The sequence below is a fragment of the Macrotis lagotis genome, chromosome 1, assembly GCF_037893015.1.
Source record: "Macrotis lagotis isolate mMagLag1 chromosome 1, bilby.v1.9.chrom.fasta, whole genome shotgun sequence".
NCBI lineage: Eukaryota > Metazoa > Chordata > Mammalia > Peramelemorphia > Peramelidae > Macrotis > Macrotis lagotis.
The window spans coordinates 897692431-897763461 of NC_133658.1; the positions used below are offsets into that span (position 1 = coordinate 897692431).

Consider the following 71031-nt stretch of genomic DNA (forward strand, 5'->3'; position numbering starts at 1 on the left):
AGAACAAAACCCATTACAAACAGAAAAATCAATTCCCACATCATCCATGACCAAAAAGGAATACTGTCTCAATACACCTTCCAAATCCATCTCCTCTATTGAAGGTGGGTAATATGCCTCATGAGGAGTTCTTGTGACCAACCATTAGAGTTCCTATTACGGTATCAATTGTCCTCCTGGTTCTGCTCCCTTCACTTTACTTCAGTTCATCAAAGTCTTCCCCGGTTTCTCTGAAACATCCCCTTCACCACTTCTTACAGCATGATCAGACTCTATCACAATCATAAGATATAACTTCCTCAAGCCCTTCCCACTGCAGCCATGTTCTCAGTTTCCAAATTTCCAATTCTTTGCCACTACAAAAAAGAGCAGCTATAAATATTCTTGTGTATGAGCCTGTTTCCTCTGTCTTTGATCTTTTGAGGATAAAAAGCTAGTCATGGTATCACTGGGTCAAAGTATTGGCACAGTTTAATAACTTTTGGGGCATGGTTCCAAATTGCTTTCGAAAATGACCAGACCATGTGTTTTCTTTCACAACATGACTAATAAGGAAATATGTTTTGCATGACTACACAGTATAATCCATATCAAATTGCTTGTCTTTTCAAATTGGGGGAGAGGAGGGAAGGGAGAGTAGCTCAATTTTTTTAAAAACTAAGATTTCAGGGGTGGCTAGGTGGCACAGTGGATAGAGCACCAGCCCTGGAGTCAGGAGTACCTGGGTTCAAATCCAGCCTCTGACACTTAATAATGACCTAGCTGTGTGGCCTTGAGCAAGCCACTTAACCCCCTTTGCCTTGCAAAAAAAACCCTAAAAAAAACTCCCCAAGATTTCAAATTCTTTTAACAAATAATGGGGAAAAATGAAATATAAAAATTTGTACATTTCCCCTTTCCGCATTCTGGTTATAAATTTCGGGGGTGGGGGAGAAAAGAAAAAGAATAGCTGGACCAGTTGACAACTCCACCAAAATTGCAATAATGCACTTGCTTTCCCACATCCCCTCCAGTTTTATCATTTTACGTTTTGGTTTCATTTTACCAATCTAATGGGTGTGAGAAAGGAGGAACCTCAGAGTTGTTTTCATTTGCATTTCTCTATTCACTAGTGACTAAGAACATTTTTATATGGCTGTTGTTAACTTGGATGTCTACCTCTAAATGCCACCATAGTCTTTGACCATTTATTAATTGGGGAATGGCTTTTATTTGCATAAATTTGCATCAGTTCCTTCTATATCTTAGAAATAAGACGTTTATCAGAGAAAATCACTGCAAAGATTCCCCCCCTCCCCTTTATGTGATTCCTTCTCATTTAGCTGCTTTGGTTTGTTTGTCCAAAACCTTTTTGATTTTATGTACAATTTTTTACCTCTTGTGATGGTCTGTCTCTGCCTTGTTTGGTCATGAAGTCTTCCCACATCCATAGATCTGACAGGTGATTTCTTCCTTGTTCTTCTAGTTCCTTTATAGGTAAGACATTTGGATCTTAACTTCCTCATTTACAGAGGAAGAAGTGAAGGTCTAGTGAAGGACTCATCTAAGATCCCCTAGTGAATTAGTAATAGAGCTAAAATTCGAACCCAGGTCTTCATCTCCAACTGTTCCCATCCATATGGGTAGGCCTGGAGTCAAGATGTCTTGTGTTCAAATCCAGAATCAGATCCATACTAGCAGTGTGACCCTAATGGGCAAGTCATTTAACCTCCATTGCTTCACTTTACTTAACTGTAAAAATTAAATGTCCTCTTGATGGATGTGGCTCCTCTCGGCAGCTCAGAGAGCTGGGACAACCCTAGGAGACCAGGTATGGACAATGCTATCCCCATTCAGAGGAAGGAAAACAAAACAAAACAAATTGAAACAAAAAATTAAAATAAAAAACCTTTCAGAATCTGATGAACACTTTATAAGAATTCTCTGTTACGCAACTCTTTCCCTTAATCCTAATTCCTCATCCCCAAAATGACTATTCTGTAAACATGTTTATCACAAATATGTATGTTCAATGTTACCCTGACTGCCGCTGAGGGGAGGGGGGTGGGAAGGGAGGGTGGAAGGAAATTTTGTACCTTAAAAATAAGCATGTACCTATGGATGAATGGTGAAAAACTTTCATCACATGTATTTGGAAAAATAAAATACCAGTTAAAAAAAAGAAAGCAAAAATAAATAAATAAAGAAATAAATAAGTAAATAAATAAATAATAAACCTCTTCCTTGCAGAGCTATTGGGACAATCAGTGCCTTCCCGTCCTTTTCCTTTCCTCTGTTTATGTCACATCCCTCCCCCCACCCGATTCTAGGCTCTCCTCCACATGGGAATCCCTGGCTCAGAATCATAGCCTCCCCTAATCTGCCCCAGTACTGCTTCCTCCAGAAAGTCTCCCTGGATCTCTCCACCCCATACCACTCTCTCCTTTCCCTGAGCCCTTAATCCACTGTAAATTTGGTCATGGGGCTTGTCATGGAGATAATCCCTTTTGGGCATCTGGATAATGTTCTCTCAACTTGGGTTGGTTTTTGGGCCAAGGATGCACAATCCCAGAAACCACTCAGGAGGGAGAATATAATCTCCTTGTCTTCTCCCCTTAGTGCTTAGAACATAGTAGTTTAAGAACTGTGAACTTTCAATAAATGTTGGTAGCCTCTCAGCTATGTGTAAATGAGTGAATTTGAGACTGAATGATGGACGGACCAGGGAAAGGATAGATGTTTGCAATAAATGAGTGTAGGAGAAATGAATTAATTGGGAATAAGTGGCTACATGAGGGAAGGAATCAGTGTGAGTAAATTTGTGTGAGTTGTGAATGATGCACAATAAAATAATAAATAAAAGAACCTCAATGAGAAATCAGTGCTTACCCATTCTTGTTTCCCAAGAGACTAGGGCTTACTTGGAAGGACCTAATGTGACTTCCTTGGCTAAACTCTGCCCTCCCACCAAGAGGATGATTGGCATTGCAGTGAGGAGGGATGCTATGGAGGGGGGGGGTGTCCCCAAACTAACTTCTTAGGGTCTTCTGTTTGAGAAACCCAGTCAGACTTGGCCCTAAAGAAGCCCACCATGCCTCCCTTTCACTTGCCTATGTGCAAGCCAGGATGGGGCTGGGGAAGGTGGGGACCAGGGGAACAGTCTGGTTGGTCCATCCATCTGAAGCTAAAAAGACCAGCTAGAGATTCTTGGAAAGTGTGGTTCTTTCTCTGCCTCCAGCCGCCGCCCCGAACTCTTGGCTAGGTTGGATTCCCCTGGACCTGTTCTCTCCTTCCCTTTCCAAGACCAAATATTTGCTCAGGATGTGGCTTCCCTAGTCAGAGCAGGCTGTTACCAAGACACATGGCTCCCCCAGCCTTCCTCTGGAGTGGGAGGAGAGGATGGACCCCGGTTTGGAGAAAACCTGAAGACCCTTGAACCTCATTGTCCAAGGGAGAGTGGATTTAGGCCCTTCCTGGAGAGCTCCTTGGGGAGCTAAGGGTGGGGTGGGGGTCTTCTGGTCAGAGGATCTGGACTGGGGCAAAGACCTGGCTGAACTGAGGAGCCCCAAAACATAAGGATCCTGGGGAAGCTAGGAGAGGAGATAGGCAAGTGAGGGCAGAAAAATAAGAAGGGGCCCAGAAAAGGTATCTCCTGTGGGTTGGGAGTTTTCAAGTCTGTGAACGTTGAATGGTGGGGGAGCAAGGGGTGGGGATTGCATCTTTCACTAACTTCTAATGAAAATTAAGTATTTCAATTATTTTAAAGCATTGTTTGGGGGAGGGGCTCATCCATTGTCTTCCCTAGTCTGCCAGAGGGGTCCCGGCCCCTGGAAGATTACAAGCTGCTGTCTTAGCAGGAGACAGAAGGGGTGAGGTGAGGTTGAGAAGGGAGGGGTGACCAGAGGGAGAGGGAAAGAGCAGCAAGTCGGAGGAGGGTGGAAAGCCTTGGACTTTCATTCCCTCTTTCCTTTGCTCGGATTTTCCAGGGTCAGGGAAAAAAAGATGTGTGAGTATGGAGAGAAAAGGTCATAGTCTAAGTTTGGCCTAGGGGCCAGAGCCCTGGACTGAGTCAGGCCAAAGGACACTTACTAGCTGGGTGACCCTGGGCAAGTCATTTCTCTACAGCCCTCATCTGTAAAATGGGGCTATAGTAATAGTGGTTGACCACAAATGAGATGGCAGATAAACCCCAAGGGTTATTTGCTTTTCTGACTTCCTAGGGTGGTCAGGGAAAGCCTAAGCCTACAGAGGACAGGAGTTGGGCCAGCACTCAGACGCTTCTTCATCCATTCTCCCCTTCTCAGCCAGAAATCTGCAAGTTCTAGAAGGGCAGCTCAGCTTTGAGAACTATGGCCAGCCCTAAGCTTGGGGTACCTTTCCTCCAGGAATAAGAGGTTTTCGAGGCCTTGCTCTCCTCCCTCTCCCATCTTTGTAGATGCAGGTAGATCTTCCCTCCCTCTTTCCCAGATCTCCGTTTTCTCATCTGCATCTCCCCTTCATCCTTCCCTAGTGATGCTCTCTGGATTCTTGCCTCTACCAGCAAGGATCCAGCCGTGGCAGCTTGGGGAGGGGTCCTGAAGCGAAGTTGGCCCTCCTAGATACAGTGCTGTTCAGAAACAGATTGGGGGCAGCTAGGTGGTGCAGTGGATAGAGCACCAGCCCTGGAGTCAGGAGGACCTGAGTTCAAAGACACTTATTGCCTAGCTGTGTGACCTTGGGCAAGTCACTTAATCCCACTGCCTTAAATAAAAATTAAAAACATTTTCGGAAAGGGTTGTAAAAAGCCATCCGGAAAGTACAAGAGATCCAAGTTCCTTGGGCCCAAGATCTCAGACACGAGGCAAGCACCTTAACTGTTGCCTGCCTCAGTTTCCTCAACTGCCAAACAGGTGTAATAATAGTTGTAAATAAAAGGACAAGCCACTTTGTACAAGCCTGGCAAATAGGGGGCACCACGTAAATGATTCCTCTACCCTTCATCGTCTAGCCTTACTCTCCATGACTCCATTTGGGGTTTTCTTGGCGAAGATAACGGTTGCCATTTCCCCTTCCAGCACATTTTCAGAACAGATTAAGGGACTTGGCCAGGGTGACACAGCTAGTGTCTAAGGCAGACTTCAATCTCGGGGTTTCCTGCCTGCCAGCCTGGAGCTCCATCCACTGGACCACCCAGCTGCCCCACCCCTTAAATGACTGCCAAGGTCACCCAAGACTCCAGGGCCAGTGCCCTTTCCACTCCACAAGTTGTCTCTGGGACACCAACAGTGAGCAGGGAGTTGATGCTCTTCTCCCCATGGGGAAGGGTAGACCCCAGTCTGCCTGCCTCAAGGCTCCTACAGGAAGTCTTCCCCGATTTCACCTCTTTGCTCCAAATTACAAATATTCTTTCTCACATTTATTAGTGCGTTTTGAATGGTGTGACGTCTGTGACTTTTGAGTTTTGCCTCCCAAGTATCTTCCCCGGAATGGAAGGTCCTCGAGGGCAGGACTTCTGTCTGTGCACCCTGAGCTGTAGCAATTTAATCAAAGCCCATGTCACCCAGTCCTCCAGGGTGGCAAGAGTCAGATTTGGGGGAGGGATCAGAGTTGCTGCTGAGAGGCAGGCCTCCAAAACACCCCCAAAGGATGCAGCTGCCCACAGGGCCACCCCCTTGCCATGTGGCTCGGGAAGAGAAGGCTGTGTTTCCAAGACTCCAACCCTCTAAATGCAGTCGTTTCTCCTGTCACTTGCCTTCTGGGAATGGGACGAACATGGCCCTGAAGTCCAAGCCAGGAGGTGGAGGATCCTTCAGCTCAGAGGCAGACCTCTCTGGAGATGAGGTGGTAAAGGGGGGGGGGGGGTAAAAGTAGTTCAGGGAGAGGGGCTTGCCCTGGTGCTGGCGTCTGGCGGAAATGGCCAGAGGCAGACTACTGGGGTGGGGCCTTCCAGGGTGATCCTGGGATCGCTTCCTCTAGAGGCCAGATTCAGGAGGCCATCTCCAGACAAAGGGGCTGGGGAGAGGGCTGGGCAGGGGCCGAGTGCGGGAGTGGAAGGGGGCAGATGGGATCAAGTGCAGGATGGAAGAGCACACCGGCGGTCAGCACAAGAACTTTGTAAGAGGGAGATGGGTGGTGGGATTGGCAGGCAGGGAGCCTGCACATTTCCCATGGAGACCCAGGTCCTGAACGATGCCCACTTTGAGGACCATGGGAAGCCCAGTGGCCTCTTGAGAGAGAGGGAGCCAGGGCCTGGGAGCAGCTGGCTGATTCCAGCAGGGCCAAGTGAGGCCAGGGAACTGGAGGTGTTCCCAAGGAGGTTGGTGGCCAAGCCAAACATGGACCCTGGGGAAGCCAAGGCCCACAGGGTTCTGGTGGTTAAGGCAGAAGGTGGCGGGGGGTGGGGTGAAGGAAGGCTGCCATCACCAGGCAGGGGTCTGGGCCTCTAGCCTGATGGGGTGCAGAAACGGCCAAGAAAGTCTGCCGGACCATTGCCCCAACTGCCCCCCCCCCACAAGAAGAGGCAGACACCAGGAAGGACAAAATTCATTTTTCCTTTTATAAAATGCATGTGTGTGTGTGTGTGTGTGTGTGTGTGTGTGTGTGTGTTTTCAGGGGAGTTTTTGCAAAGGCAGATACTGGAAAAATGGCTCTTGTGTAACAGGACCCAGCTGGTGCCTGGGCTGCGGGAGGTCAGCCGGCCAACATGAGGATGCGGGAGCCACCACACGCACGCCACACACAGAGCTCACGGGGCAGAGGGGCAGAAGACAGGAAGCGGCGTGTCCCCTGGGCCTAGATGGCTGCTGGCCTTCTCCCTGAAGCCCCGTGTGGTGCGCTGGCCAGTAAGAGGGACCCTCCCCGGTCTCCCCACTTCCCCCAGGCCAGTTCCCGGTCTGCCCTAACCAAGAAGGAGGGGCGGCGTCTCCCTCAGCATGACCTGGCCCCAGAGCTGGGGAGGGGGCCGGAGGCAAGTGAGCCACCAGTGTCCAGCTTACTGAATTTCCACATGAGCCGAGTGCCCTCTTCAGTCTGCCCGCCATGCTGCGCCCTAGGCTTCTGTCCTGAGGAGGTGCCACCTGGAAAGCCTGGGCCCAGCCTGGCACCCCTCACCCCCTCCACATAAAGTGCAAAATCCCTGGACGCTGTCCAGTGGACCCCTTCCTGCCCATACCTTGGGCTCCCTGGGCAGTGAGAGAGGGCTCATGGTGACAGGCTGCCCACCTCAGGAAAGGGTACAGATGCCCCAGCCTTCCCACGCCCCCGCCAGGCTGGGCAGCCTCTGCCCGGGTCCTCAAGCAGCTATCAGACAAAGATCTGGATGCGGTCACGGATGGCCTGGCGACAGATGGGGCAGACGCTGAGGGCCGAGCTACACTCGAGGCAGGAGCCGTGGCCACACTGGAACACCAGGCGGATGTGACTGTCGATGCAGATGGGGCAGGTGATGCGTTCCTCCATCTGCCGGTAACGGCTCTGCAGCTCCTCCATCAGCTGCCGCTGGCCGGCGCACTCCAGCCCGGACAGGCTGCTCTCCACCTCAGTGCTATCTGAAGGGGGGGAGAGGCTCAGAGGAGCACTCCTGGCCCAGTCTCCCTCCACACGAGCACCCGGCCATGGGGACCCCCCCACTGCCCCCTGCCCACCTTGTCTGAGCTTCTTGGTGATTGTCACTTGACAGCGGATGCATTTCTTCATCCTCCGGGAACACTCTGAGGGCAGAGCAGAGGGGGGCGCTGGGTTCTTGTCCAGGGCAGAACCTCACCCCAATCTTCAGTCCCCCCACCAGGTGACTCACCTTCACAGACGATGCTGTGCTGGCAGGGCAGGAAGACCACCAGTAGGGCCAGCTCCGAACAGACAAGGCATTCTGAGGGCCCGGCCCCAGGCCCACAGGCACCCCCAACGCTCAGGTTGGTCATGGTGTTGGGCGTGCTGTGCATCCTCCGAAGCCCACCGCTCCTGCCTGGGTTGCTCAGAGAGCCCTGCTGCTCGCTGCCCATGGAGGAATGACAAGAAGGTAGAGAAGAGTCACTGGGCTGTGGGCAGTGAGGGCTCAGGCCCAGCCCTCAGTCCCCCCTGCCAAGCAGAGCAGTTCTCCTGGGGCCCATCCCCTCCTGACCCTCCAGTCCCACTCCCACCTGAACCTCTGGGCAAAGCTTCGAATAGCTTGGGCCACCCGTCCATCCATGACCATGTCCAGGGGGCACCTGCCCTGGTGGTTGGCATAATTCACATCAGCACCCTCCTGGGCCAGGAAGCAGGCGATGGCGATGCCCACAGTCAGCTCCGTGCTGCCCAGGAAGCTGGAGGCCTGGAGCTGGGGAAGGATGGGGGGGTAGCAGAAAGCACGAGGGGAGGGGGCACCCACTCTGGGCCTCCTGTTCATGGGGCCTCTGGTCTTGGTCTGCCTGCTGTCCAGAGCCCCTGTGGAAAGTGGCTCCCCAAGGACATGCTGGGAAGAGCAGTGGAGGAAGACAAGGAGATACAGCCCCAGGGCCAGGGGGGCCTGGTGACCAGAGCCAAGGGGGCCTGGTGCCCAGGGCCAAGGGGCATGAGGAAGTGATGAAGACTTGAGGACCAGAACAAGGCAGGGATCCACAGGAAGGAATTCCTGGGTCCTAACTCTGAGCTGGCCCATAGCCCAGCCTCCCCACATCTCCCTGCCCAGGGTGCCTGCTGTTCCCCCCAAAGGTGGCTGAGCTGGCAATGAGGGCCAGAAAGGGAGAGTGTAGAGGGGGCTGGCCCTCAGTTACCCAACCATCTGGAGGCTTCTTTCCTAAGCTAGGATTTTATGTTTTGGGGGGTGGGGTGAGGGAGGTAAAACAGCTGGCACAAGGAAAAAGGCTCCTTGTGTAGTCTAGGGTTGTGAGCCATGCCAGGGTGGGGATGATGGTGGCTGAAAAGACGGGCCATGAAGGAGGCCAGGGAAAGCAGGGCTGCCAGCAGCGTGGGGACCCTAGGCCTGGTCAGGAAGGTCCCAGGACCTCCTGATGGCAGAGGGGAGCCTGAGGTCAGAGAGAGGCAGTCATGTCTGGGGCTCCCTGCCCATGTCCTACCCTGGAGAAGAGCGAGGTCCCTTCCCCAGTCCCAGTGGCTTCAGCTGCAGGTGCCAGCAGCTGGTGTTTCTCCAGGGCGATGTGCATGGCAGTGTCCCCGGCCTCATCTTCGGCATTGAGGTCACTGCCGGCGCTCACCAGCAGAAGCAGCAGCGCCACGTGGGCCTGGGTCACAGCCAGGTGCAACGGCAGCTGGTGGCGGTTGTTGCGGAGGTTCACGTCACAGCGGCCCTGCGGGCAGAGGCGGCCCAGAGCATCAGGCTTCTGCCCCACACCTTGTCCATCCAGGAGCCCCCTCCTGGATCGGTCAGCTTGGCAGCCTCCCATGGGCTACCTTGGGAAGTCCTCCAGAGGCCACAGCAACCCCTAACCAATGCTGCGAGGAAGCTCTCCTGCACTTCCTGCCCCCCTCTCTGACTCCCGCCAGCCCCCACCTCTTTGATGAGGATCTCAGCCACCTCCCGGTGGTTATTGAGGGCAGCGAGATGGAGGGCCGTGAAGCCATCGTCCTTTTTGGTATCTGCTAGCTGCCGGGCCCGGGCCAGGATTCTCCTGACGGCTCTGCTGAGAGGAAAAGGGCTCGTGGGGACTGAGCACTGGGAGCTCAGGGACCAGCCAAAGGCCTCCCCAGGGAGGTTGGGTCACTTGCCCAAAGCCACAGAGCAGGCAGCATCAGAGATGGCAGCTGAGCCCAGTTCCTCCGACACCAGTACCCCTTCCAGGAGGGCAGAAGGATCTTGAACCCTTAGGGGGTCACCTGTAGGTGGGAGGGCTCAGAGCACTCAGGAAGAGAGGAGGCCCCAGGCCCCAGATCCTTCCTGGTTCCAGACCCTTCCCATCCCCAGTCTGCCCTCCATGGAGGCTGGCCCAGGTCCAGCCCCAGCCCCTTCCTGGCCTCACTCACAGTGTGTTGCCTTTGAGGGCCGCATGGTGGAGAAGATTAAAGCCTTGGCAATTGGAGGCGGTAAAGTCAATGGTGGGCACCTCAGTAAGGATCTCAATTATGCCCTTGGCGTCTGCTGAGATGGCACAGTGCAAGGGAGTATCTCCACATGTGTCCTGCAGGAGAGCCAAGGACTCAGTTCAGGTCCTGTGCCTGGCGACTGGAAACCCTCAAAAGCCAGAGGAGCTGCCCCTCCCTTCACCCCTGGACAGTCCCTTCCTGAAGCCCAACCCCCTGAGGGTCTGGAGGAGGGAATATGTTTCAGGCTGCAAGATCACGTGGGTGAACCCACTGGCCAACTCATAAACGCCACTTCAATGTGAGTGGATTCGGTGGCGAGGATCAGAGCAGGGTCACCAAGCACAGCTGAGGGGGGCATGGGCCAGGAGAGATGGGCAGAAGGGAACCCAACGTACAAGAATATTGACATCACAGCCTTGCTCACACAGGACCCGCACCACCTCTGCAAAGCCCTTGCGGACAGCCACGTGCAGGGCAGTACACTTGGCATTATTGATCAGGTTGGCGCTCGCCCCCCGGCTCAACAGCACTCGGGACACCTCGGCCTGGTTCCTGGACAAGAAGAGACCAGGGTGGGGGGAAGGTGGGGCTAAGGGGCTGTGCTTCCCAGGGGGCCTGCCCACATGACCACTGCCCTCCTGGTACCTTACCCAAAGGCTGCATAGTGCAGCGCGGTGTCTCCCTCATCATCCCGCACATCTGGGCCAGCGTGGGCCTGCAGCAGCAGCCGCACCAGCTCTACCTGGCCCAGATGGGAGGCCACCTGCAGGGCTGTTCGACCCTGATTTCTGATGTCTACCTGCAAGAGGGGGAGGAGTCAGCAGTGGACACCAGGGCCCAGGCCCAGAGCCATCCCTTGTAACCAATAATAAAACAGAAAGAGGGAAAACCTGCCCCCTGAGGGTCCTGAGGCAAAGGACTCAGAGAGAAAGCCAAGAGTTGGTCAAGAGGAGGGGACAGGTGATGGGGAGGGTTGGCCAAGACCTCATAGATTGGGCCTGAGGGCATTTCTTTGTTAGGTTAGGGGTGGGATGGGTGGAGGGGTCACTGAGCAGGGAGCAGCAGGGAGCAGCAATGAACAAAAACAAAGCCAACTGGGGAGGGTTCACCTGGGACCCTGACCAATCCCTTCCTCTCCAGAAGACTGTCACCCAAGGACAATCCTAGCCAGGAAGCCCTGAGTTCAAATCCAGTCTCAGACCCTGACTAACTCCATGATGACTGGGCAATCACTTCAACCTCCAGTTGCCTCAGCTTCCCTAAATGTAAAAGGGGAAGACAATCCCTCTCCCAGGACACTTGGGAGGACCCAGAGTGCTCATGAGCACTCATGCCATGGAGGTGAGCCACGGCCACCATCAGCATGATCACTCAGGATGCTGGATGCAGTGGGGTCGCCTGCGGCAGGAGGGACCTTCTTCCCCTGGACTCCCCACCTCCCCCAGGGCAGGGCAGAGTCTGCTCAGGAAAGGACAGGGAGGGAGAGGAGGTGCCCTCTTCCAGGCCCCAGGCCCCCAGGGCTCTTACCTTGTCGGGATGTCTCTTCACCAGCTCCAGCACCCTGGTGACATTGCCGTGAGCCACCTCGGTCACCAGCCGCCCCGGCTGTTCGGGGTCACTTTTCTGGGTGAGCAGCTTCTCTAGGACAGCACCCAGGGAGCCTGGCAGAGCCCAAAGCCTCAATGAGTTCAGGGGAACCCTCGGCCGACCCTGGCCGCCCGTGGGGCTAGGGACCTGGGGAAGCCCTCTGGCCTGGCCTGGAGCAGCCTCAGTCTCCGTGTTGGGGGGCCACAGAGGGAGGGCCTTGCCTGCAGGTGCCCACTGCTTCCTTACTCTTCGGCTCCTTGGTGCTCTCTGCGGCATTCAGGTTGGCGTTCGCCTCTGGGAGGTAGACCGTCAGGCAGGCAGGGTTGAAAGTCCAAGACTGACCGCCAACAGACACCCTCAAGTCTCCATCCCCAAAAACATTCATCACCTTCCCGATGTGTCCCAGAGCCTGGGAAAGGAAAGGAGAAACCAGCAGAATGACAGTTTTTGGGGACTAACTGGGGAGCACAAGGCCCCAGGGTCCTGGTTGGAGGGCAGGAGACTAGCACAGAGGAAGGCCCCAGAGGTGGCCTCACTGGCACACTGTGGGCAGGGATTGGGTTTGGCCATTCTTTGCATGTCCAGTACTCAGCCTGACTGGATGACCCTGCAAGGCCTTCCAGACATCAGAAATGTCACAACAGACTCTGAGCCCCAGAGGTGGTGAGGTGGGGGGGGGGGGGCTGGGGATCATAAACAAGATACCCTGCCCATGGTCTCTGTGTTGTTACTCTCAGCTCCCAGAGGCCATGAGGTCCTTGTATTGTCCAAGACTCTGCCCTTCCAAGGAAAAGACCTCTTGGACTCAGGTAGGGGTAGACTCACTAGGGCCATGTCATCTGTCCACTCCCCGTGGCCAGCCTGCAGTCGCTTCACTGTTTCCAGATCCTCAATGACTCGGACCATATCACCGACCCAAAATGTATTATGCTACAGGAAAAAAATGAGGGATTGAGTGGAAGCCACTGTCTGGCTGGGAGGACTTGGACCCTACCCCTAAATGTCAGCAGCCAGGGCAAGGGGAGAGGAAGAAGCGAGTGAGCAGTGGAGAAGTTCTGAGTCACTTTGGCCAATCCCTTCCCTCCCAGGGCTTCAGTTTCTTCATCTGTCAAATGAGAGAACTCTTCCCACTTGAGAGTTCTGGGCACCTGCCCTACCCAGAACTCACTTTGGTCAGGGCACCAGGATGGAAAGTCCAGCGGGCGTCACTATTGAACTGGACCCGTACGTCGCCACGGTCAGTGATGCGGTGGACTGTCCCTGTCTGACCAATGAACTGCACCCATGGAAGGAAGAGGAAGGGAAACAGAGGCAGAGAAATAACTTTCTCAGGGGCTCCCCCAGAGACAGGGGGTGCTGGTGGGGAGCAAACCTCTCCCCCCAACCCTGGGTTGGTTCCTGGTGGCTAGAGATTGGAGCTGAGCTGGCCATCACAAAATACCACGCTGAAGAGTGATCCAGCTGAGTTTCCTCTCCCGGAGGCCTGCGTGGATGGGGACATGGCCTCAGGGGCAGGGCTCAGACTCTCCTCACCTCAGCCATCTTGGGGTTCCAGCCTCCGTGGCCCTCCTGCATCTCACGGAGAATATCCATGGCCAACAGACACTTGACCTTGTCTCCATGCTGGAAAGGGGGGCTCTTGGCGCTGGCCTTCCGCTGCAGCTCGGCGGGCTTGCCTGTAGTGGGGGTGGGGGGCTGCTGGACAAACCACTGTGGCAGGCTGGTTGCTAGGCCTCCCCCTGCCCTGTCAGAGCTCCAGTGAAGGTGATCTCTTGGGTCACTCAGAGAGGAGAGTTGGGCCTTCCACACGGAGACTTTCTCCATCGGGATTTTGATATATAGAAAGTGAACGGGAATTTGGGGGCAATTTTTTGGAAGCCAGAGACAACTTGCCAAGGCCAGCAGATGACGCAGAAAATCATTTAACCCCGATTTTACAATAAGGTGCAGGCAAACCTCATAAAGAAAAATTTCAGACCTTCTCTGGCACTAAAGGATCCATTTTTGCATGGATTCTCCGGATTATGGGCTGCTGTGACCCCCAACACCCCCAAGGGTTCCCAGTCCGTACCTAGCCCTGGGAGGTGCTCCTTGTAATAGAAGCCTCCTGGTGCCTCCAGGACACACTTGAGGTCCACCTTGCCCTTGTGCCCCACACGATAGACATTGGTGGTACCGTCGGCCCAGGTCACACTCGCCACACTGCGGCCTGTCTCCATGTCCCATCCGCGGATGTCCATCACGCGGCCGGGCTTCCCCTCGCCTCCTAGGGAGATGGTGTCAGGTCTTCCTCCTTCCAGCACCAGCTGGCTCCCCAAGCCTCTCTCCCTCTCGGGTCCCCAGGGTTTAACTCTATCACTGGACACCTGCAATTCCTACCTTCTGCAGGAACAGATTTCAAGCTTCCCTGGTGCCAGACTCCATGTGGCTACTACAGGTGGGAAAGCAGAGGGCTCCAGGCCCACCCCACATTCCCCTCTTTCCACTCACCATCCTGATTGCCCCACTCCCAGTCTGGGCCCCGGAGGACCTTGGCGCCTTGGAAGATGCCCCTCAGGGTGATGCGAGGCAGGTTGTGGCGGGCACTCACTGTGACTCTGCAAGAGAGCATGGCGCTGAAGTCTGGGCTGGCCCAACATCTCCCCCCACCCAAAGCTAGGGGGCCCTGGAGCTGTCTGCTCTGTTCAGGCAAAGGCACAGGGGCTGGAGGTGGTAGGAACAAGTTCACCAGCTTGGCTAAGGTCAGTTCTGCATGGGTGGGCCAGCTTGGCTGCCCCCACAGACCCAAGCAGTGCAACAAAGGCCAGGTTCTCCTTCACATTCAGACTGACCCCAACCATAAGAACAATGTCTGGGAGACTCCACTCCCCAGTGGCATTGGCTGGGGGCGGAGGATTATTTGGACTAGACACTTTCTACAATATTTAGACATTTTTCCTGGACTTGAGTCTATTCTTCCACTGCCCCCAAGCCGCCTCAGTCCTGGGTCTGGCTCTGTCTGTCCTGCCTTTAAAAAAGGAGACAGGACTCAGTTCCTACCCAGTGATGGGGTCACAGACAAGTTTTCCCCCCTCTCTGGGACTCAGTTTCCTAGAGACTGGGCTAAGATTCTCTTTTTTGGGTCTAAGCTGGTATGTTGTGGGCAAGCTACTTGGGGCTACCACAATGGGCGAGTATCCAGAAGCATGCAGAAAGACCCCATGGTCTCTAAATAAGGACACCTGCCAGCCAGTCAAGGCCAGTGGACATGGAGAGACGCCAACCACAGGTCCAAGGGAGCAGTCTCCCCCTTCAGGTGTGCCTCAACAGAGCAGTGTGCCTCTGAGGCCTGAGTACGGGGGACCCCAAGCAAGCCAACCCAGTTTCCCTAAGCAGCCACAAATCTCTAATCTTGTCACCTTTAGGTTGCTCTAGAAATACCAGAATTTGGGGGGGGGCAGGGCTGTCTGTAGACCAGACTCTTGTCTGGCTTACCATCATTTATTCATTCATTCATTCGTGGTAATGGGGTGAAGTGACTTGTCCAAGGTCACACAGCTAGGTAATTGTCTGAGGCCACATTTGAACTCAGGTCCTCCTGACTCCAGGGCCGGTGCTCTAGCCACCTAACTGCCCCTGGTTTCACTATTGACTTGCATGGGACTCCCTCCTTGGTCTCTATTTCTGTGTATCCACAGTGGGGAGGGGGTTCCTTCTACTTCATACATTCTGGGTCTAGGAAGCTGGGTTGGTTTTATCACTGCTCCATCCTGGGGGCATGGGGCTTCTGGCTCGGGTGGGGGGCTTCCTACCAGTCAGAAGGGGTCTGGGATAGCTGCCTCAGCTGGCTTCTTCCCAAGGAAGGGTTTCTTCTATATAAAAGCAGGGGCCCCACCTTGGGATACCCCTACTAGTAATCCCATCAGAGCCTTGTCTGGATCTCATCCCTCACACTGGGCTCCACTAGAACATGGAGCAACCAGAAAGCAGGAAGCCGGGTGGATCTGGGAAAACTTGGACCCCAAGTGACCCAAGTCACTTAACCTCTGGGGCCTCAGTTTTCTCACTGGGGATACAACTTATTGCACTTAGTAAGGATCAAGAGAGATGATCCATGTAAATAGCCCTGTTATCACTGAAGATTTATGGAAGGGAAGGTCAGGGGTTTTGGATTCCAGGCCAATGGAAGGCCCTCACTGGACCCATCCTGGCTGGTCTGAGGCTTGGAGGGAGGGGGCCTTCCCCTTCCCAACTCCATCCTCTACCTTCCAGTTCCTAAGGAATCAGCGGGGGCTGGGTCTGATTCGATTGATTCCAACAGGGTGATTATTCACAAATCGGTTCAGGAGTCCAAAGCCTCTGGGCTGACACCCCAAGAAATAGCACCTCTCTCCCCCAAGTCTAATCCTGGTCCTCCTGCTCCCAAACAGACCTGGCTTTGAGCCCCAGGAAACAGGAAATGGAAGCAGCCCTCACTGGCAAGTTGCCCTGCAGCAGAGGGAAGCCTGGGCTGCCACTCACGTGAATGCTGGGGGCTGGAGGGTCTATGCTGGCATCTCCTATGAGCAGACAGGTTAGCCTGGCATCCCTCCTCTTCTTCCCCCTCCCCCCCAGTCCCAAGACAGCTGAAGCAGATCTGGCTTGAGTGACATGGGGGGGAGGGGAGCTGGAAGAATTCTGGAGAATGGTTAGGATGGGTCTGATCTGGGGAGAAGGGAATGCTCACACCCAAAGCAAAGTTAAAGGGCTGGGATGGGAGAAAGGGAGAGGGTCCTGAGCCTGGATTTTTCTTTCTGGGCTGGCTCTCTCCCCTGACCTGACCCTGCCAAACTGGTCTCTCTCCCTCTCCCTCTTTCCCACCTCCAGGTCTTTGCCCTGGCCATGCTCCATGCCTGGGATGCTCTCCACCTCACCTCCCTGATACAAAGGCCAACTGAGCCTGCAGGGCTTTGGACTGATTGACTTTACAGAGCTCACAAGGACTCGTCTCCCCCATTGGGATGTAAGGGTCATTCTGTGTTCTCCTATTCCCAGACTAGGACAATGCCTTGCTAGGCCACTAAGAGGCAGCACAGAGCTCTGGGCCTGGAGTCAGAAGATCTGAGTTCAAATTTGACCTTAGACCTTCATGAGCTGTGTGACCCTGGTCCAGTCATCTCACCTCATCTATAAGATGGGGATCAGGGTTGTTGTGAGGATCCAATGAGAACTGTGTGTGAAGCCCTCAGCCTTTCACACAGGTGGGGCTGTTTAAAAGTAACTTATGATCATTACTTTTCTTTCCTCTTTGGTGCCTGTCTCCCATGCCCAGACTCTGGGTGCTCACACTGCCCGGGACAATTTCTCTGTCCCATCACCGTGGGAGCTCAGGGCCCATCCAGATGCTGCTGATACCCCCTACCCACTTTCTGGTACAAAGGGCAGGTTGAAGGGCCAGGGAAGAGACCATTCTTCCCCATGGGGGCTGGTGAATGTGCAGGGGGACTCTGAGGCCCAGGGCCTGTGGTACTCACGGGCGTGAGTGTGCGGTCTCGTAGCGTTCGAAGGCATGGGAGAGATCATGCTTGTTGTTCATGTAGCACTGGGTGCAGAGGTCGTAGTCGAAGCAGATCTTACATTTCCAGCGCATGCCCCTCAGACCATGCTTCTTGCAGCAGTCGCAGATGATGTTAGGGTGGCGGACACCTGCAGGGGCAGCTTGGGCTCATCTACGGGCTCGGGCAGCCCCCACTCACTGGGTTTACCTGGCTCCTGGTAAAGGGGGGGGACTGCCACCCTGGCTGGTCCCAGAGGCCAGCCAGATCTGACTCTGGGGCACCAAAGGGGTTCTTGGCCCAATTCCCAACCCCAATGTCTTTGAGTGAACAGAGAGAGTCTGGACCTGTAGTCAGGAAGACCTGTATTCAAATCCAGCCTGACATCAATTTGCTATGTGAGTCACTTAATCTCTATAAAGTGAGGACAACAACAGCACCTACCTCCTGGAGTTGTTATGAAGACCGAATGAGATAACTGACACAAGGGCTTGGTAAGCCTTAACGAGCTTCTATATAAATAGGACTATTATTACTAATTCTCAGCATAGCCCGCTCTAGTTCCCTTCTCACGTTACCTATCTGGGCATTGTCGTAGAGGAGAAGGTCATAGGCACCCTGGAAGCCAGTCCGGTAATTGGTCCTGGTGCCCTGATCCCACTGGACCACCACCGTTCGATCGGGCGTTGTGGGGCTGCCCTGCCGACCGATCTCCACTACAGTCCCGACGTTCCCTTCGCCATTATCTTGGTTGCCCCATTTCCAGTCGACCCCTCGCACCACACGCATCCCCACTTGCATGCTGGCGTACCAATCCAGGTCCATGGCAGTCTGTAAAACTACTCACCAACCGTCCTGAGGGCAAAGAACACAGGAGGGAACAGTTAGAAGAGCCCACTCCCCGACCAGGTGAAAATCCACTGGGGGCATCCCCTTGGGGGGGGGCAGCAACCTCTACACCAAGAGGAAGCTCATAGCAAACCTTCCCTGAGGGAAAGCCAACCTCTGCATGCTCTGCCAGAGCTCCAGCATAGGCAGCCTATTGCTGTCATTTCCATACAGGCTCTGGATCACTGGCCTCTCAGGAAATTCCTGAGGCCACAATGCAGAAGCTAGGTGTGAAGAGAAAGCTCCAGTCCCGTCTCCAGTCCCGGCTTTCTCATCGAGAAAATGACAAGGGCCAACCTCAGAGGCCCTGCAAACCCTGACCTCGGGCACGTGACAGCAGCAACATTTGAGACTGACTGCTCTCTCCTGCTCCCCCAACACCCACCCCAGACACAGACACACACAGAGTCAAAGACAACACCCATACTCACTCACCCCTGTCCAAATTACTTGTTATTGTTACCTGGAGGAGACCAGAGACAGGGTTTGGCAGGAAAGCCATCTAAGTCAGCCACATGGCTGCCCCCCGCCCCGGGCAGACTGATTTCTGGCAGTGGGGGCGAGGCATGAAGCTATCACCAGGCCTTGCCTAGCTTCACCCAGTTTATGGTTAGAGCCCTACAAATAGAAGACCCGAATTCAAATCCCACTTCCTAGCTGTGTGAACCCAGTTAAGTCATTTCACCTGCCTGTTGTGGTTTCTTTAACTATTAAAGGAGATAACAACTTCTACCCTTGGGTGGTGGGCAGGCTCAGACAAGGTCCTGGTAAAGCATTCAGCCCAGACTCTTCTTCCTTTTCCACCACAACTTGCACCTTAAAAAAGTTTGAAGTCCAACCTAATTTCACAAAGTTGCCTCTGGGCCGCTTGAGCTGGCCTGCCAGGCGAGGCAGGCTGGGATTGAGCTCTGATGGCATCTCTAACGCAGCTTGAGGCTGGGGGCTTCCCACAGGCAAGACCCTCTAGAAGCAGCAACAGCAGTTCAGTGGAACTGCCTGTCAGTACTGGCAGGTGGCAGCAGCGAGCAGCAGCCGCCCAGGGAAGCCCCGGGCTCCCCTCACTTCTGGGGGTGTAGCTGCTACTGGTCCTAGGTGCTAGCATCTCCAATTGTGGAAGGGATCTCAGTCCCCTTTTTTGCTTTCTGATTTGATTACATGTCTTTACTTTGAACTAGTAAAAGAAAAAGAGTGGAAATGGAGTCAGGGCTTGTGAGCTGTGGTTCTGAACAGAAGCTGACCCATACATCATTTATAATTTAAAGTCGCTTTGGGGGTACATTTGGGAGGGACCCCTGTATTCTCATCTAAAAAATTATTCAAAACATAGGATTTGAGCTGTGAGGAATGTAGGGTGTTTGACCTCCACAGAATTTAAGGAGAGATTGTTAGTTAAAAATACATATGCATTATGAAGCCTGGGGTCTGTCTGTGGTTGTGCCTATGTGCAGGTATGTGAGTTTAGGATAAAAGAATTGACCCCAACCTGATCAGACCTGAGATTAGATCAGGCCTGCCCCATGTGGTTCCAAGTTGACCTAGGGTCCTTGTCCTTTACAGGTATGTCTGCTCAAGGAGGTTCATGCATATCACTGTTCACTCCCCTGTACTCATTAGTATAATTACCAGGGTGGCATCTAAGGTTAAATGTATCAATTACATTGTGACCCTGACCAATGATTGGTATAAAAGGGAGGAACAAGCCTTTCAAAAAGCATATAAGACTGGACATTGTCATAGTTTGGGGCCCTTCTCACTAGGAGAGATGGTCCTTCTTTGCAGAGAAGTTAATAAAAGCTATTTTAATCACTCTGGACATCTGAAAAATCATACAAACTTATTCAAAACATAGGATCTGAACCAAAATCTATGGTCTCCTGAAAAGCAAAAAGGAACAAAAGTCCCTCCACCCCAATTGAAGGGGTACCTGCCTTCCAGGGCCCATGGACAAGATATAGATGAGGAGGACAGGAAATGCCCCCATGGAGAGCTTGGCCTTTTTAAGCTAGGCTCTTTCATAGGTCCATTTGACTGAGGTAACATTTATAACATAAATGAGGTAACACCTACTTAGTGACTAAGTTTAGGTAAGAAATGAGGCAAAAAATGGACTCTTTTTACCTAGTTAAAAAAAAAAATCTATATCTGGAAGGGGAAGATTCAGGGTTGCTGACCAAAATAGAAACAATTAATATTTACATTAACTCAGAGTTAATCAGACCCAAACAATGACCACATGAGGCTTGGCCTGGGCCCTATTGTTTCATGTCCAGAATCCAGGCTAAATGTGGGGTGTGGTACTTTCCCATCTCAAGCTCCAAGAACTGTTCAAGGCTTTCCATTCTAGCACTGTCTACCTACTACCCTTATCTTCCCCCTGCCACATACTCCCTGGGCTGGGGGGGGGGGGCAGGCCATTTTAATGTACCACCTCTACACCTCTGCTCACATCTATCTCCCACCTTCTCCAAGAAGCCTGCCCTGTCTGCCTGCCCAGCTCAGTGTAATTTCTCTTCCCTCCCACTTCCTGCTGCCCACATTCTTCATGTATCAGGATCACCCCAGTATCACAGGACCTGCTAGCATCCTGTTTACAGAATGAAAGGGGAAGAGATATTACAAATTCCAAAACCAATTCTAGTTCCCCAGAGCTAAGGTTGCTTTTTGTTTAGGTCTAGTTGCACACATTCAGTGGGGTCCAAGTGGTGGTACCTTCTGAAGCTCCTGGATGGGAAGGGCTACAGAGCAGCAGTCCTGAGACTCAGCTGTGTCCTGAGCCCCAGGAAAGTCTGGGGAAGCTGAGGAACCCCTTCTCAGAGTTGTCTTTTTAAATGCATAAAATAAATCCATAGGATTTCAAAAGGAGAAATGCACTGTGCTAGGTCCCCTGAACCCCTCTGCAACCCTGGGAAGTAGGTGCTATTTTTAATCTTCATTTTAAAGTGGAACAAACTGAGGGTAGAAAGAGGTGAAGTGATATGATAAGAGTCACACAACTTGTCTGATTCTGAGGCCAAATTCACAATCTAATCTTCCTGATTCCAAGCTCAGCATCTATTGCACTGTGGTGCCTCTGGTCACCTCCAGTTATGATGAAAAATAGTTATCAAAGTTCATGGACTTCAGCTTCCTAGCATCTTCGGTCCTTCTCAGAATGCCCTCTGCCCTTTCTCCTGACCTAGAAGCACCACGCTCCAGGTTCCTCTCCTACATGATCCCAGAGAAAACATCGATCATTCTTAGCTGGTGTGCCCTCAAGCATGTGAGCATGAACACAGGCCTGTGGAGAGAAACCTCCTTCAATAAGATGGAGAGAACAGCCCTGAAGAGAGAAGGGTTGGTTTGTAGTGGTAAATGGAAATCAAGGGGATATCCATCACTTGGGGAATGGCTGAAATTGTGCTTTATGAATATGATGGAATTCTATTGTGCTGGAAGAAATGAGGGGGGAACTGGTCTCTGAAAAACCTTGAAGATTTGCATGAACTGATGCAGTCAGGTGAGCAGAAGAACACTGCACACAGAAACAGCACCACTGTACCATGGTCAATTGTGAGAGACCAATCTCAGCAATAGCGATTGAAGACAATTCAAAGGACTAATGATGAAAAATGCTCTACATCTTTAGAGAAAGGACTGATGGGAGTCTGAATGCAGATTGAAACAGTTTTTAAACTTTTTTCTTGCTTTTTACTGTGGTTTTTTTTTGCAACATGGCTAATATGGATATATGTTTTACATAACTGCACATATATAAAATCAATAATAAACTGCTTATCTTCTCAAGGAATGGGAAGGGGCAGGAGGGAAAGAGGAAATTTAAAGCTCTAAATTTTTTTAAATATTGTTAAAAATGTTTTATATGTTATTGTAAAATATTTTATGAAATAAATACAAATATATTTGTCTGGGTGCCTGGAGTCTTGGAAAATCCTTGGTAGCAGAACTACAGGTGAATCAGCCTAAGCAGCTGCTCCAGGGACCAGCCCTGCATAAAGAAGGCCCAGTCCTGTTGCCAGGTTAGGGTATGATAATGCTTAAACACAGAACTGGGCTTCCTTTGCCACTTCACTTGTGGATCCTTGCTGCTCACTCTTCTACTGCATGCATGAAGTATGGAGGCTCCTATGTGCTTCCCTCTGACTATGAGGAAAGGGGGCTGGTGGGTACAGGATCCCTCAGGAGCAGGACCCCCTGGCAAGAGGTCTGGGCAGGGATACGTTGGCATTGGGGGCTAACAAAGGCGGAAATTCTAATACACCAGGCAGATGTGGCACTGGGTGGGGGGGGAGGGACAAGAGTAATGGGCTCCTATCTAAGGGTATTTCTTGGCAGCCCCAGGGGAAGAGGGCCTCAGAAAACCACCCCCCCCATTCCCAGACCTCCTCTCCTTTGCTACCCGAGTGTGTAGAGGGGAGAGGGATCCTGCAAACCCTCTCATCCTTGTTTCCTCTAAGCTCTAGACAGTAAAACCATCATAGGTCCTACCACCAAGGCAGACAGTTGCTCCAATAGGGATCCTGCCTTCATTCCCACTTAGGTTTACATGTTTTTGGAGCTACAGGTCTCTTCGCATAAGGGTTGGAAAAGGGTCAGGGCCTTCTGGAGCAGCAGCCCCTCTGAGTAGCTACGCATGACTGGACCTGCATGCATGCATGGCATGCCTGGCCAGCCAACAGCTGACCCACTCCAAAATAGGACAATGACGCTGAAGGAATTTCCCCCTTTCTATTTTTGACCCACTATTACAAAAGACCTCAGATACTTGGAATGCATCCTTCTCTCAAACTTCCTATAACAAACATGTATTTCTGTACATCTATACACCATTCCACAGTGTCCACTGGCTCATGCTAGGGCTGTAGGTGGCCATAGAAGGATCATCAATTTAAAGCTTGCTCAGAGACATTTTATAGATGTAGAAATAGAGATGCCAGGGTACTTGCCCAGGTCACCAGCTAGACAATCCTGACTCCACTAGGGCACACTGCCTCTCTCATGGGATGCAGTCCCCATGCCAAGAGCCCAGTAGAGATAGGATGATGGGCTTGACAGTTGCTCTGAGGAGGAAGTGCCAGTAAGGTCCCATGGGAGATCACTTGTCATGTGGAGAAAGGGGGCTACTGGTCAAGCATTCATGGAGAAGGGCCTGATGAAGCTGGGCCCAGTCAGCACAATAGACTTGCCAGTGACTCTGCTCCCAGTCTGCACCCAACACCCTGCCCTGTTCAAACCATGCCAACCCTCTGGGATCACAGTCCATGAACACAATTATTTTCTAACACTCATCTGAAGATAACCTGAATGTGGGCATAATAAGATAGGAGAGGCCTCTTCCTGCATAAACATCCTGGAAAAAGAACTGGAAGAGAAATTATGAGGTGAGAAATGTTCACATCCAGTACCACTAATGAGGGTCTGATCTCCCACCCCTGGAGGAAACTGACCCAGATCTCTGGTACCAATGGCATTCCTTATCAGATAAGGGGTCAAAGCAGGCAAACTGATTTTTAAATCAGAACTGTAAACTCTAAACAGTCACATTTGAAATCCCTATTATTAGAGAAGCAACTCCAAGATCTTTCACTCCCAATAGCGGAAATTGATAGAGAGCACAAAGAAGGGTCAGCAAACAGTCTGTTGAACTATTAGAGGAAAAGGAATGAAGGAGAAAAGATAATGAAGCACAGCTCACACCTCGTAACAGAGAGGCAGTAGACTACCAGGAGAGAGTATAGCATATATGGCAGATAGTTCAATCCTGAATTGGACATTTCTTCTTCAGGGTTTCATCACAATCTGGGAGCAGGTGGAGGAGGAGGCAGTGTTGAGATGGTAGACTGAAGACACAAATTTAAGAAACAAGCTCCAAACTGTGACCAGTGACTATTTGGGCATTTTGGTTATGGGTCCTCAGAGGTGATCTGGCGTGCTAAGACTACTGTCCTGGGCCTTAGGCCAAGGGGGAAGTTTTCCCAAGTCTCTGTATGAGAGGAGGTGGTCAGACTCAAGCCCAGTTTGATCAGAGGTAGGGTGGGAGCTGGACAAAGGGTTCCTGGGTCTTTCCCAATCATCTCAGGAACTGCAATCCCACAGTCCTCTGTGGCACTGACTGTAATTGTGGTATGTGTACAAATTGTGGTATGTGAATGTGATGGACTATTATTGGTCTGTAAGAAATCAAGTGCAGGTGGGTTTCAGAAAAACCTGGAAAGACTGATAGTGAATGAAGTAAGCAGAAATAGGAGATCATTATACAGTGATCAACTATGATGGATTTAGCTCTTCTCAATACAATGATCAAAGACAGTTTCAAGACTTGTGTTGGAAAATGCTGTCCATATCCAGAGAAAGAACTATGGAGTCTGAATGCAGATCAAACCAAATGATTTGTACTTTTTTAAATTTGTTTTGTTTTTTCCTTTCTCATGATTTTCTCCCTTTTGTTCCGATTCTTTTTTTTTTTTAATGTTTTAGGTCACCAGCAAACATTAGCTTAATTAACTTTTTTTCTTTTTTTGCAAGGCAGTGTGGTTAAGTGACTTGCCTATGGTCATCATACAGTTAGGTAATTATTAAGTGTCTGAGGCCACATTTGAACTTAGGTCCTCCTGACTCCAGGGCCAGTATTCTATCCATTGCACCACATACTTGCCTCCAATTAACTTTTTTTAAAAAAATATTTTATATATTTGTTTTTCTAACCACATGCAATGGTAGTTTTTACCAATCTTTTTTTGCAAGCTTTTGTGTTTTTACATTTTTCGCCCTCCCTCCCTTCCCTCTCCCCATCCCTGACAGAACAATCTAACAGGCTCTATATAGAGCCAGGCTAATATAGATCTATATTGATCATGTTGTGAGAGAAGAATCAAATCCAAATAGAAGAAAGAAAACATTAGAGAGAAAAAAATGACATAATACATAAGACAACTTTTGAAAATTGAAGATAAGTTTTGTTCATTTAAACTCTACAGTTCCTTATCTAGATATGGATGATATTTTCTATCATAAGTCTTTTAAAACTGTCTTTGACACAAGTCCATCATGGTTTGTCATTACTCATGTTGATGTCACATTATGATGTTCTTCTGGTTCTGCTCATTTCACTCAGCATCAGTTTATGCAAGTCTTTCCAGGCTTTTCTGAAATCTTATCTCTCATGATTTCTTATAGAACAACTATTCATATACCACAATTTGTTCAGCCATTCCCCAATTGATGGACATCCCCTCAATTTCCAATTATTTTCCACTACAAAAAAGAGTTGTTATGAATATTTTTGTCCGTGGGGGACTTTTACTCTTTTTCATGATCTTTTCAGGATACAGTTATTCTGATTCTTCTTTCACAACTTGACTAATATGGAATTGTTTCACAACATTGTCCATATATAACCTACATCAGATAACTCACTGTCTTGGGGAGGGGATCAGAGGAGGGAGAAAAATGTGGAACTCAAAATCTACAGAAAATAAATGTTGAAAATTATCTTTACATATAGTTGGAAAAAATAAAATGCAAAAAATCCCCCACCAAAACATTTGTTAAATGGGGAAAAAAATCATTAGATCCATCTCTACAAGGAGATCATTCACAGGTGGCCACTCAGAGAGGTCATTAGGATAGCCCTTATTCACCCGGTTCTGATCCAATGTGGCCATCTGGTTCTGACTCCCCTAACCTTTTCTATGTGGGCAAGGCCACACCAAACATCTCTCAAATTCTCTCTGATGGCCCCTGCCCTGGGCCAGGTCTTCATCACTTCTAACATCGCAGACAGCCACCACTGGAGTTTCTACCTCCTAACCGTCTGGTACACATTCCATACTCCAATCAGCTGAAAGGCTCAACCCTCCACAGATGTGACAGAACATGGCAGCCATTCCTAAAGCCTAGTTGTGACTGAGAAATGCAACCCCCATGGTCAAGGTGGTCACCAGCCTCTGGCAATGTGATCAGGAACAAATCTTCCAAGCTGTAAGGACCATCATTTCCCAGTTGAAAGGGGCCTTCCCTCAAGTTACAACCCCCCCCTAATTTTACAGATTAAGAAACTGAGGCTTGGAAAAACCAAGTGGCTGGCCCAGGCCTTCTGCCCTACTAACCCAACCTTCAAGAACTCAGGTCACCATAATGCCAAGAGGAGGGACAAGAACATGAAAACCAACACTTGCATGAAGGATGGTCAAATGCTCATGTATAAAATTGCCTCTGAGTGACTTATGGAGACCTAAATGACCTGCCTGTGGCCTCTCATTCATCCATCCATCCATCCATTTTTTTATATCCTCAAACCCTCCTCAATGGCTCTGAGAGGCCCACCCCCTGGAACCACAGCCCTAGCAGGCTCCTTTCAAGAAATGGGTTTGGGAGGGGTTCTATCATTTCCTCCCATCTCTGACTGTCAGTTTAAAATTGAATTTAAATCTTGGTCCCTGAGATCATGTTGAGAACCAAGTCAAGAGAGATACTAGCTATCTCAGCCTTCAATTCTGCCTCAAAGGGCAAGATCAGCTGGAAAGTCAGCCCACAGAAGCAGCAAAGTCAGAGGCTCTCTCTCAGTCACATTTCTCAGCAAAAGGGCTCAGAGGGGACTTGTCCCCCAGAGCACGATTCCCAGAAGACTTCTGGTCAGCTGTTCTGAAGAGCACCCAGGTTTGACCCAGACTTCCCTGCAATCCCTGATGGATTCAATTCTCCTGCCTGCCTAAGACAGCCTGGTTCAGAGCTCCCTTCCAACTGGCTGTCCTGGGCGGGGGTTTTAGTCGACAGCACAACCATGGGAAAATGGGGCACACCCAATCCTCCCACAGGACAACAAAGTGGGCTACCACCCTTTACCCACCCCCCAGACAAAATCAGGGAACCTCCAGCATCACAAAGCTCCATGGGATCCACTTTCAGCCCAGGAAACAGCAGCCCTCCCCAACTGCTCTGGCCCTGAGATGTCGGCATTAAATCGGGGAGGCAGAGGAAATGGAGGCCACGGCCAAGATCAACGATCCCATGAATGACACACTGTCTCTCAAGCCTTCCTTAATCGAGACCTCAGTGGTGAAGAGGAAGATGGCAATTCTTCTCTGGCACATACTCAAGTTGCTTTATGAGAACCCCCCTCTACCCCACACCTATTACAGGACAATCCAGGTCACCAAATTCTGCCACAGGGCCACTGTTTTAAACCTCCACTAAATTCTTGGACTTCTTTGCAAAGAGCTCAGGTTAGCCCATGAACAGCTAGCTCAGAGGGGGCCAGGGGTAAGGAGGGACCCATGAGCTCAAGGTCTGCCTCACAAAAGTTCACAGGATGCAGATGTGCTGGGAATCCCTGGGGGTCACTCCCCCCAAAGGGCTGACATCAGAACAGGGCCTCAACAGCAGGCCTGGAGGTCCATTCTGTTGCCTCAGAAGCATAGTTCTTTTCCCCTACCCTCTCCCATCAGGTTTCCCCGCCTGGCCCTGGGCCAGCCCAGTTCCACTCCTGAGACTGACTGCTCTGGACTCTAGGACCTTGACCTCCACCCCCCCACCCCAAAAGAAAAAGTGGGCACCTGCTCTGTCCCAAGGCCATCACCTGGAGAACCACTCCCTCATGGGGCTGTTTTTTTTCCTGCTTTTCTAAAAAAAAAAAAGCCTCAAGGGCCCACACTCCCAGTAAGCTGTTTTGGGTGACAATGAGTGGGACTGTGAACTGGTACCTGGGGCCTGCTAGTTCCTGCTCAGTAAAAGGCCCTCCTACAACAGCCTCATCCAGCCAATAAGTGTTTGGGTAAGGGAACTGAATGGAATCCACCTGACCAATAGCTACCTGCAGGCTCTGTCTCCATGGAGATCCACAATATCTTCCCTTCATCTTTGCAGCCAATTGGTGGGCTGCTGGTTGGCTGCTCTACCCATCCGCAGGTGACCTTGTGTCTCCTTCTTGCTTCCCCAGGGGAAAAAAACGCCTGTACCTTCCTGGGGTCAGTGGATCCTGGTCCGGCCTGGTGGCCGCTGCCCCCTCCCAGCAGCCATCTGGCTGGCTCTGCGTGCAAGAATCCCCCAGAGGCAGCCAAGGTCTGCCTTACCAAGTCCCAGCTCACAGCTTCTTCCCTCTTTGGGGCAGTCCTGCAAGGCCACTTTGCAGAGAGAGGGCAAATTCAATTTAATTTAATTTAATAGATGATAATTAAGCATGACCTAGGAGTGAGATACCACCAAGGGAGGGGAGTCACTGGAATGCAGCCAGCCTAGCCCAGGCACCCAAGCCTGGCCCTGGCACTAGTTAGGCCTTAAGGTCATGAGGAGAAGAAAAAGGGTGAGAGGCTTCCTGGCACCAACCAGGCCAGCTGCATGTGGCAGTCCTCTGCAGAGTCCCCTTACCTGTCAGAAACCGAGCTGCATATTCCCGGAGGTCCTGGGCAGGCAGTGATTAGCTGGGGAGCACCCAAGGAAAGTCCTGGCCCACGGTCTCCGGGTGACAAATGGCCCCTTCTCTGGGAAACACTTGCTCCCTCTCCTTCAGAAGAGCAGACAAAGGACCAAGGAATCCGCTGGCTTTTCCCTAAGGAATTGCCACAGCCAAACCTGCCTGGATAGCACTCCAGCATCCCACATCTTGGGTCTTCCCAGGGAAGCTAGGAGAGGGCGAAGATTCAGTTCCCTGCTTACAGGGACAGTCCCCTGGAGGCCCTCGCCCCAGGGTCAGGGTCTACTACCACCAACCATGTCTGGGCAGATGCTGGAGGAGGGGAGGCTGGGGACAGGGAAGGGATTCAGCTCTGGAGCACAGGACAGGGGAAGCAGGTGGCTGCCCCCCCCCAGGTCAACCCAGGCTCCTGGGAGGCATGCCCTCCTCTGTGACAGGAAAGCACCCCCCCACACACTTCCTAGACAAGGGGGGCAGGGCAGCCGGCTCCCCTTCCAATGCCCATCAGTGCTCAGACCAAGTCCCATCTGCAGCCCGGCCCCCCCAGATGAGGTGCTGGCAGGACTGATGGGCCCCGCCAGATGCAGTCCTTGCAGGGCCAAGAATGAGCTGAGTGGTGCCCGCAGGCAGGCACACTTCCAGTGCTGCTCATGCCTCTCCTGTCTCTCTCCCCACCCTCTCCAGCTGTCACTTAGAACAGCCAGAGAGAACAGGCACTGGCATTTAAAGTGACAGGCATCCCAACAGGCTCTCCCTGGAGCCATTGGGACCAGGCATGACTGACGTAAAGTACCTGGGGAGAGATATCCAAGGGGCCAGGCAGGAGGTGGTAGAGCCTGCCTCTCAAATCTCCATTGGAACCTCAACTAAGAACACTCTTATCAAAGGGGCATCAAACATAGCCCTTTAAACTGGGCAAGTCAAACTCTTTTGGCCCTTAATTCCACTGAAAACAAAAGGATTTCCTATCATGTGAGGAAGCTACCTTCCTAAAGCCCTCCTGAAGTCAGGGGGCCCAAACTGTGCTCTACTCTGTTCCTTCCAGTTTCAGGGGACCACTCTGACCCTCAGCTCAGACATGGTCATCTGAAGTCCAGGATTCAATCAGGGTGAATCCTGGGACTTGCCTCCAAGGCAGAATCCAACAGGGTCAGACTGGCAGGATGCTGTCAATGGGGAGAGGCAGCTTGACCTAAACGAAAGGGCCAGATGGGGGCTTGAAACCACAGGCAGACCCTTGGCCAAGGGAGCTGATATCAATGCCAGGAATCCTAAGACCAGAAAGGAGAAGACAGGTGAGGGTTAGAGAGAGGCCGAGGGCACAGATACAAGACATCGGGCATGGTCATGTACCAGGTCAGAATTTAGGAAGCTGGGACGGTGGGGGGGGACAAAGGTGGGGTGAGGTGGAGAAATTTAGTTGGAAGGTCTCCCAAGCATGGCAATTCTGCTGGCAGGGCTTTCCCCAGTGAATTACCACCTTTTAGTGGGTGGCTTGGCACTACCCAGGCAGCCTGGCTTGGGGACAGGGTAGGATTGATGGAATGTGGCTACCTGAGAGGGGAGAGGGCTCAGCTGTGCAGGTAGAGCTGTGTGTGTCTTAGCAAGAAGCAATCTGATCTCCCTGGAGGAGTCTCAACAGTGTCCTTGCTGAAATGAAGCCAGGGTAGAAAGCTGGCCCCTCCAAAGGCAGGGTCTGGGCCAATGGTCATCCCTGGGGGCTAGCAAGTCAAGGTAGCCCCTGGAGGCCTAAGGCTGGTCCCAAGACCTACAAAACAGGGACATGAGCCCACCAATCACAAGCGCTTGGCTTCCAACAAGAGGAGATGGTTCCTCACTAGCCTGAGCTTTCTGGTGGAGAGGTCTCACCACGCGGCCAGCCCTTCTCCAAATGGCTGCTATCAGAATCAGTCAAGATACTGCTTGCTTTGCAGAGAGCTGGGAGGGAAGAGACATTGTCTTCTCTCTTTACAGCCGAGAAACCCACAAAGCAGGAGTGCCTCTCACGTTACACAGGCTTCAATGGCTCTGTCTGGTTTCAATACCCTTGGAGCTTGGCTTCAATGAAGAAAGTCATTAAATATTTAAAATGAAGAACCTTCTTGACCTGCTCCCTAATTAGGAGACTCCAAATTGGTCTGATTTTTGCATATATGGCAAAATAAATAAATAAAAAATGTCCAGTGTGCTTGGTAATTATCCCAATCTCACTTAGCTGCTCCTGCATTTCTTTGGGGTAATTGAGCTCTTAGAGATAACTCAGCTGATGAAGGCAACCAGGCCTGGGAAGCCCAGATTCCTCCCCATCTCCTTAGTCAGTACCAGCTCAGGCCCAAGAATCCTGCCACCTGGGTCTGGGGTGGGGCGGGGAGAGAAGTGAGGCATGGCCCAGTAATCCTCTGTCTTTCTAGTGTCCCCCCTTCTCCCTGACCAGTCACCTACTTCCACGTGGTAACCTGCCTGAAGCATCACACAGGAAATTGTTTTAGTCTCTGGTCCATCCAATTCTGATTTGGCCCAAGTCAGATTTTGTCCAACTTCTCTCCGGTCACAGCAATGTTATATTTGAATGAATAAAAGAAAAGGTATGTATCAAGTGTTTGGTTTAGCGTGTGCTAATAATATTACTGTGTTTATAAAAAAAACCCCACTTGCTCTGGGCTAAGAACCTTACAGCGATGATCTCATTTGAGCCTCACCCTGGGAGGGAGGTGCTCAATTTCCACTATTTTCCCCCAATTTACAATTGAAGAAACTGAGGCAGAGGTTAAATGACTTGCTAACAAATATCTAGTCCTGGTTTTGAATTCAAGTCTCCCAGACTGCAGGCCCATCACTCCATTCACCGCTCTGCCCAAATACCTATAAACATTAGATATTATTATTAATTATAACAAAGGATCCACCTATCCTCAAGTCCTGCCACTCCCTATCACTGCCCTCCTTGCCAGGCATGGTGTCTCAGGTTTTCCCTATGCTCACGATGGGGACTGAATGCTCAGCTCAGAACTCACCCAGATACCCCTGGTCTTTTCCCATACTACAATGACAGCTCTTCTCTGCCAGTGTATACCCCCGAGGGAGAAGGGGCAGTAGGGCCTTCATCTGTTGAGATGTCACAAAATTCACCCAAACTGAGTCAGGATGTGTCTCGGTGACCCAGCCGTGCTCCTCCCTGTCAGGCACCCCAGTCTGAGCGTGGGAGCCATTTCTGAAGTTCTCAGATGACTGGGCCAAGCTGAGGAGAGCTAGAACCCCTGGATTTGAGAGGTGGCAGGGCCTTTGGTCAGGGGCCACCCAGCCACATCCCATCTGAAAGAGTATCCTCCATTCACACACTGGATGAGTAGCTGACCAGTCTCTGCTGGAAGACCTCCAAGGTAGACTACTCCCACACTCTGGAACAGCTTCCACTTCATCACATCCAGCCTACTCCTACGTGCCGTCCCCCCCCTGCTCCTGGTTCTTCCCTCTGGGGCAAAGTCAGATGAAGCCAGGCCCTCCAGTCCCTCTTCAGCCTAAAGAAGCCCAGTTCCCTCTGCTGCTCTTTCAGTGAGTGACATAGATTCTCTTGTCCTGATTGGGGAGAGCTCACCCTTCTCTCCCTGGCCCAAGCTACCCAGCCTCGATTTTCCTGATAAACAATCGTGGGTAACCCTGCCCTCCTGTTGGCACTACCACTGTGTCAAGAAAAGGTAGCTCCCCTGAATGCCTTATGGCTCCAGCTGCCATCCCTGGAATCTCCTGGCTACCAATCCTGCCCCCGACTCTGAGGTGCCATCTTCCCCTATTAGAATGCAAGCTTCCAGAGACCAGGGACTTTCTTTACATTTGTGTCCCCAGCAAGAAGCCTTGTATCAGTCACAAGGGAAGCTTCAATTCTCTTGTGCTCATTTGTAGTCCTCTTTTGCTTTCTCTCAAGGTGGTCTTAGGTCAAGCCTCCCTGTTCCTGGAAACTATAACTCAATGGAGCCCAACTTTGGGCTACCAAGTCACATTGCTAATGTTTATGGAGTGTGCAGGCCACTAGTCCTAAATTGGCCTCTGAGTGGTTATGCACCACTGAGTTTCTCACCTCCTCTCCCTCTCATTTGTATGGGAGCCTCTTCTAGCCTCAATGTCCTATGATCCTGGACTGTTTGCAGGACACAAAGGGGAGGATATCTGAGAGAGTAATCTGAGAGAAGGGTGATCCCAGGTTGGCCACCCAGGAAAGACTGAATCTTTCCTGGCCCCTCCTTAGATAAGCCTAGTGGGCAAACTTCCCAAGGAAGAGGCTCAAAAATGACAGAAACTACAGAGCTGAACCACAACACACAGACATAGACAGTGGCAGAAAAGATCGTGGCTCATGGTGGGGGGGGGGGGGGAGAAGGCGGGTGAGGAACATGGCCTAGTCATGAGGGCAGAGGTAGAGGGTTGAGGGTCCTCAAAGGTGACTGCACCTGGGGCAGACATGGCCTGGCAATGATCCTCACACTGAGCTCCCAGACCCAGCGTGATCGGGAGAGGTCACCTGCTGCAGATGGAGCCTCTCTGAAAGTTGGGTGTGCACACCCACCAGTATTGGCCCAAAGCCTCGGCAGGGGCCATCTCCTCAGTGCCCATAAATCATTTTCTCTTGAAGGCCAAGATGGGAGTCTTGGCTTTGCCCTAGAATAACCTCAGTAGCCATTTGGTCCAACCCAAATGCCACAGGCAGTGTATCCACAATGACAGAGCCCAGGTAATCTGGCAGGATCAGCCCCTTTTCCACTCAAAGAGCTCAAACCCTTCACGCATGTTTCCTAATATTGAGCCTGCCTCTGCCTTCTAGGGTCAAGCAGGCCATGGCTCACACCTCTTCTACTACACAGCTCTTCAAACAGCCAAAGAAAACAATTATGTTACATCCTCCAAGTCTTCACTTTTCAAATTTGGAACCTCTGCCTTTCTTAATGTGGCCCAAGACGGCGATGGCTTTTTCTGGTGGCCCCATCACACTACTGACACGGTTAATCTGTGACCCATTAAAACCCCAAGATCTTCTTCAGACAAACTGCCAATTCTCCCTAATGTGAGGCTGATTTTTGTATCCAAGCATAAGACTGTTTGGGAATTGGGAATGAGTCTCTTTCTTCCCAGGGAATTCTCCCTAGGGAATGTCTTCTTTGATCTAGCCTAATGCTGAAGCCCAGGTCCTTTAATTAGCCCCCAGTTTTGTGTCATCTGCAAACCTGATGATCATATCCTCTTTGTAATAACTTCATTTTATAATATCTGATAATATTTGCAAAAGTCACTGAGACACAGATCCCTGTGGCCCTTTCCTGCCACATTCACCTTGATCCATTAACAACAAATGGTCATCCAACTAGTCCTGAATCTATCATCCACATCTCTCCACATCTGCTCCATAAGAGTGGTTTTAGGTGCTTCATGAAAGTCCTTTCAAAAAACCTAGGTCAATTGGATGTACAATATCCCCCCCCCCCATCTACTCGTTTAGAAACCCTGGGGTAATAAGAGTGTGATGCGCCCTTCATGAAGTCCTGCTCCTTTTGGTGATCACCTCTTCCATCTATCTCTCTTTACCAAACTGGTTCAGAATCTTCCCCCTTAACTCAATTCAAGCTTTACTGGACTCAAGTGGCAGCCTCTGTTTTCTCCCCTTTCTAAAGATCAGGACAACATGTATTGTTTTCCAGGCTCATGGTTCCTTTCCCACTTTTCCATGACCTTTCAAAGATCATTGCCAGTGGAACAATCATCCCATCTACCAGCTCTCATCTACTTGAGTCAAGTAACCAGCTTTGGTACTGTCCTCTTCAATGGAAAAGTCATTTTCTTTCTCAGAGAAAATAGGAACAAATTATAAATTAAGCCATTGATTCCTGCCTTGGTTATTAGCCATCATCATCCTTTCCACCTCAAGAAAAGGTCCCAGTCCTTCTCTGATGAACTTTCCCACAGGATCAATCCCCCCCCCCAATTGCTTGTTGTCCACCCCAACTCCATCTTTCTTTGAAATGATGCATTCCTGACCCTCTGTTTTCAAGGTTGGGCTGTCCTCAAATGCCTGCCATGGTTCCAATTTCTGGCCATTTTTTAAAATCTAAGTTGGTTGCTAAGTTTCCTCTATATCCACTTCAGTCTCATCACCTGCAATAATGTTTGTGAAAGACTTAACACACAGTCCATTATCTAAATGCTTCTCGCCTTCCTCTTCCTCTTCCTATCCTGTTCAAATAAAGCCTGTCGTTCCTCTCCTTAAGTGATTCCTCTTTGTCTTCAGAACTCCTTTCATGGGCACCTTCCAACAATTCTCCAATGGAATTTTAGTCCCTGAGATGGGACACTTTGGAATTTGTTCCCCAAAGCTGGATAAAAGACAAAGAAGAAAGTACAGTTGGAGGGGGAGTCAAATTTTCCTAACAGAGAAGAGTGCCTGGACCAAGGAATCCGCTGGCTTTTCCCTAAGGAATTGCCACAGCAAGCCCAGGCCTCTGCCTGGGCAACCCCATCCCACCCATGGACATGTGGTCTGGAAGAGGCTGACTGGACCAGCTTGGAAGGTTCTGCGAGTGATACAGGAGTTATACCATACAAAGGATGCCAGGCCTTTCCTAAAAGCCAAGGACACACTGATGGGTAAATTTGGAGCCTTGATGTGCCAGCATCCGGGTTCAACCCTTGGTGTGTGGTGGTCTGTGAGACCTTGGACAACATCAACCAAGCTGTGCCGGAACATGGTGATCAAAGTATTTAGTTCTAGAGTTCATTCTTAGTCATTTTTCTCATTTTAAATTTAAATTTTTTAATTTTAACTTTTTAGATTTAAACTAATTTTAAATTTAGTTTTTAAATTTTAAAACATCTGATTTTACAAAGGAGAAAAATGAAGACCAAAGACCATAGAATCAGATCTACAGCTGTAAGAAACGTCAGAGACCAACTACTCTTAACACCTTCATTTTATTTTGTTTGCTTCTTAGTTTTCTAAATTTGCCCTAGCAATTTTCATTTACAGAGTAGAACAGAAAAAAGAGGACTGCATAAGAAACTGCATATCTCAATTATATCTAGCTTGCTTTAAAAAAAAAGTACAGCATAAATTCAACATGTCACTTTCAAAGCTGTCCTGTTCATCTGTGTTCCCTTCTCTTTTCTGTGCATTTTCTTTTAAAAGCTTCTATGACTCACTTTCCTTTTCCCCCATCTCCACAACACCATGGCTGGTTCCCCCTTTCTTTCCAAACCTTATTACTAGTTTTGAATGAAAAAGAAAGAAAAATGAAAAACAAAATCCTTGTAACAAGATTAGTCAAACAAAACAATGCCACACCATCTGCCACTTCTATGTTTTCTTCTGCACCTCTGCCAGGGGTCAGTCCTCTGAAGATGTCTAAAGGGGGAAACTGAGGTTTGTGAAAGTTATGCAAGGTCATTCAGATGATGGATGTTGAGGTGGGATGAAGTCCAAAGCCCAAGAAAAACTGAGGCTTCAAGGTCCCATAGATAGTAGGTAGCAGATGCAGCATTGGACCCCTCTTCTGGGCCCTCTAGGCCCCACCCTCTTCCCACACACCTGGCATGCTGGCAAGCCCCTCCAAGCTCGTATCTCAAGATACAATCTTCCTCGTCTCCTCTTTCCTGCAGCCAGATACAATCAGAGCCTCTTGCCCAGCTTCAATCACATGACTTCCCTACCCCAAAAATGCTTTTATTGTGACGGCTGCTGCCTATGGCTTCCTTTGCTTGGCACTGAAGGGGACTCCAGCAGGGGCTGACTACTCTCTTCCACACCCATGCTCGTTCTGCTCCCTGGCCTTTGCCCATGGACTTGCCAGATCTTCCTCACCTTCCATGTGCTAGCTCAGGATCAGTTCCTCTCACCCACAATTCTCTGCTGCCCACCCATTCCAAGTTGTTCATCCTTTCCTTTGAGGGTCTATTGCATCACACGGTTTAGCAATCTGTTTTCCATGGTTGCTCCCTCCTTAGACACAGTAGGGCCACATCTCCCCACAGCACCTTGGCACAGGGCTAAACCCACAGGAAGTGATTGAGAAAGTCCTCACCAGCTGCTGTGCAAGATTGGCAGATGTACCAGAGATGATGTTCCTGAGGAGTCCTGGAGGGGAGGGGGTTGCTACCTCTAGTCTCTCCTGGGGGAGGGGGGGAGGGGGCAAGAAGGTCTAGGCTGCAGTAGTCACCACTTCCCTAAATGGCCTGGGAGCCAAATCGACAGGGCTGCATCAGTCCAGCAGGGGTGACAAAACAGCCTTTCCAGGTTTGTGATGAACCATTCTGTCTCCTCCATCTCTGGCTCCCTTCTTTCCCTGCCTGCCATCCCAGGTGGCCCAGCAGGTTGTGCGTCTGTCTCACATCATTCTCTGTTGGTCCTGTGCAGGCCCTGACAAATGGCATGCCATCCACTGGTTTGCCCCGGTTTGGCTTTCCCATCCATCCTCAGCAGTGCTGAGTGGCTCTGCAGGGCAGATGACCATAAGGCTTACCTAGGTCATCTCCTAGGGCCTGGGAGCCCAATTCAGCCTCTAAGGAAGGGGCAGGCCGACAGGGGAGCCTTTCCCCAGTCCTAAAAGGAGCAAGTTCCAGAGTTCCTACAAGCTGCAAAGATACCAAAGATCAGCCCCAGGCTGTCCATGCCATCTGGGGAAGCATAGGGGTCAAGGATTAGAAGCAGAACTTTATGGCAAGAGGTGAAATGTTAATGGGGAAGGGGAAGGGCTTGCTCTGGCCAGTAGGGTTGCCAGGAGTCCAGAAAGCAAGATTTCTGGCTCAGACCCCTGGACCTCAGTGGTAGGCTGTAGCAAGCAGAGAAAACGAACCCTAGCCAAAGACTGCCACCATTCAAGGCCTATCAGCCCCTGTCCTCCAGGCCAGGGTACCTGATTGTAGACAAACACCAAGTATTTTGATCAAGTCAGCCTTCCAAAAACAGACAAGAAGGCAACACTGGAAATTAGTTCATCTGAGGAAACCTTGCCTGGTGTCCCATCCCCTCACTCTGATATATCACATGGGAGGCAACTACAGCCAAGGGCCCCTTGCCCAACCAAAAATAAACAGCTCTGGTGTCCGTCTGCTAGACCCTTCTCCCATTTAGTACCAAATACAGTCCCAGGTAAAGCTGGTGAAATAGGGTCTATTTTTTTTGCAAGGCAATGGGGTTAAAGTGACTTGGCCAAGGTCACACAGCTAGGTAATTATTACGTATTTGAGGCCAGATTTGAACTCAGGTCCTCCTGACTCCAGGGCCATTGTTTTGTTTGACTAATCTCATTACAAGGATTTTGTTTTTCATTTTTCTTTCTTTTTCATTCAAAACTAGGAATAAAGTTTGGAGAGAAAGGGGGAACCAGCCATGGTGTTGTGGAGATAGGGGAAAGGAAAGTGAGTCATAGAATCTTTTAAAAGATTCTTTTAAAAGAAAATGTACAGAAAAGAGAAGGGAACACAAATGAACAGGACAGCTTTGAAAGTGACATGTTGAATTTATGCTGTACTTTTTTTTTAAAGCAAGCTAGATATAATTGAGATATGCCATTTCTTATATGGTCTTCTTTTTTCTGTTTCACTTTGTAAATGAAAATTGCTAGGACAAATTTAGAAAATTAAGAAGTAAACAAAATAAAATGAAGGTGTTAAGGTGCCACACCTAGCTGCCCTGAAATAGGGTCTTTTGGGCCAATATCCAGCTCAATCAGTCCTTCCCCACATGGTAAAGATAGGATCAAAGTTGCCTGGGCTCTGGCCCCCACATAAGATCAGGTATCCACAGACCTCAACCCAGCTGGGGCCCAAGGGCTGCCTTCCTCTTCTGCCCAGATAATTACACTTCTATTACAACAGGGCTGCTGGGCGCTCTCCCAATGCCCATTTAGATTGCTTGGTCGTTTTCATAGCACCAGATGGTAGCCAAGTCACAGCCCAGGCTGAAAAGAGAGTTTGGCAAGGAGGGCCAGAGAGAAGCCAGATCCTGCAGGCCTTGCTACTGGTGAGGGAGGCCTCCCTTTCCATGTAGAACACTGGCTTGCTTGCTTAGACTGATCACAATGTCTTAAATATCAGGTCTGAAAATAAAGGATTTGCCTTCTCCTTTACTTTCTTCCCCTCCCCTATCAAAACATGTTCTCAATTGCCAGCTGCTTTGTGGGGAGAGGGAGCCCTTATGCCATCCTATCTGTCCAGAACAAGCCAAGATAACGATTTGGCCAATTCATCGGAGGCAGACAGGTGGGTGGGAGGGTCAGCCACAGGTGACAGAGGACCAAAGCAGCTGGCACTTTGGAGACATAAGCAAGAGTCAAGTTGGGAGGACAGGGTTCTGAGAAGAAAGAAAAACAGAAGAACAAATGTGGGGTGGGCCAGGGCAGAGCAGCTGGGCCAAACTCACAAAAAGGGTGTGGCAAGGCAGACATCGAGCCCCAACAACAACTGGAAACTGCAAAAAGGCAGCAGGCTCTGGGCCAGAGGGATGGCCAAGGGCACCAGGAATCTAAGCAGGCACAGAGGCCCTGCTGCCAGACCAAGGGGGACCCTAAGGGGCTCTAGTTGGGGATGGGGGCTCTTCTCATGGCCTGGAGAGCTCCAGCTTAGGAGGTAGACCTCAAGGAAGAAAGAGCACCCTGCAACAATCAGATCTGGGGGGAAGATGTGTCTAAGCTTTCTGGGGGCAGGGCCGAGTCACTTTTGCCTTGGGAGTCCCAGTGCCCCACCATTATCCCCGGTATAACAAATGCTTAACAAATGTTTGCCCAGGGAAAGTTCGAAGTGGATGTGGAGGCAACCTCCCTGCTGGATCGAAGCAGGTAAACTCATTCACACTCCTTGGCTCTGGACAAGTGGCTGTTCCACAGCTTCGTGATCATAGCTAAAGAGCTTGAGGTTGAAATTTTGTGTGAGACACTTTCATTTAATTCTCACAACAACCTGGGAGGGAAGGGTTAATGTTATCCCCACTTTACAGATGAGGACACTGAGGCAAGCAGAGGCTAAATAAGTCTTGCCCAGAGTCCAAGTGTCCGAGACTGGTTTTGAATTTGGGTCTTCCAGTCTCTGGCCTGGCTTTCTTCTTCGCCACCTCAGAACAAACACTAGGCCACGTGGGAAGAGAGAATCAAATAAGCAACAGATAGGGACAGGCCTAGGCAGGCTGGGAGCCCTGGAGGTCCCTGGGTTCCAAGCACTGGCACAGCTTCCCCTTGCCCATACCTCCTACAAAGCTTAGTGGCACAGACTTAGAGGAGAAAAAGTACCTGACCCTCCTCATTTGGCCTACTGAAATTAGACACAATAGTTTTAACAGTTTGGCATGTCTGTATTGTCTCCTAAATTATCCAGCACCCTCTGTGTCTACGGCGAGCAAGGCAGCCCCAGGTGTTGGCCTTTCTGCACCTCCCATACTGTCTTTTACCTATTTATGGCCCCTGAACTGGGCAGGTCCCAGGGACAGCAACATTCTAACAGAGGCACGAGACTCAGCCCTAGAAGGGATCCCACAGCTCACCCAATCATTTGATTCCCTCATTTTATGATAAGAAAACTGAGGCCAAGAGACAGGAAATAGCTTGCTGGGGTTCCAGAAGTGATCGGTGTTTGAGATGATGCTGGCCCTCAGATCTCCTGGTTCCTGGCTTTAAGCCCCTTTCCTTCTACTATGCTGCCACAGAGGAGAGGAGAGGGGAGGAGAAGGTCCCCCAATCAACAAGCTACTAAGACTGAGGAGTAAAGAGTTGTCTCTAAGAGGAAAGAATGTCATATCCATGACTAATCCAAATCATAATCAAATCTGGAAGAACAGGACATGATATCCAGAAACCCAGTCCAAAGGCCAGAAGCCTGGCATATATCTGGAAAGGCCTCATGGAAAAGAGACTCAAGCCTAGGTCTGAAGGACATGTAAAAAGGAGATAAGCAGAGAAGAGGTGGAAGGGTGGGAGGGCATGCCAAGCACAAAGGAGAACATAAGTAAACATGCAGAAGGGGAAATCTCCAAGGGGTGGAGGTGGCAGGACAATGGGAAGGGCCTGACTGAACAGAGAGGTCAGACAGGGAGATAAGGATGGAGAGGTAAGCCAGGCAGCCTTGAATGACAAATCTGGATTTGATCTAAGAAAGAAGAGGAATTCATAAATCCTTTAGTAAGAAGGTGGCCTTTAGGGGGACTGATCTGGCAGATTGGGCAAAATACACTGGAAGGGAAGAGACAGGAGACAATGTGAGCAGGGAAGCGGCTGCTTCTGCTAACACAGGCACTGTGGGAATGAAGGCATGATGAAGGAAGAGTGGGCAGAATTTGGTGACTGATTGGCTAGAGGTGATAAAGACAGGCTGAATGGGTGGCGAGGACATGGAAATAGAAATGACCTAGATGTGGCTGGGAGGCAGTCAGAGATGGCGCTTTAGACTCCAAAGCTACCTTTAGAGAGGAGACAGTCGAAGCTCCCAAAGAGGACAAGGGCTGGGTCTGGAAGAAATTCATAGGTGGGGACTTGGGGAAAGGCCAGAAAACTATCCACAGTTGCAGCCAGATGATAGCAGAGGACTTCTCCCCTCCCCTCCTGGGCCTCCTCTTGGCCCAGGGTATGTCTGCTGGGGGCACAGCAGGCAGAGACTCAGGCACCAGGATAGGGGCAGGAATCCAAAAGCCAAAGAGTCTAAGGTTTGGGAGAACCAGGACAGGTGAGAACAAGTCAGTTCAGCTGGACAGACACCGCCGACAGGCAGTGGATCAGGACAGCACTGAAGGGCAAAACAGACAGGCTAGGTTGGGTGGGTAAGTCTAGCCTGACTTAGCCCAGGTTCTGGTACACAGCAGGTGTTTAATTAATGTTAATTGATTGAGTGACAGGCCATCAGGAGTCCAGAGTGAGAGAGAGTGAGAGAGAGTGAGAGAGAGAGAGAGAGAGAGAGAGAGAGAGAGAGAAAGCAGTGAGCTCAGGTGAATGTGAGCTCTAGTCAGGAGGACTCGAGTTCAGATCCAGTCTCAGACACAGACCAACTTTGCATCTTAGGACAAGTCATATCATCCTGATTATTTGCCCTCCTACCCACCCACCCCCAAATAATAATAACTACTTGATGCCCAACTAGCATCCTCTTATATATTTTATCCTAGAGAGGGAGACCAATTTTCATGCCTGGGCATTCTGAAGTTCAGAATGGAGAGCAAGGGGTGGCTGATGGGATGGATTTCAGCAACTCTGGGGAAGGAGAGAATTGACCCTCCAGGCTTTTCCTTGATGGCTAGCATTTCTAGTGGGCAACTTTTAAAGTTTAAGGACTCATCCTGTGGCTTTTCTGGGGTCCAAGTAGAGTCCAGAAGAGAAGTTAATCCCTTTCCACTAGGAAAGCCACTTCTTCCGACTCATAAATGAGGACCCTCATAAGGAAACCCAAGACTGTCTTTCTCCCCGAAGAAGTCTCTGCTCATTCTCCAGCTTGGTTTCAAACTGCAACATCATTGATCCATCTAGGATAAAGTCATCAGCTTTGGGAGCCAGGTCTTCTCCTTGCCTTGATCCCATTCACCTTGCTATCCTTCCTGTAAAACCCCAAGCTGCTCAAGGACAGGTGCCATGTTGTTTTTCACCTGTGGCTCCTCCCCAGGCTTCACCTAGTGAATGGCATGGAGCCCCTAGATTGGGGGGACAAGACTAGGGGCCTCCTCTTCTTCCAAGGGTCCCTGGCTTAGTTAGAAGACAAACTAACAAACAGGGAAGGGGAATGGGGAGGCTCGGGTCCTAGGGCAAATCTCCTAACTTTATAAAGGTCTTGATAGCTATAATGTGCTCAGCTCTGCAGAGACAATGCAGAAAAGCAGGAGATCAAGTCAAGGGGATTAAAATCCCACTGGAAAGCCAAGGCTATTATACATGAAATATGCTAAATAATAGATGACACTGATGTTGCCTAATTAAGTGCCAGGCTGTGTGGCACAGACAGTAACTACCAGCAAGGGTGTCAGAGGTCAAGATGACTTGTGTATGCTCTCACCAAGGCCAACCCTTTGATCTCATCCCTTTCCACCTCCTTCACTATCATTCCTTTCTCTAATCTTCAGTGTCTCCCATCTTTGCCTATTTTCCAGGATCCAGATTCCCTTCAACCATTAAAAAAAAAAGGCAGGGGGTGGCTAGGTGGCACAGTAAATAGAAATACAGCCCTGGAATACAGGAATACAGCCCTGGAGTCAGGAGTATCTGAGTGCAAATCCAGCCTCAGACACTTAATAATTACTTAGCTGTGTGGCCTTGGGCAAGCCACTTTAACCCCATTGCCTTGAAAAAAAAAATCTTAAAAAAAAAAAAGGCAAACAAACCCACTGACCCTACCATTTCTTCAGGATATCATCCAAAGTCTTTTCTTCCTTTCCTAGTCAAATTCAGAGCAAGCCCTGTAGACTCATGACCCTCCCCCACCTTCATGCAATCCAGCTTCCCACCCAGTCATTCAACTATAACTTATAACTTTGTTAAGTTCTGATACTCTTATTAGTTGCCCTCTCTATAGCACTAACACTGCTGGTGAGCTCTTGGTACTCTCACTTCTCTTCTCTGGGTTTTCTGGAATCATTGCCCACAGCCTTCGCGTGTGTGTGTGTGTGTGTGTGTGTGTGTGTGTGTGTGTGTGTACTCCAGAATTCTAACCTGGGTCCTCCTCTCTGTGGGCCCTTTCTCAATGATCTCAGTTTCCATGGGCTCAGTTACCTTCTCTCTGCAGAGGATGCCCATACCTACAGATCCAGACCTAGTCTCTGTCTCTGATATCCACTCCATGAATGGCCTGAGGGCACCTTAAATGAAATATGACCTAAACAGAATTTGTTATCTCTCTTTATTCCTCTTCCCAACTTTCCTCTTTCTGTTAGGGTACCCCCACCATCTTTCCTATCACCCAGATGTGAAACCTTGAATCTTTATTCTTCATTCCCTCTCACCCCTATCCCCAGGCCAAATTCTAGTTTTACCCCACATTCTTCTCCTTTAAGTAAACACTATGATTCAAGCCCTCATCCCTTCTCACCTAGATCAAACTACACTGTCCCCCAACTGGTCTCCCTGCCTCAAGTCTCTCCCCTTGTCAATCTACCCTCTACATACAACTAACTGCAAAGAGCATAGATGAGAGTACAATACTCTCTTATCCAAAGAGATCTAATAATTCTTAGAAACGCCTAAGTTTGGCATTTCAAGCTCCTCCCACTGCTTCACTTCACTCTCCTCCCCACCCCAATGTGGCTCTAGGCTTCCAGTCCAGACTCAGAATGAACGTAAAAAGCAATCGTTTCTTGTTTTGGGGGGTTTTTGGCCTGGGTAAAAGAAGCCATTCTTTGCCTTGTTTCTATTAACTCCTTTTTAATACATTATACTTCAACTCCCTCCTGGGTCTTGTCTATATATATATATATATATATATATATATATATTCCTTCTAACTGCCCTAACAAATGAGAAAGTTCACATCAGTTATCAGTATCCTTTGCCTCATTGCTAACCAGGCCTTAATCACAGAATGGGTGCTGCTTCAGACCAACTGAGACCTGGGAAAGATGCTAAAAGGCCTGTGTCCCTTGAATTCTCCGGAGTGGGGTATAGGAATTATAGAGAAATATGGGCTCCAGACCTTGCCTCCCAGGAGTTCCTAGTGGAGTTAGAGAAGCCAGTGCCAAAGACTTGGTCTTGAGAACAGTATAAAAGAAGGAAGGGGAATCTTTATTCCAAGGTCTCCCACTGCATTTGGGCCCATCTCCAGTCAGCCTGATTCCTATCTGGCCACTGGACCCAGATCGGCTCTGGAGGAGAAAGTGAAGCTGGTGACTTTGCACAGCCTTTCCTCACTTAAATCCAATTTACTTGCATATTATGGCATCACCTCTCTGATGTCATGGTCTTCTTCAAGTATGAAGGAAAAACAACACAAACACACTTCCTCTTCACACGCTCCATGTTCCAGTCAAATTGGTCGATCTGCTATCTTATTTTTTTAAACGTATCTTAAGCTTCTTTTCACTTCTTTATTTCTGGCTCAAGTTGTCTCCTATGCCCTCACTTCATGGCATTAGAATCCCCTAGAGACCTTCAAAGCTGAGTTCAAGGGCCTGATTCCACCTCTGCCACCCCGGCCACTAGCAGCATCCCACAAGAAAGTATCATTTACTTAGACCCCCCCCATGCCACCCCCTTCCCCAGTAGAATGGAAGAACCTCAAAGGAAGGACCCTTATATTTACAGTGCCTAACCCAGTTCCTAGAACATAATACAGCAAGTGCTTAATAAATGCTTACTGACTGATGAAGCATTTTAAGGCCCGCAAAGCCATTTTTTCACAATAATCCTGAGGGAGTGGATTTAAGTATCAGAATTCCTATTTTAACAAGGACAAATTGGGGCCTGGGCAATTCAAGTGACTTGGTTCCACAGCTGGAGTCTGAAATGGAATTCCAAACCAGACCTCTTCACTTCAACTCCAGAGCTCCGTCCACTTCTCCAAACACCCCCTCTCTTAGCCAAACCAGCTTCAGAACCACTTGGCAGATGTAAATATGCAAATAATTATGCCCATCCATTTAAAACCCCATTTTCAAAGCCACAAAGGAAAATAACTGCCAACATAGCACTTTCTAATTATCTTTCCTGTAAATAGAGGGACCGGCTTCTCAGATTGTGCAATACAGACTATTTCCACATGCGTGTCACTATTACAATCACCAAGTCAAATAAATTACTGATCTTTTTTTTAATCATCACAGATGCTTCAAGTTATCATCATGCCCAACAGCTAACAGTTCATAGAAACCACCAATAGCCATCTGAATAGCTCCACTTGTGGCCATTCTTGCCTCAAAGTCAGGACTTTCGGGGGTGGGGGAAAAAGGAACACAGGTAAATGGGACTTACCTTAACTCTAATTGCAAGTTCCCCTCTGGATTCTGTCCCTTCCTGGGTCACCAAGCAGGTCAACAAACAAACCTTCCTAGAAGGATCAGCAAGCAATGCAAAGAAAGAGAAGGAGGGATCAATTCAACAGAAGAGCTGAAAGCTGGGAGCTGAAGCATCAACCTAAAGCTCAGAAGACAGTAGCAATCACCTACTCTCCCCTTCCCTCTTTTATACTGCTCTCAAGACCAAGTCTTTGGCACTGGCTTCTCTAACTCTACTGGGAACTCCTGGGAGGCAAGGTCTGGGGCCTGTATTTCTCTATAATTCCTACACTCCACTCCCAGGAGAATTCAAGGGACACAGGTGTTTATAATAATGTTAGAATTGAACATGGGTATTTAAAACAAGGGACACTAGGTGGCACTACGATGCAGAGTGCCAGGCTTGGAGTCAGGAAGACTCATCTCCCCAAGTTCAAATCTGGCTTCAGACACTTCAGACATCATGTAACCTAGGCAAGTCATTTAACCCTGTTTGCCTCAGTTTCCTCATCTGCAAAATGAGCCAGAGAAGGAAATGGTTTTCTCTGTCAAGAAAACCCTAAATGGGATCACAAAGAGTTAGACAAAACTGAAATGATTTAACAACAGCAAAATTTAAAGTAAATTAAGTCAGGGCAATATCCCTCTTCTATGCTAAGACTGTCATCAGAGGCTGGATTCTGAACATGTACAAGGGAGCACAGAACACTCAGAAAATTGTCTCCCCCAAGGAGAAAACATATAGTAGGAGGAGGAGCTGTCGAGCTTGGCCTGGAAGAAAGGATCAGCTGATGTAATGACTAAAATTATTACCTTCCTAGGGAAGGTTTTCCAAGACAAAGTCATGATACAGGAAGCCTCGCCCTCCAGCTGTCGAGGGTAAGAACAATTCTCATGAGCCCTTATCAGCATGAGGTGGAAGGTCAAGAATGAACATGGAGGCAAGTTGCTCAATTCTGGCCAAGAAGACAAGTTTTCACAAGGGCTAAGGGGAGTTTTGTCATAACAGGGAGATCAGGAATGAGTGGAATGCCCTTCCTCCTCCTCTCACTGGGGAGAGAATCTGCTTAGGTCCTTCTAGGCTCAGGGCAGAGGCCTTGCCACCTCTCGTCCTCCTCCAAGAAGATTCTCCCTAGCTCTCTCCCTCTTCCAATGATTTTCTCTTGACTTCTCTGAAAAGAGCAGCAACTGGATAGAGAAGCCCTGCCTTCTCACCCATATTGGCTGTGAGATCTTAGACAAGTCTCTTTGAGACCCTGGTCTCTAGAAGATGCAGATAGTGTTAACCTGTTTGGGTAGAGGGGGCCTCCTCATTAGGAACTTAACTGTTCCAATGAAATGACAGCCCCAGGCCCTGTCTTCTCTCTTCCTCAACTATGTACAACAATTCTATCATTCCACCTAGCAGAATGAGGGCTACATGATGGAGAATCACTGGTGTTCTCCCCCATTCACTTCTAGGTCAATCCCTCTATCCCTTAGAATAGAAGGGGAAGAAGGTGGGCAGCAGACAGCTCCTTCCAGATCTCCATGGCAGGGCAGTCAACTCATCACTTCCTAGACTCCTTGGGATTTTTATCATTCCCCCCTTTCCCTGCTTGTTTTTTTAGGTTTTTGCAAGGCAAATGGGGTTAAGTGGCTTGCCCAAGGCCACACAGCTAGGTAATTATTAAGTGTCTGAAACCGGATTTGAACCCAGGTACTCCTGACTCCAGGGCCAGTGCTCTATCCATTGAGCCACCTAGCTGCCCCCTCCCTGCTTTATTTTTTAGGCATTCACTTTCTCCCATTAGACTGTAAGCTCCTGGAGAGCAGGGACGAACTTTTGCCTTTCTTTGTATCCCTAGCCCCCTCAAATCCAAATCACCTGCATGTTAAGGCATCACCCCCTGAAGAACAAACATCATCATCCCCAGCTAAGCACAAAGGCTTGTGCTTAGTAGGAGCTTAATCAATGTTTGGTGGGCTGAATAACTCAGATGTACTCATTTTTATGGAGTTTTTGTTTAACTAGTTTGGTAACAAAAAAGGGTTCAAATGGAAGGGTAAGAAACTATTTCCAGAAATGACTTCAATGTTAGAACAAAAGACATCAATAACACATATGAAATTGGGGGGGGCGGGATAAGTTTATCCAGGGGCGAACTGTTTCTCCTGTGTTTGTGTCTCCCAGTTGGTGCTGAATTGCCTGGAACACCAGGTCAGCCCAGGGGGAGTCCCACAGATACGATGGTCTTTTCACCATCCCTTTCTCTGCCAGTCCCTGGTCTCAGGCAGACTGTTCCACCTAGGACTGGGACAAAGATTCTAAAGTCTGCTAAGAACTGGAGGTGGGACCTTTCCTTTTACCCCTCCTTTTACCAGGAGTGCCCACAGATGAGCAGAGAGAGAGAGAGAGAGAGCACCCAAAAGCCCTGGCTCAGCTCCTGCCTCTTCCCACGTCCTGGGAGGGGACCATCTCTAGGCAGTCTCTCAGGGTGCTCCAGGCACTAGGAGGGGAAGCCAGCTGGCCTCAGAAGGTCCTTCCCTTCTGCTCTGGGGCACAGCCATTCTTGAGTCAAGCATTCTCCCCAAGCAATCAAGGCACACCAAGGAAAAGTTAGCTATGAAGACAAAGGAAGGCACCAGGAATTAGACTCACAGATCATCTAGAAGACTGGGTGACTGGGCAAGAGACAAAAGGGGCAGATATGGCTTCCCTAGTCAGGCAGCAAGCATTCATTAAGCATCTACTGTGTACCAGACTTGGGCTAAGAAGTTCTCTTTCTGCTCAGGGAGATGATGTGTCCATACAAAATGCAGACAAAGCAAAGGAAGGCAGCAACAGTGGCAGCTGGAGGGGCCAGGTGGAGGTGGAGGTGAAAGGCCTTCTGCAAAAGGGGGCACTGGATCGAGTCCTGGAGGAAGCCAGGGATGCTGTGAGATCGAGGTGAGGAAGGAGAGGAAACCAAAAAGGGGAAAGTTGAGAAGGGCTGAAAAGCCAAAGGGAGGATTTTTTTTTTAAAATATTTGATCCTGTAGGTAACAAGAAGCTATGGAAGTCCACCGAGGTCAGTCGGGATAAATGAAGCCGCGTACAGTGTGCCAGGCCACAGAATAGGCTAGGGAAACCAAGAAGGCTCCAAGGAGCTCACAGTCTAGTGGAGGAGGCAACACATCAACAGCTCGGCACAAGCAAGAGATAAAACGGGATTAACCGGAGACAGAGGGAGTGAAGGGAGGACTACAGAGCTTGGCAATGATTGGGCATAGGAGGTGAGAGTGAGACACTGAGAAGGAAAGCTAGGGCAGATCAGGAGCAACCAGAAAAGGGGCAGTGCCCTCAACAGTAACAGAAAAGTTAGGAAGACAGAAGGCTGAGGAGGAAAAAGAAAGACCTCTGGGTAGGTCAGGTTGAGTTGGAGATGCCTACAGAACATACATATGGGACAGATAGGTGGTGCCACCATAGTGCAGAAAATGCCAGGCCTAGAGTCAGGAAGGTTCATATTCCTGGGTTCAAATCCAGTCTCAGATGCTTACTAGCTATGTGATTCTGGGCAAGTCACTTAACACTGCCTTAGTTTCCTCAAATAAAATTTGACCTAGAGAAGGGAATGGCAAACTACTCCAGTATCTCTGCCAAGAAAATCCCCAAAAGGGCTCGCAAAGAATAGGACATGATTGAAAAATGACTGAATAACAACAAAAGAGACATTTGGTCCAGGATGTCCAAAAGACACTTGGGGATGAGGGACTGGAGTTCAAAAGGAGACTGAGGATGGCTGTGTGGATTGGGAACTATCTGCAGAGACTATAATTGAACCCCTGGGAGCTGATGAGATCACCTAGTGAATAGAGAGGAAGAAGAGAAGACCCAGGACAGAGATTAAGGGGACCCTAGACAGGGAAAGTATCTTATATGCAAGAGGAAATGATGAGTAGCATAAAATGATTAAGAGATAAAGATTAAAAGATTCACAGGAGACTAAGAATGAGGACAGAGAAAAGGCCAAGTGGCTTAGACTGACCCTCTACACACTTAGCCTGCTCCTGGCTACCTCTTCTCCAGTCCCTACATAGTTCAGTATTCCTTTAATTCAAATGGCCTTTTTTGTCTTCTCCAAATCCCTCTATGGCCTCCTCTTCTTCCTTCCCCCCATTCCTCTGGGGATCAGCGGGGATCAGGGAGGACATCCCTGAGAGAGCACCAACATGAAGACAAGTTTCCTGGATCTAATGACCATCTCTGACTCTAAATGTGTGACTCAAGGCAAGTCACTTCTCATTGGTAAAAGGGGGAAATAATGCTTTACAACCTACCTCCTAGAGACCATGAGGCAAGCATTTTGTAAAAACCTTGAAACTTGGTGCAAATGTAAACTATTATTCCCCCATTTCTGAGTACTTTTTCTCCTCCTCATCCTGGAACCTCCGAAGTCAGCTGGTATATTCTAAACCTGAACAAAAATCTAAAACATCCCAGATCTTGGGTCATCTTGCCCTTGCTGGAAGGAGCAATCCAAGATCACCAGGAGCAGGAAGCTCCCTACTCCGGGGCAGCCCTGTCCAATTCAGCACCACTGTAGGCCTCCCCGCCCGGCTCCTCAGCTCCATCCCCCAATGGTCCCCCCTTCTCTCATCCTTCCCCCACCTCTCAGGAATTCTCTTTTCTTCCACTACAGACTCAACCTTCTGTGGTCCCTCTTTTCAGCCTAGCCCATTTCTGTGACCCTCCCCCCCCATTTACTCCAATCCATCTCTGCGGTCCTCCTTTTCCCATTCCTCCCTTTTCTTTCCCCCCCACCATCCCTCTGGGGCCCCCCTTATCCTCCTTCCCTTTTCCTCTGTGGTTTCCCCCTTCTCCCCTTCCCCATTATCATTGGTCCCTCCCCATATCTCTCTGTACTCCCCTTATCTCCATTCCTCCTTTCCCTCCCCCCCGTGATGCTCCCCCCCTGCTCCCTGCTCCCCCTGCCCCCTGTGATGCTCCCGCTCCCCCTGCCCCTCGGGGATGCTCTTTTCTTCCCCTCCCCCTTTGGTCCCCTCCCCACATCCCTCTGTGCTCCCCTCATCCCCCCTGTGATGCTCCCGCTCCCCCTGCCCCTCGGGGATGCTCTTTTCTTCCCCTCCCCCTTTGGTCCCCTCCCCACATCCCTCTGTGCACCCTCATCTCTCCTGTGATGCTCCCGCTCCCCCTGCCCCTCGGGGATGCTCTTTTCTTCCCCTCCCCCTTTGGTCCCCTCCCCACATCCCTCTGTGCTCCCCTTATCTCTCCTGTGATGCTCCCGCTCCCCCTGCCCCTCGGGGATGCTCTTTTCTTCCCCTCCCCCTTTGGTCCCCTCCCCACATCCCTCTGTGCTCCCCTTATCTCTCCTGTGATGCTCCCGCTCCCCCTGCCCCTCGGGGATGCTCTTTTCTTCCCCTCCCCCTTTGGTCCCCTCCCCACATCCCTCTGTGCTCCCCTCATCCCCCCTGTGATGCTCCCGCTCCCCCTGCCCCTCGGGGATGCTCTTTTCTTCCCCTCCCCCTTTGGTCCCCTCCCCACATCCCTCTGTGCTCCCCTCATCTCTCCTGTGATGCTCCTGCTCCCCCTGCCCCCTGTGATGCTCCCGCTCCCCCTGCCCCTCGGGGATGCTCTTTTCTTCCCCTCCCCCTTTGGTCCCCTCCCCACATCCCTCTGTGCTCCCCTCATCTCTCCTCCTTCCCCCCCCCCGTGATGCTCCCGCTCCCCCTGCCCCTCGGGGATGCTCTTTTCTCCCCCTCCCCTCCCCCTCCCCACACCCCCCGGTTCCCCTCCCCCACCCTCGGACCCCCTCCCCCTCGGGCCCCGCCCCCTGGCGGCCCCGCCCCTGGCCCCAAAGTTTCGGGCCGGGGCGGCCCCGGCGGGCGGGCGGCCGGAGCGGCGGCTCTGACCTGCGCTGCGTCCCGGGCGGGGGCCTCCCCGGAGCCCGCTTCGGGCGGGGCGGTTGGCCGGCCCGCCCGCCGGGGCCGCTCCGAGGCTCCCTCGCCGAGCGGCTCCGCCGGTCCGTGTGTCCGTCCGTGCGTCGGGCTGTCAGGGCCAGCGGGGTCGCCGCCCGCCCGCCGCCGCCTGCCAGCGCCGCCCCGACGGGCAGCTTCGGGGTTCAGGAGCCGCCGCGGGGGCTGCCGGGAGTCGTAGTGCGCATTAGGCTGGCGCGCCACCCCGGGGGGGCGGAAGGCGGACCACAACTCCCAGGAGGCCCCGCGGGAGCCGGGAGCCGGGACCCCTCGGGCGCCGCCGCCTGAGAGGCTTGAGGCTGGGCAGAGACGCCGCGGGGGCGGGGCCGGGGCGGGGGCGGGGCTCGGGAGCGGCGGCGCGGCGCCCCCTGGCGGCGCCGAGAGGAAGGGCCGCAGTCGGGCGTCCGAGCCCCGGGGGAGCCCCCCCCAAGCTCTGGTCTTCCAGATCCGACCCCGGGCACGGAAAGAGCAGGTGTGGCCCTCTGCCAGCAGGAGCTTCCAGCGGCCGCTGTGCCCTGGGGCACCCGAGCCCCGGAGGAATGTCCCCAAGGCCGGTGCAGAACTGTCCCAGGCGCTCAACCATCCTCCTCCTCCTCCTCCTCCTCCTCATCATTATAAATAAGCCACGTTTCAAGGCTCTCTAGCTTCCTAAGGATGAAGCCTTGCACCTTCCTATATCTTCATATCACCAAGTGAACACCTGAAGGTACAAAAAGAAAGGCAAAAAGCCAAGCCCTGATCTCAAGGAGATCATCATCTCCATGCAAACATGTGGAAAGCTGATGTGGACAGGGTAGAGCACGCTCATCATCTACATGCAAACATGGAGAAACATGATGTGGACAGAATAAAGAAGGCTAATCTACATGCAAACAGATGTAGAAACCTGATGTGGACAGGGTAAAGCAGGATCATCATCTACATGCAAACGGATGTAGAAACCTGATATGGACAGGGTAAAACAGGATCATCATCTACATGCAAACAGAAACATGATGTGGACAGGGTAAGGGTAAAGCAAGATAATCTCTGAAGGGTTGCCCTGCCTAGCCTTAAGGGGGTTGGGAAAGATAGGTTTCCTTTAGGAGGTGACACTGGTTGAGACAGTGGAAGAGAGAATTTCAGACATCAGGGAAAATACACAGCCTGGGGAGATGAGTTTTGTGTTTTGCTGTGGAGGAATAGCAAGGAGACTCATTTCACAGGAGTCCAAGTGAATAAGGTGAAGCACCTGGAGTCAAATGACTTTTTTTTTAGTTTTTTTTTTTGCAGGGCAGTGGGGTTAAGTGACTTTCCCAAGGTCACACAGCTAGGTAATTATTAAGTGTCTGAGGCTGGATTTGAACTCAGGTCCTCCTGACTCCAGGGTCCATGCTCTATCCACTGTGCCACCTAGCTGCCCCCAAATGACTTTTAAATGGACTCTAACCCCCTTTCACTAGCTGTGTGACCCTGGGAAAATAACCTAGCATTTCTGGGCCTCAGTTTTCTCCTCTATAAAATGAAGGAGTTGGATTCATGAACTCTAGGACCCCTTCTAACTCTACATATATAATCCTAGCTGTATGCCCCTGGAAGTGATGATATTTGTCCCTCCTTCTTGAAGAAGAACATGACAGGAAGGTAATGCTATGGCAAATACATGAATGGATTTGTGCTAAGTCTCCTCCAGAGTCATCTGGGTCCAGTGGCCAGATATGAATCAAGATGACAGGAGATGGCCCTGGATGTGAGGCAATCAGGGTTAAGTGACTTGCCCAAAGTCATACATCTAGTAAGTGGTAAGTGTCTAAGACTGGATTTGAACTCCTGTCCTCCTGGCTCCAAGGCCAGCAGTGCTCTATCCACTGCACCACCTAGCTATTCCCTCAGTAAAATGGTGATCCTATATAGGACCTTCATTAGAGCATTATAAGAATCAATATTTGCAAAGCATATGGCAAACCTTAAAACATTGTTTATAAATTTGAGTTATTGTTGCTGTTGTGGCCAAAAAAATTAATCCTCCCTGTATCCAATATAGTACTATGTCTCTCTGAACTTAACTGTGTTGGTTTTGAATGGACTGGAAGAACAAACTGGAAAAAAGGAACAGATCTGTCAATATTTCTATAACAAGTTACTTCCCATTATGCTTCAGATTTTAAAGTCACTGTTTTTCACAGTGCTACATGAGCAAGTAGTTGCTCTTCAGTGATTTTCAGTCATAACCAACTCTTTGTGACTTCATTTAGGATTTTCTTACCAATGATAAGGGAGTGGTTTATCATTTTCTTCTCCAGCTCATTTTTACAGATGAAGAAACTTAGGCAAAAAGGATTAAATGACCTGCCCAAGGTCACACAGCTAATAAGTGTCTGAAGTTAGATTTGAATTCACAAAGAGGAGCTCTCCTGACTCCAGGCCCAGCTTTTTATCTGGTGTGCCATGATAGAAAGTACACTAAACCAAACAAGATGACTCTGCTCCTGTAAAGGTCAAGAACATCCAGGTCCAGGCTGGAAGCATCAGAATTTTAAGGGCATTGAAGGACCAGTTCTCAAGACACATGAAAGAAAGAAAACAAATGGTTAGGAAGTTACAAACCAGCTTACTTCCTCCCCCCAAACAATTATTGAGAAAACATTAATAAATTCTGACTCATGTGCCTACTTTCTCATCTCTAGAAAATTCTCATGATGAAAATATGTAGAGAAGAAAATGACATTCTAAAGTAGAAGGACAGCTAGGTGCTACAGTGGATGCAGCACTGGCCCAGGAGGATGGGAGTTCAAATCTAGTCTCACACACTTGACTCTTTCTAGCTGTGTGACTTTGGGCAAGTCACATAACCCTGACTGTCTCACAGCCAGGGCCATCTCCAGTCATCCTGATTCATATCTGATCACCACCCAGGTGACTCTAGAGGAGAAAGTGAGACCAGTGACTTAGCACAGCATTCCCTCACTCAAATCTAATTCATGCGCTTGTCATGGCATCACCACCCTGATGTCATGATCTTCTTTGAAAATGAAGGACAAATATTATTGTAATTTTAAAGTAGACAAAAAAGTAAAGAGAACAGATCAGGACCTACTGTTTTTGTTACTTTTTTTTTAAAGCATTTAATTTGGAAAAAGAAACCTGAAATTAGGTGAATTCTAAATTTAATTTTCGGTAATTTGGATCAATGGTCTGGCTTACTAGTATCCTCTTGAATGACATTGTCATATGACATGTTCATTCCACCTTCGTTATGTTCCTACAGCAAGTACAGATCCTTGTGACACTACTAGAGAAGGGGGTCCCCTTCCAACCTTATATAGTTCTATTAATGAGTACTCTTTACTGCTACTGCTGCTGCTGCTGTTCAATCATTTTTCAGTAATTTCTGACTCTCTGTGACTGCATTTGGAGTTTCCTTGCCAAAGATATTGCAGTGGTTTGCTATTGCTTCCTCCAGTTCATTTCTCCAGTGCTACATGAGGAAGTAGATGCTAATCGGTGATGATTTAGAGCAATTAAAATTTATTTTATTTATTTAAGACAATGGGGTTAAGTGACTTGCCCAAGGTCACACAGCTAGGTAATTATTAAGTGTCTGAGGCTGGATTTGAACTCAAGTCCTTCTGACTCCAGGACCAGTGCTCTCTATCCACTGTGCCACCTAGTTGCCCCTAGAGCAACTTTTCATATGACTATGGATCGCTTTGATTTCCTGATCTGTAAATTGCCTCTGCATATCCTTTGACCATTTGTCAATTGGGAAATGGCTTGGTTTTTTTTTCATAAATTTGACTCAGTTCTCCATATATTTCAGAAATGAGTCCTTTGTCCGAAAAACAAGGAAATAGATGCTGTCCAGTAATTTTCAGTCATAACCAACTCTTTGTGACACCATTTAGGATTTTCTTGGCAAATATACTGGAGTGGTTTGCCATTTTCTTCTTCAGTTCATTTTTACAGATGAGGAAACTGAGGCAAACTGCATAGGGTCACACTTAGTAAGTGCCTGAGGTTAAATTTGAACTCAGGAAGATGAATCTTTCTATCTCCAGGACTGGAACTCTAAGCTCTAGTGCCACCTAGCTGCTGCTGCTGCTGCTACTAGCTAATGTTTGTATATTGCCTACCAAGAAGTGAGCACTTAACGATCATTATTTCATTTGGCCCTCATAATAACCCAGGAAGGTAGGAGATTATTATTTTCATTTTACAGATAAGAAAATCAAAGGAAGAGTAGATGACTTGCCCAGGGTCCAACAGCTTAGTAGAACTAAGGTTTTCCTGACTCCAGGCTTAGTTTTCTATTCACTGTGCCACCAAGTTGCTTTCTGTCTCAGTTTCCCCAAGCATTCAAATGGGGATAATAATGGTATCTACCTTTCAGTCTTGTTTTGAGGATAAAATGAATTTTTTGTAAATCATTTTGCAAACATTAAAGTGATAGATAAAAGTCAATGATTGTGATTAAGAATAGCATGAGAAAAAAAAACCCTAAGAATAGCATGAGAGGGGCGGCTAGACGGCGCAGTGGATAGAGCACTGGCCCTGGAGTCAGGAGGACCTGAGTTCAAATCCGACCTCAGGCACTTAATAATTACCTAGCTGTATGGCCTTGGGCAAGCCACTTAACCCCATTGCCTTGCAAAAACCTAAAAAAAAATAACATAAGAAACTGTCAAGCTTTTTGCTAAATCCAGACAAAAGTATCTCCAGTATTTCTCCTGTCTAATAAAAGCTGTCAACAAAAGGAGGAAATGCTGCAATTCTCATTCTGTATGAAGTCATGATGGGTCTTTGGGATCTCTGATTCCTTTTCTAAGTGTTCCCGGCCAGGGATCAGGGTAAATCTTATTTACAAGATAAGCACCTACAAGGAGGCACTGAATTAATCACTTTACATTTATCTAATTTTATCCTCCCAACTTCTTAGGGAAGGTTATCATTATCCATCTTACAGTTGAGCAAACTGAGGCAGGCAGAAGTTGACTTTCTTAGAATCACATAATCAAAAAGTATCTGGGTAAGATTTGAAGTGGGGTCTTCCTGACTCCAACCCTAGCATTCTATCCTCCGTGTTGCCTCTGCAATCATACCTGTCAATTCTTTGAATTCATTGGGTAGTTAAACTCAACAAGGGTAGGTAGATGTTCTCTTATTATCTCCTTATCTTTATGGGGATAATTTAGGTAAATTTGAACTAGATTGTGCAGGAATAAGGAATTTGCCTTTTAGAAGTTTTTGAAACCACCCTTCCCTCTTTCAGAATATAGTCCTTTCATGGTCTCTGGGAGTGTTGTGCTCTTCAGCCCCTCCCTTTGATTCAGAGAATTTCCAGTTATTTAAAAACAGTGCTCATTTTCTCCTCTGCACAATCATTCCCCACTTGGGTCAATGGAAAAGTGAGTATTCAAGTGAGAACTCAAGTATTCTCCATTCTGTCAAAGATCACAGTTTCATTCAAACTAGAGCTGAGAGGGACCTTCCAGAACAAAGGTTCATAGATTTATAGACTGTAAAATTCTGGAGATTCTCAATGCAAATTTTTCATCTTATAGATGAAAATGTGGCCCAGAGAGTAAAGTGATTTCTTCATAGTTCACATTGATTCCAGCTATTCATCTGAATTAATTTCAGTCTAAGTATATAAGATTCATTTTTAGGCTAAATTACAAGTCCCCCCCCCCCCTTTTTTTAAAGGTTTTTGCAAGGCAATGGGGTTAAGTGACTTGCCCAAGGCCATACAGCTAGGTAATTATTAAGTGCCTGAGGTCACATTTGAACTCAGGTCCTCCTGACTCCAGGGCCAGTGCTCTAATCACTGCGCCAGCTCCCCTTCTTTTTTAAAGTAGATTGATACAATTTGTTTTTGACATAATAAGATACATTGTCTTGGAAAGAAATGCATCCTTTTACTTTTCAGTATGGTAGAACATCAACCATTGTAACTGATTTGGTTGCCACTCTATTTTTTCCCCTAGTTTACACTGTTGCTCTCTGGAGCTTGCTTTCCCCATCTTATCATTTCCTTCTAATCTTCTCATGTTTCTCTCTGAATCCTTATTTATCATTCCTTAGAGGGCAGTCATATTCTATTGCACTCATTTCTTGTTTTGGTCATGATTTGCTCAGCCCTTCGTTCCTCAGGAACACATTAACTTAGTTTCTAGACCTTTTGGTTGCCTCAAAATCATTTTGTTCTGAATATAGATGGATCTTTTGATGAATATAACCTACTCAGAGTATAAAATTAGTATGGAATTACTACTGAGTCAAAGAGTATAAACAATTTGGGGTTTGGATTTTTTCCCTTTCTTCTAGATCTAATTTTCTTCAATATTAGCTCAAGAACCAGTTCTCTGTGATTTTCTCCCTGGTCCTCTTTATGATATTGTGTTTATTTGTACATCCTTAGATGTGGTTGAGGCCATTTCACTTTTGTATTTGTAAGCCCCAAGACTAGCATTGTATCTAAGCGATTTCATTGGTATAGGGAGGTTCTTGTTTCAGAAACTCCTACCAATAAGCTAAATATATACTTCATCAGCTCTTTTGGAACTTACAGAAGAGTTTTCAGGGACACCAAGAAGTTAATTGCCCAAGGTGACACAGCCAGTATGTGTCAGAGACAATTATTTTTGTTTTTTGTTTTTTTAGGTTTTGCAAGGCAAATGGAGTTATTAAGTGTCTGAGGCTGGATTTGAACTCAGGTCCTCCTGACTCCAGGGCCGGTTGCTCTATCCACTGGGCCACCTAGCTGCCCTAGAGACAAGTTTTTTTTTTGGGGGGGGGTTGTTAAGTTTTTGCAAGGCAATGGGGTTAAGTGGCTTGCCCAATGCCACACAGCTAGGTAATTATTAAGTGTCTGAGGCTGGTTCTGAATTCAGGTACTTCTGACTCCAGGGCCAGTGCTCTATCCACTGCACCACTTAGGCGCCCGAGACAAGATTTTTAACCCCTGACTTCAGAATTCTCCAAGGCCCTTTGTGAGAAGATTGGACTTCCTTTTCCTATACTCTTTGGTCCTCTGATTTTCCACACTAGAAGAGGAGAGGGAATGATTTATAGTTTAGATTATGACTTGAGGTCCCTAAAGGAAGGGAATAGAAAAATATTCACTGTACAGAATAAACTAGGTATTGAAGAGTTTCTTATTATATAGTCAAAAGGCAAACTAAACACAAAACACACTGAAGTACACATTAGGCAAAAATAAACTCAAAGCAGGACTCAGACTTATGATTCTTGTTATAATCTACCAGAGGACTGATACGTAAGCCTTATCAGAACAAAGCAGTTTACAGAACTGCTAATTATGCATTTTACATTTCACCTCTGCTCTGCGCTGTACAAACAGTTCCCAGGAGATATCTGTTGCTAAAACTGCCAACCTTGGATCAACCTATTGTTGTTGGCTATCTACTCCACAGTTGTTCCCATTTCTGGGTAGGTACCTATTTGATTAATTCAAAGAAATTATTTCTCTTTCAGAAAAGTGTGGGGGTCACTCCTTTTTAAATAGCTAATGAGTCATGAGCTCTTCCAACTCCTCAACTAATATAGGGATGTCCTTTTCTCCAAGGGTGGACTCTTTAGCCCAGAGTCACATTGGGCCAGAAACAAGCCCCAAAACTCCATATGGTTGACCAGAAATAGGAATGGGAATTGAGCATTCTGTATGAGATGGCCCTTATCACCCAAATATGCATTCAATTCAATTGTTATACTTCCCTCACTTAAATACAATTTATTTACATATCATGACATCTTCTCCTCACCCTCCTCTTCCTGCAAAGGATAAAAAGCAAACATTCATGAAGTAAAGACCACGTACCCTGGTAAGGACTGTGATATGCAGACAAAAATGAAACAGGTCTTGCTCTCAGAGAGCTTACAGTCCACTAAATACAATAAATCTACTGACCTTGTCTACTTTGTGATTCTATGAAAAGGAGACACATTGACTAACCTCAGACTGACAGACTGTTCACTTCAATACAAGTAAATTAACCTCAATAAAAGCTTATAAAGTTTTTTTGTTTTTTTTTGCAAGGCAATGGGATTAAATGATTTACCCAAGATCACACAGCTAAGTAAGTATTAAGTGTCTAAGGCTGGATTTGATTTCAGGTCCTCCTGCCTGCAGGGTTGATGCTCTCTATCCACTGTACCACTTATCTGTCCCATAAAAGCTTATAAAACTCTAATAACAACAACTAATATTTATCTAGCACTTATGAGCTAATTACTTTACAAATGTTTGATCCTTTTGACAATTCTAAGAAGTAGGGGCTATTATGATCCTCATTTTACAGATAAGAAAACTGAGACAAACAAAAGTTAAGTGACTTACCCAGGGTCACATAGTTATTAAGCATCCATGATCAGATTTGAATTAAGGTTCTTGGGTTTGGCACTTCAGAAAGGAAAGCTGATGTCTTCAAATGGAATAGTTTATCCAGTGAAGTTGGTAAATGAAAACTTGATTATTTTTATTTTTATTGCAATGGCTGAAAATAGATGATGGAATTGATGGGTGTGGAAACAACAAATAAAACTGATTAACTCCAAGTCTTATTATCCTACACTTAGTTCCTGGTTCTGCAAGTTATTATGACCTTGGAGGAAAGGAAGGGAATAAGAATGCATTAAGCACCTACAGGGTGCTAGATACCATGCCGAGCCATTTAAAATATTATTTAATTTGCTCTTCCAAACCATCTTAAGAATCTGGTGCTATTTATGTGTTCCACTTTACAGTGGAGGAAATTAAAGCAGACAGAGGTTGAAAAGCCTTACCCAGGGTCACAAAATGAATGTCTGAGACTGGATCTGAAGAAGTCACTTGACCTCTCAGCCCCAGTTTCCTCACACGTGAAACAAGGGGGTTGGAATGGATGAACTTGGAGGTCCCTTCTAAATTTCTGTCTCTGATCTCGGGAAGGGGAAGAATCCAAGCAACAGCATCCAACAGCATCCAGTCAGTTCATGTGAAACTAATTTCAGCTGTTTGGTAAGTCCCCCCATACTTGTATGCTTTGCTGGTATAGCTGGAGACTTTGTCATTGTTGTTGAATCGTTTCAGTCACGTCCAACTTTTCATGACCCCAATTAGGGTTTTCTTGGCAGAGGTTTTGGACTGGTTTGCTATTACTTTCTCAGATAATTTTACAAAGAAGGAAACTGAGGCAAACAGGGTGAAGTGACTTGCCCTGGGTCACACACAGCTATTAAGTCTCTGGTACTGAATTTGAAGTCAGGTCTTCTACAAACACAAAAATGACACAGGGTCTGTTCTGTAGAAGTTTATATTCTGGACAGGATACACCAGGGGCAAGAAGACATACTCAAGGAGATATGTGGAGGGCAATGACATTTTGCCAGTTTAATGAAGGGCCTTGAGCCTACCTAATTGGCATCCAGTGATAATGTGGTGAGAGTCCTGGGTCTGTACTCAGGAGGACCTGAGTTCAAATCCACCTCTAGGCACATACTAGATGTGTGACCCCGGGCAAGTCATTTACCTCTGTCTGGTTAAGTTTCCTCAACTGTAAAATGGGAATAATAACACCTATCTCTTGAGAATGAAATGAGCTTGGCACATAATAAATGTTTGTTTCTTTCCTTTATTCTGTAACTGTAGTCCTAGTCTAAGCATACCCATGGCTGTACTTACTTCACATAAGGAGCAGGTGAAGAACCTTGGGATGGTTGGCCTAGTGATGAGGACTTGAGAGTCCATGATAGCTGTCTTCTGATCAGCTTCAGGGGGCAGAATCCAGGAGCAAGTTACATAGAAGCAAATTTGGGCTAAATTTGAGGGTGAAGGTGGGGAGAACAAATTCTCCTAAAAGTAAACTGACAGATAATGTGTCCTGTCTCTGGGGAGGTAAAAGGTAAAGACTGGATGGCCACTTGTCAGATATGCTATAATGGTGATTCTTTTCTGAGCATGGGTTTAGCAGCTGAGGTGCCTTCCAACTTTAAGAATTCTGTGATTCTAGGGGCAGCTAGGTGGCACGGTGGATAGAGCACTGGCCCTGAAGTCAGGAGGAGCTGAGTTCAAATTCCATCTTGGGCAAGTCACTTAACCCCATTGCTTTGTAAAAAAAAAAAAAAAAAAAGGAATTTTGTGATTCTGTGACCAGCAACTGGGAGGATTTAGAAATACCTGAGATGAACCTTTAGAAGAAAATAAGCTTCCTGTGCTACAAAGCTGAGGACGGCATTCCTTGCATAGGGAAATGGATTGTATGAAGTTGGGAAATGGATTGTATGAAGTCTGGAAAGGGGAGAGTGGAAGGTAGTTAGAGCAGTTTAATGATCCAGTTTGGCTGAAATGAGAAATTTCTGAAGAGCAGTAATAAGAATGTAATGGGAATAAATCAGAGGAGCTAACGATTTAGATTCTGGATCACTTCTGGAGAGACATGAATCCTGGACATGTGCTTTGAGATTTCACAGGAACAATACCTTATTGGTTCCTGTGACGAAAATGGGGATAGAAGGAGGGAGTTTGGACAAAGGAGAACTGGCCAGTAAGCATGAAGATTTGACTATTAATAGAAATGAGAAAGGCTTAAAGGGGAGGCAACTCTCTATCTCTCTTTCTTTTCCTGTGTATTGTATTCAAGTCTTGACCCTTGCAACGCTCCTTCATACTCATATTGGTGGTAGTTGTTATTGTTGATGGGGGTTTTTGGTTTTTGCAAGGCAAAGGGATCAAATGACTTGCCCAAGATCACCCAGCTAAGTATTAAGTATCTGAAACTAGATTTGAACTCAGATCCTCCTTACTCCAGGGCTAGTCCTCTGCCTACTGAGCACCTAGCAACCCCTCTTCATACTCATATTGGAATAGGAGATTCTTCTCCTTTCTCCACCTCACCCCAGAAGCAAAGGTGACTTCATGCACATAGCAGTGAACTCATGTATTCATTCAGACAATCTTGAGACTGTATCTCAAATTCCTTGAGACATAGATGAACAGTGAAAATATTAATTTTGAAAAATATTTTTTATTTTTGTTGTTAGAATAGCACCCCCTCTGAACTACATCCTCATTTCTTTTTTTTTTATTTTAAATTAAAATTTTTATTTATTTAAGACAATGAGGTTAAGAGTGACTTGTCCAAGGTCACACAGTTAGGCAATTGTTAAGAGTCTGAAGTCACATTTGAACTCAGCTCCTCCTGATTCCAGGGCCAGTGCGCTATCAACTCTGCCATCTAGCTGGCCCCCACTCCATTTCTTGCTAGTACTGGTGGATCAGGTCCCAGGAGGGCAGTTTACTGATTCTCCCTCTCCTAACCACAGTTCTGTCAATTAATAACTGGAAGTTTTCTTAGTACTATTTGCACAACTGCCCATGTAACATGCTCTCCAATAACTGTCAGCTAGTAACCTCACTTAACTTTTAGGGGGGAAAAGTATTTACTAAAATGATACGAAAAGAACAATTAGGGGCGGCTAGGTGGCGTAGTGGATAAAGCACCGGCCTTGGAGTCAGGAGTGCCTGGGTTCAAATCCGGTCTCAGACACTTAATAATGACCTAGCTGTGTGACCTTGGGCAAGCCACTTAACCCCGTTTGCCTTGCAAAAACCTTAAAAAAAAAGAAAAAGAAAAGAACAATTGGCACAAAACTATCCCCTAAAATGTCTGGGGAATATTTTCCTACAAAGAATCATGAGAAAAGTGAGATCATGTTGGTGGAGTTATGAACTAATCAAACCATTCTGGAGAGCAATTTGGAATTATCCCCAAAGGGTTATAAAACTGTGCGTATTCTTTGATCCAATGATACTACTACTAGGTCTGTATCTCAAAGAGATTATAAAAAAGGGGAAGAGATGTGTGACAAAATATTTATAACAGATCTTTTTAGTGGCAAAGAAATGGAAATTGAGTGGATTCTCATCAACTGGGAAATGACTGAACAAACTGCAGAATATGAATGTGATGGAATATAAGAAAGCATGAGCAGGTGGAATTTGGAAAAATCTGGAAAGACTTACATGAGCTGAGTGCTCAAACTGAGTGAAGTGAGCAGCACCAGGAGAACATTGAATATATTATCAGCAACATTGTGTGATAATCAACAGTGATAGATTTGGCTTTTCTTCGAGGTACAATGATCAAAAACAATTCTAAAAATGCCATCCATATCCAGAGAGAGAAGTATGGAGTCTGAATGCACACCAAAGTAAATTATTTTCACTTTTTTTAAATTTGTTTTTTTCTTCTCATGTTTTTTCCCCTTTTGTTGACTTTTCTTTCACAATATAACTAATATGGAAATTTGTTAACATGGTTATCCATGTATAACCTGAAGCAGATTACTTATTGTCAAGGGAAAGGGGGAGGGAAGGGAGGGAGAAAATATGGAATTAAAAAGCTTACAAAAATGAATATTGAAACTATCTGTACATGTAACTAGAAAAAAAGTGAGTTCATACTTGAAGTACATGTAGAATTCATTTGTGCCACGGATAACTCATAGCCTCTGGTGACTGGAAATTGTTTCTTCCCTTCCTATAGTCTTCCCATGAAGTTTCCCTTAGGTATAGTTGTCTTCTGGACTTACTTCTGTTGTAGATTTCTGAAGATGCCTGTCCTTTCAGTATCTAATTTGTCTTTGGAGATCTCTCCAGGTTAGATGTATTATCTCCTAGTGATCTCCTCTTTCTAATGATTTGATTAATGGACTCACCTTAGTACCTCCCCTCTCCTCAAGATTCTCTCCCATCCTGATGTTTCCTCAAAGTCCTTCAGAACCTAAAAGTTCCAAAAATTCAACTGCTTTGTGGATGAATTGCTTACTTCCAAACTGGCTTCCTGAATTACACATTGATCCAGAGGTGTGTTTGATTCTTTCTACCAATAACAAATTATTTGCTATGTAGTGTCATCTGTTTTCATCTACTTCACTCTATTAAGTGCCTACTATGTGCCACACACTGTGTGAAGTCCCAAGGATACAAAGAAAGGCAAAAATACTCTCCTTGTTCTCAAAGAGCTCACAGTCTGATGGGGAAGACAACATGGAAATAATTATATACAAACAGGATATATGGAGAATAAATTGGAGAGAACCAAGAGAAGGCACTAGCATTAAGCTTCAGTGGAGTTGTTGTTTGTCCTTCCTTCTTGAAGAGCATCATGATATCAGGGAGGTGACCCTATGATACAAATTGGATTTAAGTGAGGCAGGGCTGTGCAAAGACACCAGCTTCATTTTCTCATTTGGAACCATCTGAGTCCAATGGCTAGATATGGATCAGTACCACTCATGCTGTCCCCAGATGCAATGTGAGACCTTGGCTTTTTAAAGTTAGATCTTTCCCAGGTCTGGTTTGATTGAGGCTTTTGGTTTTTGGTTTTTGTTTTTGCAAGGTGGTAGAGTTAAGTGACTTGCCCAAGGTCACACAGCTAGGCAATTATTACATGTCTGAGACTGGATTTGAACTCAGGTCCTTCTGACTCCAGGACCAGAGATCTATCCATTGTTCCACCTAGCTGCCCCCCAATCGGTTTTTAAGATTAGGTAAGCAAGACATGAGACAAAGAATGATCATTTCCATATATATATACAGAGAGAGAGAGAGAGAGAGAGAGAGAGAGAGAGAGAGAGAGAGAGAGAGAGAGAGAGAGAGAGAGAGAGAGAGACCCTCAAGGGTATCTTGTCGATTAAGGCAAGTGAGAAAGAAAGAAGCAAGTATGAGCCTTCTGTGTTTACATGAATTGGGATGGGGATATAAACTCCCATCCTCCCCCTAGTTAAACATGTACAGTCCTTAGGAAAACAGATGGAGAGTTTTTGACAAAATCTGTAAATCTAAATCCTGGATAGCTCTCTAGTGACTTGGAGAAGCTCAAGCATTGTCCCTTTCCAGAGACTTTCCTGGTGATTTGTACTAAAAAGCTTCAGGACAGTATATGGGGTAGAGTTTACCAAAGTTGGTATCATAAAGTGTTGAACTTGATGTCTGGAAGACTTGAATTAAAATTCTCCCTGAGAGACCCTAATGAGCTTTGAAGTGCTGATTAAAAACCTTAATCTCTTGACCTCAGTTTAATCATCTATAAAATGGATTGATGTGAGGCTCAAATAAGATAATACTTTTAAAGTTTTAAGCATTTTTCCATACTTTCAACCACATGATGATATTTATTAAATTGTTCAAACTATGTCTGACTCTCTCTGATATCCTTTGAGACTTTCTTGACAGAGATACTGGAGGAGTTTGCCATTTCCTTCTCCAGCTCATTTTACAGATCAGTAAACCGAGGCACACAAGGTTAAGTGATTTGCCCAGGCTCACTTATCAAAACTGAGGCTTGATTTGAATTTATGAAGATGAGTCTTGATAAGCCTTTGCAAAAGATGTAATTTTACAACACTTTTGGGGGTTTTGTGTCTTGCGTAGTTTACCTGTGTCTTGGTGCTTACAAAAGACCTTCTCCAATCTAAAAATAATTTAAAAAAAGAAAATCAATGCTCCCTTCTCAAAAGGAAAGCCTCTTCTAGAATATAGTAAAACAAAGCAAATTCCCATATAGTCTGTATCTGAAAAGTATGCCTCTTTCTGCACCTACAAGCCATCACTTTTCTGTAGGAGTTGGGAAGAATTATTTACTTCTCATCAGTTCTCTGGAGTCATGTTGGATCAATAATATTTGCGTCTTTCACTTGTGTCCTTTACAGTGTTGTAATCAATTGTTCTATTGGTTCTTCTCACTTCACTCTGCTTCAGTTCATAAAAGTTTCCCTAAGTTTCCCTAAATCTGTCTATTTCATCATTTCTCGTGGCATAATGATACTCTATCACATTTATATCCCAAATTTTATTCAACCATTTCCAACTGATGATCACTCATTTTGTTTTCAGTTCTTTGCTATAACAGAACATGCTGTTGTAAATATTTTTGTGTGTATAGAGCTTCTTATTCTTTCTTTGATCTACTTGGGATGGCAGGGTCAAAGAATCTGTTTTGGCATTTAGTGATGTTGCAGAATGATTAAATCAATTTGCAATTCCATCAGCAGTAGCCTCTCTCTAGCCTCTCTGACAATGGTCATTTCCAATTTTTGTCATCTTTATAAATCTTTCAAGGGTGAGGTCAAACTTCAAAGATGCTTTAATTTGAATTCTTCTGCTTTGGAGGATTTTTCATATGACTGCTAGTACTTCTAATACTACTGATATTCTTTTGAGAACTGTCCATAATTTTGACTATCTATTTTTTTTTGGTTTGTTTTTTTGCAGGGCACTGGGGTTAAGTGACTTGCCCAAGGTCATACAGCTAGGTCATTATAAAGTGTATGAGGTGGGATTTGAACTCAGGTCCTCCAGACTCTATGGCTGGTGTTCTATCCATTGCACCACCTAGCTGCACCCTTGACTATCTGTTGAGAAACAGTTTTTACTCTTATGTGATTTAATCATTTCCTTACAAAGTTTAGATATCAGACCTTTATCATATTACTGCAGTACACTTTAACTGTTTTTCTTCTAATTCTTTTTTTAGCATTTCTTAAATATATTTTTTAATGACTTCAAACCTTTTTTCCCAATTACATGCAAAGATAGTTGTCAACATATATCCTTTTGCAAGCTTTTGAGTTCCACATTTTCCTTCTAATTCTAACTGAATTCATTTTATTTGTGAAGGAAAAAAACCTTTTCACTTTTATGTAAAAAAACTGCTTCTTTTTACCCATTGTGATTCTTTCTATCCTTTCCTTGGGCCTTAATTCGCTGCCCATCCATAGCCAATAGGTATCTTCTTCCTGGGTTGATTGATGGTTTCTTGTCTTTTGTTTTTGAAGAAGCTCAGAATGACATTACTATGTGGCTGATCAGACCAATACGAGCTCAGAAGGTTCTACCACAGGTCGGGCATAAATAGTCCATAGCTCAAGACCACTTATTCTATCCCAAACAACCTTCTTACTTAGTCCTCTATTAGATCTTATGGCCATCACTGAAGAAAGTCCATGCTCAGCTCTCATTCTTTGGATTCAGCTGCAAGGTGTCCTGGTCCATGGCTTCCTTCAAGACAGGTCTATTCCCTCATCCTCACCTCTTGCAAGAAGTCTTGTCTGTAGTCCAGCTGCCGGTGCCTTCCATCTCTTTTATGTAAATTTTGAATTTACCTTGTCAATTACCTTATGATTTATCTGTATTTTGTTATTTAAGATTTAGAGCAAGAACGATGATTTTGTCTTTTGTATGTTGTAGGCATGGTGCCTGACACTGGTAGGCACTTAATAAAGTCTTATTAACTCACTTTGTTGCCCATGGTAACAGACTCAGGGACATATGAAGATCATGGAACAATCCTACCACCTTCCAAAGCACTTGACATTTCCAAAAACTGAACTCCTTTCACAAAAGCTGCCCATACCCTAATTTCCCTCAAACCATGTTTCCAAGAGCTCAAACTGGGAATCATCTCTGATTTATCAGTTAGTTAACTAGCAATAATAAAGCACCTATTATGCACCTAGCACCTCACTTAGGGCTGAGATCATTATAGGATTGTAGACCAAGACTGGAAGGTAGTTTAGAACTTATTTAAGCCAATTCTCATTTTACATAACAAGTCTAGAAAGGTTCCATCAAGCACAAAATTCAAATCTGGGTTCTTTGACCTCCAATGCAATGCTATTTGGATTGTCAGGTGGTGCAGTGGATAGAGCATCAGCCCTGGAGTCAGGAGGATCTGAGTTCAAATCTATCCTCAGACACTTGCCACTAGCTATGTGACCTTGGGCAAGTCACTTAACCCTGATCTGCCTCTCCTCCAGGGTCATCTCCAGGCATCCTGATTCACATCTGGTCATTGGACTCAGGTGACTCTGGAGAAGAAAGAGAGACTGGTGACTTAGCACAACACCCCCTCACCCAAATCCAATACATGCTTGTCATGGCATCACCTCCCTGATGTCATGATCTTCTTCCAGAACAAAAGACAAACATCATCTTCAATGCTATTTGCACACCACCACCCACATCCCCACATCGAGTAGGGTGGCAAGACTTTGCATTTCTATCTTTGCAACATCTCTTGTATTCAACACTGTCCTCCCCTATCCTTCTATTGTAACCTTCCTGGTTGAGGCTGTAACAGTGCCCTGTTAATTGGTTTTCCTGCTTCCAGTCTTTCTCTTACTTCAAAATCCTTTAAACTATTGGTCAAGTTATAATAATGTTGGGGTTGTCCTTGTAGGATTTTTTTGTCCTTCATTTTTGAAGCAGACCATGCTATCAGGGAGATGATGTCATGACAAGCACGTGAATTGGATTTGAGTGAGGAGGACTAAGTCACCAGCCTCATTTTCTCCTCCAGAGTCATCTGGGACCAGTGACCAGATATGAATCAGGATGCCTGGAGATGACCCTGGATGAGAAGCAGATCAGGATTAAGTGACTTGCCCAAGGTCACATAGCTAGTGTCAAGTGTCTGGGATCACATTTGAACTCAGGTCCTCCTAACTCCAGGATGGGTACTCTGTCCACTGTACCACCTAACAAGTCACCATCCTCATCCCCACATCGAATAGGGTGGCCCTGGATGTAAGGCAGTCAGGGTTAAGTAACTTGCCTAAGGTAAGTGTCTGAGGTCACATTTGTACTCAGGTCCTTCTGACTTCAGGACCATTTTTTTCTATTCATTACCCTTTTGATCAAGTTACTCCTCTACTCAAAAATCTTCTGTGACACCTGAACAAATTATAAGTTTCTGATCCTGGCATTTGGGATCATCTATAACATACTTTTCCAGCCTTAGGTAATGCTATCCTTTCAGTTGTGTTGAATTCCAGCGAGTCTGAACAATTCCCCTTCCCCCTTCCCCCAGCCCTGTCCTGTCCTTTCCCAGCTCTGTTCATGCCTAGAATAGACTCCATACATCTGCCAAATTCTGACTGATGAAGTCTCGACTCTGTTGCTTCCTCCTCAGTGAAATCTTCCATAAATCCTTCCTCTAGGTGAGAGTTTTCAATTCCCATAGCATCTTACCTGAACCACCCCTTTGCACTCAAGAGCAAGGTTGGCCTGTATCACATCTATCTTTTTATTCCCAGCTCTATGAACAGAGCCTTGCATACAGCAAATATTTGAAAAATACTATTGAGTTTATTTGGATTGAATCCTAAGAAGTAGCAGAGAGAAGCAGAGCCAGTGACATTGCCATGAAAAACTAACAGAGGGTCATAAATAATACTAAGATTTTGGAATGCAACAATCTTTCTTCAGGTCAGTTTTTCCCACAAATATATGCCCCCTCAGTGGAAAAATTGAACATGTAGAAAGATTATGCTTAATCAAAGGGTCCATAATAGCTCTTGCTTGAATGCTCTGGCCATTTCCAAGTCATTATTCTGTCTATAATTTTCTGATCTCCATCTCTTCAGAGCCAGAAAAACCACCCCAGCTTTAGTTGGCTTTTTTAGGTTTTTTTTTTTTTTTTGCAAGGCAAGTGGGGTTAAGTGGCTTGCCCAAGGCCACACAGCTAGGTAATTATTACGTGTCTGAGACCAGATTTGAACCCAGGTACTCCTGACTCCAGGGCCGGTGCTTTATCCACTGTGCCACCTAGCCACCCCTTAAAGGCAGTTTTAAAGGGGGAAGGTGATGAGTTCAGTACTGGAACATGTTGAGTTTGAGTAGTGGACAAGAACTTTAACCTCTCCATGATATGCGCTGTCTGACAAATCTTTAGTCATAGCCACCATAACCCATTGGATAAAAACAGATCTTTCCTTTTTGACCCTTTATCTGGATGGAAAACAATGTCTTCCATTATAATGTATTGATAATTACAGACTTAGCTACCCTGAAGACCCCTTCAGGCTTAGCTGCTAATTAATTGAAGCCACAAGAGAAGGAAGTTAGATAAATATTAACCAATCATCTAACCTGCATTGCTATCTTTATTGTGCATACCTGTACTTAATAAAGCTTGGTCATTTGGATGTTATTTTTTTAGTCAACTAGAGACAAGAGCCTCCTGCACATGGATTGGAGAGTGTGTGTGTGGGAAGGCTAGGAGACCAATTAGAAGGCAATAACAATTCTGCGAGGCAATGAGGACAAGCTAGGCTAACAAACTTCTAAGAGAATGAGTGATGAGAGAGATGCAGTGGACTCTCAAACCCAGGAGACTTGAGGTTGAATTTTTCCTTTTCTTTAGAAGCAATGTGACTTTGAGGAAATCACTTACAACTCTTTTTGCCTCAGTATCTGCTTCTACCAAATGAAAAAAAAGATAAACACTTTTACTCAGTACCTTACAGAGCTGTGGGCAATGGGTTTTGCTTTAAATCAAGATGGAAATGTGAGCTGTTTTAATAGGACTTGGCAATGATTGGATGATATGGGAGAAGAAGAGATGAATCTGATGCTAAGGTAGGAGACTGGATGTTGACAGATCAAGATGTCATCAAAAGAAATATGCAAATCAAGTGGAGAGGCAAGTTTAATGGGGGAAGATGATGAGTTCAGATTTGGAACATGTTGAGCTTGAGGTGTGGGCAAGAACCCTAATTTCTCTCTCTTGGTCTCTAGCCCTACCTAAATCAATATTTGTGAGATACCTTGGAGGAGATGGGAAATAGACCACTGGTAATGCAGGAGTGGTATTCAGAAGTGAGATTAGGTCAGAAGATAAAGATTGGACTGTAATCTGCATAAAAATGCTAATTTGGGGGTGGCTAGGTGGCGCAGTGGAAAGAGTCCTGGGGTCAGGAGTACCTGAGTTCAAATCTGGCCTCAGACATTTACT

General features: G+C 47.6%; 1 protein-coding gene across 2 annotated transcripts; it reads right to left on the bottom strand.

Annotated features, from left to right (window-relative positions):
- Window positions 1-6482: 6482 nt before the first annotated feature.
- MIB2 (MIB E3 ubiquitin protein ligase 2) lies at window positions 6483-51406 on the bottom strand. Of its 2 annotated transcripts, XM_074218729.1 has the most exons (22): window positions 51197-51406; window positions 45279-45354; window positions 29929-30914; window positions 28329-29645; window positions 17657-17933; window positions 17058-17229; window positions 14056-14162; window positions 13637-13831; window positions 13099-13241; window positions 12734-12841; window positions 12391-12495; window positions 11812-11974; window positions 11506-11639; window positions 10629-10777; window positions 10374-10530; window positions 9919-10073; window positions 9449-9575; window positions 9015-9245; window positions 8097-8275; window positions 7754-7950; window positions 7602-7667; window positions 6483-7505 (listed from the first exon to the last, which is right to left on the bottom strand). In XM_074218729.1, exons 5-22 carry the CDS (start codon window positions 17901-17903, stop codon window positions 7261-7263), a joined length of 2880 nt encoding a protein of 959 aa, XP_074074830.1. In that variant the 5' UTR covers window positions 17904-17933; window positions 28329-29645; window positions 29929-30914; window positions 45279-45354; window positions 51197-51406; the 3' UTR covers window positions 6483-7260. The 2 variants fall into 2 exon arrangements, with proteins under 2 accessions (XP_074074830.1, XP_074074829.1); XM_074218728.1 differs by lacking the exons at window positions 28329-29645; window positions 29929-30914 and having other exon boundaries at window positions 51197-51405.
- Between the last annotated feature and the right edge of the window lie 19625 nt (window positions 51407-71031).

What these genes read in the sequence shown, in the direction of transcription:
- MIB2 (XM_074218729.1), bottom strand. Translation starts at nt 17,903, where the DNA reads ATGGACCTGGATTGGTACGCCAGCATGCAAGTGGGGATGCGTGTGGTG. An exon ending in AGCTTTGCCCAGAGGTTCAG is followed by an intron (nt 7,951 to 8,096) that starts GTGGGAGTGGGA and finishes CTCCATGGGCAG; the next exon opens with CGAGCAGCAGGGCTCTCTGA. An exon ending in CACCAAGAAGCTCAGACAAG is followed by an intron (nt 7,506 to 7,601) that starts GTGGGCAGGGGG and finishes CCCCCCCTTCAG; the next exon opens with ATAGCACTGAGGTGGAGAGC.